Source organism: Styela clava, chromosome 11 (genome assembly GCF_964204865.1).
Source record: "Styela clava chromosome 11, kaStyClav1.hap1.2, whole genome shotgun sequence".
Lineage (NCBI taxonomy): Eukaryota > Metazoa > Chordata > Ascidiacea > Stolidobranchia > Styelidae > Styela > Styela clava.
Genome location: NC_135260.1, coordinates 17,116,501 through 17,170,189, shown reverse-complemented (window position 1 = coordinate 17,170,189; position 53,689 = coordinate 17,116,501). Strand labels below are relative to the sequence as shown.

The 53,689-nt window shown below is 36.1% G+C and overlaps 3 protein-coding genes across 4 annotated transcripts; 1 reads left to right on the top strand and 2 right to left on the bottom strand.

The window, feature by feature from the left end:
- Positions 1-2,098: 2,098 nt before the first annotated feature.
- LOC120347730 (hippocampus abundant transcript 1 protein-like) lies at positions 2,099-10,794 on the bottom strand. The gene is made up of 11 exons (XM_039417796.2): positions 10,595-10,794; positions 9,422-9,517; positions 9,146-9,208; positions 8,014-8,141; positions 6,408-6,522; positions 6,091-6,309; positions 5,736-5,849; positions 5,085-5,269; positions 3,867-3,964; positions 3,155-3,336; positions 2,099-2,868 (listed from the first exon to the last, which is right to left on the bottom strand). Exons 1-11 carry the CDS (start codon positions 10,667-10,669, stop codon positions 2,560-2,562), a joined length of 1,584 nt encoding a protein of 527 aa, XP_039273730.2. The 5' UTR covers positions 10,670-10,794; the 3' UTR covers positions 2,099-2,559.
- A 16,329-nt stretch (positions 10,795-27,123) lies between these two features.
- Positions 27,124-35,667, top strand: LOC120330224 (uncharacterized). Of its 2 annotated transcripts, XM_039397109.2 has the most exons (5): positions 27,124-28,374; positions 30,770-31,111; positions 31,598-31,706; positions 32,044-32,103; positions 32,182-35,667. In XM_039397109.2, exons 1-5 carry the CDS (start codon positions 28,335-28,337, stop codon positions 32,246-32,248), a joined length of 618 nt encoding a protein of 205 aa, XP_039253043.1. In that variant the 5' UTR covers positions 27,124-28,334; the 3' UTR covers positions 32,249-35,667. The 2 variants fall into 2 exon arrangements, with proteins under 2 accessions (XP_039253043.1, XP_039253034.1); XM_039397100.2 differs by having other exon boundaries at positions 27,130-28,374; positions 32,044-35,667.
- A 3,785-nt stretch (positions 35,668-39,452) lies between these two features.
- Positions 39,453-46,262, bottom strand: LOC120348060 (STAM-binding protein-like). The gene is made up of 12 exons (XM_078118057.1): positions 46,062-46,262; positions 45,631-45,695; positions 45,121-45,289; positions 44,545-44,720; positions 44,068-44,204; positions 43,236-43,389; positions 43,009-43,147; positions 42,383-42,520; positions 41,886-41,999; positions 40,851-40,952; positions 40,443-40,514; positions 39,453-40,198 (listed from the first exon to the last, which is right to left on the bottom strand). The coding sequence occupies exons 1-11, from the start codon at positions 46,182-46,184 to the stop codon at positions 40,449-40,451; spliced, it is 1,383 nt and encodes a 460-aa protein (XP_077974183.1). The 5' UTR covers positions 46,185-46,262; the 3' UTR covers positions 39,453-40,198; positions 40,443-40,448.
- Positions 46,263-53,689: the final 7,427 nt, after the last annotated feature.

Here is a 53,689-nt window from a genome sequence, read left to right as displayed (position 1 = left end):
GGTTCAAATAATGCTTACAGGAGCTTAACTTGGCAACATTCGCGAGTTGAAAACAGAAATGAGTGTAGAAACAAATAGAGAAATCAGGCCAGGCGACGTTAGTCCCATCATTTGGCACTTCGCTCGCTGAGACAGTTGCGATGAATTAGTGCCGAAAAAGACTTTTTCACTACTCCTATTAAAGCCCTTTTGCGACCCACCGAAGGTCAGAGCACCCGGTTTGAAGAGTTTTGGTATGTCGGGAAGGCTATGGACCTTTCCCCGACCTTTGACCCTCGAAAACTTCTTCCCATACTTTATCATTGCAAAATTTTCGGGGCTATTTTAAGAGTGCTTCTGCAAGTTGGCGCCCGTAAAATGGGGTATGTGTTCAAAACCATCAATATGATTCATCGCATACAATAATCTGTTTTTAAAAGTACGGGTAAAGAATTTTAGCCTAGCCTAGCCTTTAGCCTTTCTGTCTCTATAAATCAGATTCTGAAGCGCGTGCAGTCGCTCAGCAACCTGAACAATTTTCCGGTTCGTTGACAAATGATTGCCCTCCGTAGCTAACCAACTGTAACTAAGATGTGACTGGAGTCGCCTCCGATCTGGATATATGCGCCTAACATCGGCCTGGTGCCAAATTTTATTTTCTACCCTAAAAGTTTTATGTGGATGGTTGTACACTGAGTATGAATTGTGCCTTATAATTCGTACATAGAGGTTGCTTAATTTAATTTTTTTCACCAAATAAAATGATCGCTCAATTTAATGTTGCATATGACAATATATAAAAATTTAATCGCTGCAATTGTACAAAAGCACAGCTGAATGATATGGTGATTTATTTTTATAATTACTGTATATCAATTGAATTTCCCCGACTTTTATTTTTACTTTCTCTCCCAAATCATATATAATGATTCATATCAACCTTGTTGGTTAATTTATGAATGGATAAGCTTTTCTTTGTGCATATTGCTCTCACTTATTTCAATTTTTTATTATTGACTCGTTTTTAATCTTGGTGTCGCAGACTTGTGATGACCATTCCTGGTCCTTCGCGACTTCCTGTCAATTGCGATGAAATCCGTTACTGTATTTGAAATGTACTGTAATACTGAATTTGTATTGTGATTTCTTGCACGACGAAATAAACTTATTGTCTATTGTCTAGTCTATCACAGCCAACGACTAACATACCGGATCACAGCTATTTCTACACTATTTTTTTATTACTGTAATTATATTAAAACACCTAGGAAGACAGAGTGATCATTGAATTATCTGATTTATATTTAAGTTTCCGAAACACAAATGAAAACTAACGAATAGAGTTCAAAAACGCGAAAACGAGGTAATGTTCACTACCACGCTTGAAAGTCTGTCTGAGTGAGAAAAGTGTCTGAGCGGATGCGATAAGGGAGCATTGTTACGTCACTTTTTGCATTATGCTGATTGGCCAATGTCACGAAGTAAACAAGGAAGTCGATGCTCGGGGAAAGGTCCATGGGATCGGTTAGCCAGTTATTAACCGACCAGCGGTACGCGAATCAACTCTACGACGACGAGGGGTCTCTCGGTGATACGGCAATCCCCTTACACATATTTACCCGGGATTCGAACCTGCGAGCCCACGCAGGGCGATTTCTATTTCCTAACGCTCAGCACGATGTTCTGCTTCGCGGAATTTGCCGCTTGAAAGTTAATAAACTGAGTAGAGTTTTAATGTGGCGTTAAAACGCTCGGGCACTTCTTTCCATGACGCGGTTCACAGGTCCAAGTAACCGCCGCTTGGTCTGGATTTTAATCACCGGTCCTTAGGCTTTTCACCTTGTCTTATCATCCCCACATGCACACACTGTCACGCGATAGACGACCCTTAGGTAATGCAGGCCCCATTGAACGCATCTATCAGTGCGTCCAAAACCAACCCGTTTATATATAACACCGGTACATAATTCTAGTTGACTCAGATCAGATATCGCATTGAAGAGTATCTCGTCCAATTACGTCATGCAAATTTCCAACTCAAATATCGGAATCTCTGGATTCTAAGTGTAGGAAAGAATCGAATCTTACTACCTGGAGAAACACACAAAACAGACAACACTTTGAAATTAAAATTTGTATTGCACTCAATAGGACAACTAATCTTGGAATTCCCTAGAATCGTAAAGTAATCATCTTCATGTCTTTGTACACACTTTGTAAATTTGCAGGGTGTTTCTGGGACCTCATAAAACTCTTGTACTTCTTTATCTGCTTCATTATTGCTTATTTGCTGCTTGTCAGACAGTGTCACAACACAGCAATGTATTTTTTGACAAAACGAAGAGTTATTAATATACTAAGTAGTTCAAGCATAAACTGATAAAAAAAAGTTATCTCGCCCAAGTTAGAGCACAGTGACATTGTTTCTTTTGTCAGAGAATATTTATAGGCCAAGATGAAAAAGCTACGAATGTCAGTCAAGCAACATTGTCACAGCAGATACAAGAGTCAACACCAACTGTATGATGTAGATATAACCTTCAGTGTACAAGAACAAATTTCATTCCTCCCTTTTTTTCGCTACACTTCTTCATCACTGGAGTTCATACTGAGCAATGCTTCTTCCAGTTCAGCCCTTGTCTGTGGTATTGACAACTGATCATCTGATAGCTTTCCATTATTGATCGTATATTCCTTATCACTTTCTGAGTGAATTCCTCGACATGCCGCATGCTGCTTCACCCATCTCCTCAAAGATTTTGGCATTGGCAATGACAAATAAGTTATAGTTGATGAAGGTGCTTCTGTGTTTGGAATCATAAGGGCAATAAGCATGGCTACTACAACAGACATTGCACCAAAAAGAAAAGGAGGCCCGGGAAGGAAAGTCTGTAAAAAAAGTATCAATGCATTAGATAATTGCCTAAATATATGAATAATGTGACAAAGAAGTTCTTGCTTTCAAGAGTTCCAGCTCATGTCAAATTAAATCACATCAACAGAATAAAAGAAACGACACACTCTTCCATGTATATCAGGAAATGTACTGATAAAATGCTCAACTGCTCAACAGACAAAATTAATTGTTGTACCCAACATTTCACACTGTTTCATATCATTGAACAAAATGAAATTCAGAAAACTTAATTTCAAATATAATGAAGTGCATACTCACTTGATTATCAACTTCCGTTGAGGAGTTGGCAGACTTTACATCTACTGTAGTATGAGCCATCAAATTACCAGGCATATCTCCTTCAATTCGAATATCAAATATATAGAAAACAACTCCATACATAGCAGGACCAAATCCTTGACATAAACCTCTTATGCCCGTTATAATACCTTGTACCACACCTTGAAAACAATAAAACATAGTTAAAAAAAATAATAGAAATTATTTGAAATAGATTATGTAAATCAATAGTTCGAGTGAAAGTTATGATTATCAAAATCAAGCTTTCTGTGACATTCAACATAAATGAGTTCAAGATGATATAAACGTTTATACTGTTGATAAGTTGCTACCCTACCGATACTGGCTTCATTTTTTTCACTAAATGTCTGATTTGCTTGAAGCAAAATAAATGACAATTTAAAAATTGTAATGGGGATGTTCAGAGAGCAGGTTTATTGTAAATTAATTTGAATAAGTCCGTACTATAACCATGACAAATCGATAATCTTTTCACATATTAATCCATGGGTTTTAGAAAAGTGAATAAAATATGTGGGGGATTTTAGAATAAATTCAAAATTCCAGATTCGAAAAGTTTTTTTTAGAAAGTATTCAAAATAGTTAAGTATTCGGTTATGGCCATTCCTGCCTACCATCATGAGTAAGATGCGAATCCCCAACAATACTGAAATAACAATGAAATACAAACCTTGCTGATGTTTATCTGTGATACTTGAGACCAACGTACTAAGAGCTGGATAATTAATACTAGACATTGCTGCTAATAGACCAGCTCCCCACATTGTCCTGTGAATTGAAAATTGAGATTCAATCAAAAACAGTTGATAAACACAGTTAAATAAAAATTTGGTTTCTTGAACAATTTCAAAAGTTTTTTAACATAGTTTTCAAGTATTGCCGAAACTACCATCTTTTCAAAAAACAAAGGTATGATTTTCAAAGAAACCTCAACTCACAAATTCAGATCATTGGCTAGGCACCAGTTCTGGATCAGTGATCCATGGCCCACTGCCGGGCCACAAAACCATTATCAGTTGGGCAATTAATCTATGTAAAATTGTTAGACTTATTGATAAATCAGTTAAATTTGATTGTATTAGAAATAAATGGTAATGCTGACGCTGTTTTGTGCCACTAAATGGTAATTTTAATTACTGAAGTGGAAGTGCCTATTTTTGCAAAAAAAATGTTTGTTTTCTTATGTCGTCTATCCCTTGCATGACAAAGTTATTGGGCTAGAGAATTTGTGCGATGAAGTGGGCCACAAAGAAAAAAGGTTGAAAACCACTGGGTTGAAGGTTTCTAATTACTAGTTCTTGTATAAAGTGCTCTAGTGCTCCTGTATAAATAATGCACCAGTATATCATATTATCTCTATTTTTCAGTCGCAGCTCTATTTTGCACGATGAAGCTATTAGAGGATTGGATGTTTTAACTTTTATATTTGATTTAAGGGAATGCAAAAAATGATGTTTGGATGTAGTATATTGTTGTACATTTACAAAACAGACAGAATAAATAAGTTAAAAGTGGTGCATGTCAAAAACTGGCAAGGATTATGTAAAAAGCACATGAATTATGTACTAGATGGACGTCTAGTCAAGCTTGTGGAAAACCAGATAATCAATGAAATGGTGTCAACACCATAATCAGACTCTACATATTGTCAATAATCAAATGGCCATTCAACAATCGTGCAAACATATTCATCTTCAAATGATTTGACATAAAATCAATAAGAATGAAGTAACCTGGTGGTAGTAAATTAACCTACATCTAGTTGTTGTTTCCCGTTTTCAAACCCAGTTAGCAAATATTTTACCTTAAGATTCCTAATTCAAATTAACAAATTGCATCGATCAAAAGTAAGAAATTTGCATGACAGTTGGATCAGAGAAGTACTCACCATTCAGAAGAGCTGAATGCAAAACACAATAATTGAAGAGTCTGAAATGACAGTCCAAGTAATATTGTGTTTCTGTTACCAACCGACTGAAACAGCATTGTCAAGAATGCAGTTTGTGCTACAATTGATAAAACACCAACAACTGCTATAAAAGATGCGACTTTTTCATCGCCAAATCCTATTACCTGTAAAAAAATGTCTTGATATACATCAAACCAGAAATTCCCGAAGTTGAATAATATGCTATTCCGAATACATTCTAAAAATATTCTTGAATATCTTCTAAATTGGGTCATGATTAGCAGGCATATTTGCAGAAGCAACTGTGCATTGGATTTAGCAAGACAATTTACAGTGTAAAGAGTTGAATGTTGTCCATTGTATGTATAAACAGCAGATTTCAAACATTCTGAATTCTTCCTAAAACGACGTATTTAAATGAAAGGAATAATAGTTTTGGACATTCCTCGATTAAACCAATTTATACCAATGCTATAGATTTTAGAATAAGAAGAAAGTGAAGTGTTTTCGGAGCATCCATAAATGGCTTGAAAGTAACCGTTGAAAAATTCAAATTGGACAGTATCTGAATTCATTTTAGTTATTCTGGCTTATTGCTAGTCAATATTTATTTGAACACTAGTAACTTACATGGCGGAGGTAGAAAAATATACAAGAAAACTGTCCAGCTTCGGGTAAATAAGATAAGAACACAGTGGTGCATAGAAGAAGTAAAATTGGATCCCCACCAACTTTTCGTAACGACTGAAATAAAAGTGTATATTTCAAATACTGATGGTCATACCAATGTAATAATAATTTATTGTAAAAATTATTAGAGATTAATATTATATTTGCTTATGTCAGGATAACAATAATTGTAGTTTGTATTCGGTCAAATACATTATAGAACTAAAAATTGTGTAAGAAAAGCGAACATACATTTGAGACATCACATTACTGAACATAAATCAGCAATTGGAAGGCAAATAAAAACAGTAATTACCGCAAAAGGATCAGCCTGATCCCATGAAATAGGAGCTCCCCATGAAGATGGTCTGAAATTCTCTGGAAGAGATTCTGGCACAGCCACCAGAATAAAACATACATCTAACGCTGCAATGGCCGTTGCTAATACTATGACAGCATTTCGTCCGTAGACATGACTAAGATATGTACCGATTGCAGGACTTGTAACGAGACTAGCAGCAAACGTAGCTGATACCTGTATTTGTTGAAAAGAAAATTGGACCTCGATTAGGATTGAATAAAGAATTACCGTAGGTTAAGACAATAAGCGATAAATGCAATACTGATACTCACGAGACCATATGCTGAACTTCTGTGTTCTTCCTCTGTCACATCAGCTACATATGCAAATACTATTGACCATGTTACTGAGAAAGCTCCACTGATTGATATCATTGCAAAAAACCACCTACATAAGACAAGGTTACATGTGCATAAGCGAAGAGTAAGGTTTAGATTCGTTACTTTTGTATGCGATCTCAGCAGTTGTCTGATCTCATTGATTCTAGTTTGGGTTAGGAACTGAATTTTATGAGAATGTCTTTATGATATTAAAGGCATAGGAAAGTGGCATACAATTGGTACCACTCTGGTATCAACTACGATCAGGTTAAGCAAGTGAGATTGAATACCAAAGTGACAAAGAATAATTTATATTACTTCTTATATGACTTCAGGTAGTTTCAATATTACTCTTGCCAGTCCAATGTATCTACGTCTAGTAGCAGACACAGAGCAGGAATATTGATATAAGGGGGGTATATCTTATAACAATTGCTGAATTTAGATGATTTTGTTATTTTTAAATAAGTAATGATAAACAAGAAATATTGATTGCAATCGGTATTGAATATTACATTTACATTGTCTACTACAGGGTTTACCAAACTCTTTGGTCCGCAACCCCTGTTTGTGAATATTATTTTTGATGGACTCCAATCCTATGCCATATCAATTTGTGCGCCTAACCAACGCGGAAGAATAATGTTTTATTTACAACACAACAACACAATGACATTAATAATGTGATGGATGAGGGAGATTTTCACTGCATAATTTATCAAATTCGAACCCATTTGTGACGAGCAAACTCGTGGCTCCCACTCAACGGCAAGTTTAGTAAGAGCTGAAAATGCTGCCTCACACATGTAGGTCATTTTAAAAGGCATTAAAATCTTAATTGCCTTTTCTGACAGCAATGGATATTCGCTTACAATGCTCAACCAAAAAGATGCAATAGCTTATTGATTGAAATCAATCATCCAAGATCAATCAGACTCTTTTAATAAAGTTGTGGACCCCATGTGCAGTCATTACAGACCCCCAGTTTGGGAAACCCTGGTGTATTAAAATGTATTGGAATATTCAATCTATATCTGTAATCCCGGGTTCCAATCAAGGGTATACCAAAATACCAACCATACTTGGAGAATAAATTTTTAGTTATAAATATTCACAGAAACAATATATTAATTGCGATTCAAGTAATAAAATATTTGGTGAATGAGGTTGATAAAGTGGTTTGAGTAGCAAAATTACCGGTAATATCATATGGTCTAAATTATAATAACTATATCAAGCAAGCATGCTAATGTGTACAAACATTACAAAACAAACATAAACTACAATGACGATACTGTTTCCTGGGTCGTTGACATGTATGTTCGACCACTAATTTATCACTTTATACTAAACAATAAGCACCAAATTGGTGAATATTGTATGTATGACTCATAACGCAACCAAAGTATTGCTTTATTATTATTACCTATTTAATACTACTAATATAAATTTTGCATCAATCCCCATACAACAGACTATGCGGATGTCAGGCATTACAATAGAATATATTTCAGTTACAAAAAATCCACTCCCGACAATTGAGAGAAAATAAACTTACCATGGACTCATCAATGCTATTGGAATGGGAGAACATGTGAAAAACACTGTTAAAACTAGAAAAGACTTTCTTCCCCATACATCAGAAAGTGCTCCAAGTAATGGTGCACAAAGAAAAGACAACAATCCCTGAAAATAGAGAATGATATCGATGGCAAATAACAAAATATGCTTGGTTGGTTGGAGGTTGGAACTGGGGTCAGAGGTTAAAAATCTCAAGATCAAACCCCCTGCCCAATTGCCAGATAAATTCCAGTAGACAAGTCGAATATCAGCATCTGTTTTCAAGCCCGTTGTCTGAAATGAGGGTGTGATAACACCTTACAAATGTATATTGTGTTTCTTTGTATTAGTAATAATAATACCACTGCAATATTTACTCTGTATATAAATACGAAGATAGAGACCATCTACTATTGATTTTTCTGTGAAATGATTTCAAACAAGGCTAGTTTATTATCTCTTCCATTATACTATTAATATGTTGCAATAAACGACTGAATTAAAACCAGCTACAATTCAGACTCACAATCCTAATTTAAATCATATAAATGACTAACAAAACAAGAGAACATTGATATCTGAATGCAAGGTGACTTTATAGGATAAAATTTTTGTTCAGAAGCTATAGATAGCAGCAGTGAGACAAAAATAGACTTTATCTAATTACCGAAATTGTTGGAAAATTAATCTAAAAAATGTTTAGCCAACTATACCGTGTTACCAAATTCAATTTCTATAAATTTATATCGTAAAATATTGTTCAATGTGCTTTGTAAACATGAATCCTGCGACCATAGGGAAAAATCGTGCGGCCCGCGAAACCAATCCCTTCACGTTGCAACGAAAATACCCGAGTCCAATTTATACATATGACGTTACAGTGCCTAAACGCTAGCTTGTGCGAAGTGAACAAAGCATGTCAAAAGATCAATAACCAAAATTTGTTGTGCATGCTACTACTAGAATGCCCATGTTAAAAAAGGTGCGGCTCGTGGTTTAACCCAGTTATTTGTATCTGGCCCTTCTGTATTAAAGGTTACAAACACCTATTGTAAATGTAGACGATGGGAAATTTTGGTAAATCATTGAAAAACATGTAACACCCAGAGGCATCAGACCAATAATCTCACCTTGATACCCTGTATTATTCCATTTACAAGAAGCGTATTTTCATTGAAAGTTTCCTTTAAAACCTGAAAAACAAATTACTTGTTGTTAGAGAAACACATAGCAGATGATGAGTAGATGTATGCAGTGTTCTCCGAAACAAAAACTTACACTGTGTGAATAAACACAACAATACTGTATGAATAAACATTTGATCAGAAGTTATGCTAAAGTATTCAGAAATATTATATAATTAATATTTCTTGACATATTGAGTTTTATATAACAACTATACTTACATCCATCATGGGTGTTGTGAGTAAACCCCACGCGAAAAATTCTAGGAATATAATTATCACAGCATGGTAAACGCTCGGTTTTCCTATTCCAGGCACCTAGAAGAAAAAATATAAATATCTTATTAAAAGTTGGATACGATGTTAAAATAAGCTATAATAATGAGTCAATGACAATATGCAGACAGTATGAAGTTCAAAAAAACCTTTATTTTTTTCTACTATCAAATGCATGAAAAACTGTGCAATGAAAATTTCTCCAGATTGTGTTCATCTTTATTGAAACCCCCAATTTCTATTTAACGGATATAAAACTTGCAAGTGATTGTTTACAACATCTCGTTTATTTCCAACTTACGACAAATTTATGCGCAAATATTTTTGCTTCAGGACTTGGTTAAATTTTCCTTAAACTTAGATGTTTAGTTTAGTCTACTGATTTGAAATTTATTCCAATTAGCTTTTCGTAAATGAATTTCTCTGACACTTCCAGACTTCCCACTGCAGGATTTCGAGGTGATATTTGATGGATTTCTCCACCCCTCCAAATGCTAAAACTGTAAAATGTAGTATGGCATTTAATCACATTGTCATTTTTACGTCTGACCCCCGTCAGTTGCAAACATAGGTCCTTCGAGGGATAATTTTTACTGAACACGAGGTCGACTCATTCATTGTTACGACCCACACAGTTTGCTGAAGTTTTCATTGTTTTGCATTAAAAAGTTATTGCCCGATTTTGAACCGTGTGTTTATTTTGATGTATTCTTTGACAGTTTTTGGTGGATGGGCATGTACTTGGTACATTTTTTAACTTTGTACCTAAGTTATGCTCATCCTCTAGATCTTCTGCATTGATTGTCCGCTTTTGGTTGTTCTGTTGTTTAGTTTTATATCAGAGTGACCAAAATTAAATTGATTGATGTCCGAATTCTGTAACTCAAACCTCATTTGAATAACTAATATCATGCACACCAGATGCCAGATGCATGGTTATTTTCCCTCCCACAATCACTGAACTCACTCCCCAATCATGCTAACAACTTCACATAGTAAGTTTTTTGTTTTTGCACATGATTAGACTACATTCTGACATCAAGTTTTTTCGTAAAAGCTGTAAAGATTGTATTTATATTTACACTCAGACATTATTGGATTACATATTTCAGTACTTACAGGGCTATACATGCTGCTTTTTACTCTTTTCCTATTAGAACTTCGATGCTGTCGACCCGTATTTCTATTGTTCATACCGATTCAATGTAACAATCAAAAAACAAAATTTAACAATAAATTTGAGGACATAGTAGATTCATTGAACTAATACTGTAATAATAGTCAATGTTAGCATTACATGTCTGTAAATACAAAATATTGAAAATTATCAAATGCTGTAGACTAAGTCCTGAAGTCTGTAAGGCTACAAGTCTATCACTTCCGAAAACAAATAACTACGGTCTACAGTACCAGTACCGTAACTAATCCCATACTGTTATACCCGACATAATATGGTACGGTAACCGGACGAGATACCGTGGTTCGCCATACGGTTAAGCCATCTTATCAACTTTCCTCCCCTCAGATTAGGGACTATGTAAATCCCTATCCTTGTAAGTCCCAAGTACCGCATCACTGCTGCACTGAATCAAAACAACAGAATGTTCTGAATGACAGAATATACCAGGGATGGCGAACCTTTTTCAATGAATGGGTCAAAAATTATAATTTTATCGCGGAACAGAAGAGAGTGGGTCACAGATATTTAATTCACGTTTGTATCTATAACAAACTTTTTTTTTTTTTTTACTCCCCGCACATTGGCAGAGTACAAAGAATTGCTCAAAGCAAGGTCACGAAGAAACTTCTGAAACGAATCTTATAAGCTGGTGTTGGTGTAGTTTTGGGCTTTACTTATGCAGCACTTCTATCAGGGACTTTTCATGGCACTCGGTTTTATGATATTAGAGTACGAAAACACACACATGAATTACAAAAAACGTTTAGGATGATGCGTTAAATTATTTTACGGTTCTAGTGTTTGGAGGTAATTCCGCTTTGATAGTCTTATAATTTTCGATCAGCTTCCAACCACATTAAGCCACTTTTACACTGCCCCATTGTTATATAAGATTTCTAGATTTTTATTTCAAGTCTGAAAGTTTTTGTTTTCACAACGGCATTGTAGACGAGAAACTAATGAAATGCAAAGTAGCATCTAGTTCTCGTATAACCCCTAAAACAGACTGCAGATGCACTTCCAAAAAAGACAGGCGTTGCGAGAAATGAACAGATCAATTGCATTGTTATGTCATAAACGATGTCAGGCCCAATAGATGAATAACGGTACACAGCGGTGCATACATGGTACAAGATTAGGGGTTTCGAAAATTACCATACCGGACCAAAAATCAACATTTTGAACATGAGCGATCGCAGCCCTTCCTGACTGTCCAACTGACGGTACATTATAATAGTTTGGTTATTGTTAGATTAATTTACGGCCGGTTTTATCAATTTTCATCACTGATATGTTAGAATTTTTTTTTATTTTATTCGTGCCTTCGCTTGGCGGGTCACAAATAAAACGCGGTGGGTCACTTTGTGACCCGCGGGTCAGTGGTTCGCCATCCCTGGAATATACGATGCGGCCTGACGGTAGGCCAGTCTAGATTTACATGAGATACCGTACGGCGTACCGGTACGGTACCGCACAACAGGGATCTCAAACTTTTAGTGTTATGGAGCCCGTGAAGAGAAACAGGTTGACAATTATTTACGGAGCCCCACAAAAATTTATAAAAATTTAATGTTGGAAATTTGAATTACCGAACCGCATTGTTGCCACATTTCGACATTGTCAAGTTTCACTAATGCCGTTATTGCTTCCCTGGACAGTTACAAAATTAGCCAAGTCAGTATTTTAATAAGTAAACGAATAGTTCGCGGAGCCCGAAGATTATTTTAGCACTTTGAGAAGAGAACCTACGGGTACCGGTACCGGTATGCCGCACAACACCATTACGGTATCTTTGCACCGGTATGTTAGTCGTTGCTTTGCACGTACGTATCAAAGTGACTATAACATATTATATATTGCACGGGTCACGTGACTTTGTTTACTGGACGGCAAAAAAACAAAAACGTCCAGCTGGCTCCTGTCAGTTGCTAGATGGAGTATACGTTTCCGTTTTGTTTGGCTGTTGAAACTGGTTATTTCGTATTGTACCGTTGGCTGTACGTATAGTATAGACCAGGGCTTCCCAAACTAGGGGCCGCGGCCCTGGAAGGGGCCGCGAAACGAATTTTAGGGGCCGCAAAGAGAACACCAATTTTACACAAAGTACCATATATATTGTACTTTTTTCAGACTTTCGATTCGAAATACAATTATTGGACACGTTAGTGGACATAACGATCGTTTTGGTATTTTTGTTGTTCTTGTTCTTATTTGTCTTCTTCTTGGTATCGTTATGAAAAAATCGCCTTTCTCGTTGATTACTGGACCAATTGCTTTGAAATTTTCAGTGAGTAAAGAATATATTTTTCCCCAGAAAGCTATTACTTTTATTTATTCTTAAATTTTATATGAATCCTATGAGATATGATATTTCATACAAAATTTCGCGGTATTTATTTTTACTCATGGGAACACTGTTTTACACTTATTTCAAGCGGTTTCGCGATCGATTGTCTTGCTCAGTACTACAGCTACTGTAGGTCGGTACTTGTAAGTTGCCATACCGGTACCGTAACGCAGTGAAATTGACTTATTCCTTCCGCGGTATTACTAATGCTGCAATGCAAGTTTTATAGCCTATCGTATGCGGAACGGAATATCAGACCTACAGGTTCGGTACCGGTACTGGTAGCTCAGTACGTAAGTACGATACTGATACTGGTGCCGGTACCGGTGTCTTACCACAATGAAATTACCGTAACTTATTCTTTCACGGTCCTACCAGTGCAGTAATGCAAGCGTTGTAGCACTTGTAGCCTACTATATTTGTTTATTTTGATGAGAGTCTACTGGAAACAACATAAAATTTGAAAGGGAAGAATTGTTCTGTGATCAATTATCTGTCCTAAAGTGTAAACAACATAAAATTTGCAAGGGAACAACTGTTCTGTGATCAATTACCGTATATGGCCTACAGTGTACAGGTAAGATGCTGGCTGACTGCTAACCGGTACTGGTAGCTCAGTACGTAAGTACGATACTGGTACTGGTGCCGGTACCGGTGTCTTACCACAATGAAATTACCGTAACTTATTCTTTCACGGTCCTACCAGTTCAGTAATCAAGCGTTGTAGCACTTGTAGCCTACTATATTTGTTTATTTTGATGAGAGTCTACTGGAAACAACATAAAATTTGAAAGGGAAGAATTGTTCTGTGATCAATTATCTGCCCTAAAGTGTAAACAACATAAAATTTGCAAGGGAACAACTGTTCTGTGATCAATTACCGTATATGGCCTACAGTGTACAGGTAAGATGCTGGTTGACTGCTAACTCAGTACCGCACCTACGTTAGGTACCGGTACCGCCGTGAATTCAGCTCTCATCTCTTTGTTGGACACGTTGTGGACATAACGATCGTTTCAATATTATGTTGTTGTTCTTGTTCTTTGACACGTTTTTAAAAAGTCGCTTTTCTCTTCGAATACTGTACCAATTGCTTTGAAATTTTCAGTGGTTAAAGATAAAAATTTTCTCCAGAAGGCCTTTACTTTTTTTTTCGCTATGACGTCATCAAAATTATGTGACTCTACGTGTCCATATATTTGAGCATAGCTCTCTTGTTATACAAATAGTGTAAAACAAAGATTTCAAGATTCCGAGTGAATACATCATCATAATACCTTGTTTTCCCGAAAATAAGACACTGTCTTCAATTTTCTTTTGAAAATAACACTAGGGCTTATTTTTGGAATAGAGAATAATGAGATTTTTTATTATACAAAATATGAATACCGATTTCCGTTTACTTATAAATAGCACGTTTTTATTTAAAATAACTGCTACATATAGACTATTAACCATTAAAAAAAAGTACAAAATATTTCTTGCTATCGACTGGGATGCAGTAGTTCTCGAACATCATCGTATTGTGGCGCCCTTCAAAAATATGCTCAAGTTGGGACCCGTGAAAATACGTATTGATACCTTTTAAAAGACCTTTTTCGCAATGAGTTTCATATAAACGAACAAACAAAACTTAACGACAGTCAGTGAAATTGCAGTTAATGGGCCTTGGTAGAAAAGCCTGCTTTATATAAATAATAAATCTCAAAGCAGATGGGAGTGCACAACGCTTTTTGAAGGACAAATAATTTTTATCTACAGAAAACCGAATTTTCAGAATTAAACTTTTCTATTATAGCAACATCACAGGTAAGATCGATTTAATCTTTCTTTTTTCTATTGAAAATAGAAGATATGGGTTGTTTGAAAGGTTCACGACTCACGAAATTTTGCGACGTCCTAGCAAAATTGAAACGACGCACTTCCACGAGATTGAGTCAAAAAAAAGTGGCGCTATCGACTAAGTCTTTTTAAAGAGCGAGCGCTTATATTCTTATATTCGGGGAAACACGGTAGAATGATCGCGCTTGCATAACAATGCATATTCTGATCGTGAAACCCTATTTGCGGTTTGCATAACAATGACGGCTTTTATCATTAGGCTAGCGGTTTCCGAAGACGATTTGCTGAGAGCGCCTCGAAACATAAATATTACACATCATATTTATTCTAAATGTTTTATTGTTTCAAATGACGTGTTATGAATCAAAGTCATTTAGCCGTTCTATGTGTTTACTTTCTGTACGTAGGGTCTATTGTTACGTAATATAAGAGATAAATCCTACATGCTGCAATTTCGTATAGGCTGCAGTTTATTCATTTGCTTAACCAAGTTCATCAAACTTGAGTGATTTCTTTAGCATTTTAAAGAAAAACCAGGCAGATAAAAAAAAAGGAAACGTTAATTTTTTTCCCTTTATTCCTCGGGCCTACATAATTAAAACCCTCAAAAGACATTTAGTACATATAAACGATGACAAAATTGTGTTTTGTTTCGAGGCAGTATATTTTTCGCGTAGGTGCGCCATGAGTTTTTTCCCTGATAATTTGGCGTCGCACAAAATGCTGCCTTGTGCTAAGTTTGATCAATAAGAGTAAACAATTCGAGATAAGGACCATGCCGTCGGTAGCCAGACATCGTAATTCATCATTTAGGCCTGTATAAACAAAACAGCCTTGCTATACAGAAAAAAGCATTCGTACCCATTACACTGAATAATTGAGAAACGTTAATCTGAATAAATATGTGCTTGTTTTTGTTAATGAGTAGACATGTTAAAGTTGAAAATTAGCTGTGCCATTGAAACATCAAAAATGCATAATTCGAACTGTTTGGCATTATTTAACGTGGACAAGGGCCGCGAAAAATTTTAATATATTAAAAGGGGCCGCGAGCTCAAAAGTTTGGGAAGCCCTGGTATAGACAACGAAATGGATCTTCAGTTATATTCCACTGTTTTGAAAAGATCCGGAACGTCGCGCAATGTCTGAATGTAGATATCATCTATTGGCAGGACTGCTTGGTGTAGGAGCGGTTGGGGGGGGGGGGGGGGGGGGGGATTGCTGATGCAACATCGTACGATTACTATTCTATGTCGGGATTAGTTAGCCAGTGATTTGTTTTCAGAAGCATGGACTTGATGGTGGGGAATGTCGTAACCGACCAGCGGTCGTGTAAACCACCCTCAGTGGGAGGAGAGCTGCAATCCTCTCTCACATAACTATCCCCGCATGGGATTGGAACCTGTGAAACTACCAAGGTGATCATAAATGCGAAACACCGGCGTTAAACTTTGATTATCTAGTCAACCTTTCTCACTTAGTAATAGATTACCTGCTAACTAGGTGCAACACCGTACGATTACTATTCTATGTCGGGATTAGTTAGCCAGTTATTTGTTTTCAGAAGCATGGACTTGATGGTGGGGAATGTCGTAACCGACCAGCGTTCGTGTGAACCACCCTCAGTGGGAGGAGAACTGCAATCCTCTCTCACATAACTATCCCCGCGCGAGATTGGAACATGTGAAACTACCAAGGTGATCATAAATGCGGAACACTGGCGTTAAACTTTGATTATCTAGTCAACCTTTCCCATTTAGTAATAGATTAACTGCTAACTAGGTAAACAATACCTTATGGCAACACAAGTCAAGTCTGCAAGTAGGCCTACGCCTAGGCCAATAACAGTAGTTTGTCATCTGCTTTCCATTGAAATGAGGGAGCTTATGAATATTTAAAGAAATTGATAACGGCACATTATCACTCACCATCAACGAAGTGCTGTCCGCAAACAGTGAAACACAAGCGAGATGACTTCCGGACTTGACACCAAGCAGTCCTGCCAATACAGCAATAGATGATATCCACATTGCGCGACGTTCCGGATCTTTTGGAAACAGTGGAATATAACTAAAGATCCATTTCGTTGTCTATATACTGACAGGAGCCAGTTGGACGTTTTTGTTTTTTTGCCGTCCAGTAAACAAAGTCACGTGACCCGTGCAAGTCTTCTATAGTCACTTTGGTAAGTATAATTGACGAAGTGTACCTGTTTATATTTTTATTTATTTTTTATTTGAAGTTCCACGTTGTGGATTCATAACAGTTTTGTAAAAATACATAAATGATGAAAAAATAATAAACATAGAACATAGTTACATATAATAAACAATTATATTCGTAAACATCATCCAGTATTATCCAGCAATTCATATTATTCCATTGTTGATTCCAGATAAAGTTTCCCGTGTTTATCAGTAAATATACATTAACTTGGACAACACTAAAAGACTGAAGGAAGAAACGGAAGAAGTGGAAGGAATTTTTTCTGACGGGTGGTGAGGTGGCTGAAGTCACTAAAAAGCTGACCACTAAAAGGAAGAGGTGGATGAAATTTTTTCCGACGAATAATGAGGTGGTTGAAGTCATTAAAAAGCTGAACACTAAAAAGAATTATAGCAGAATTATAGCATTGAATTATAGCAGAAAAATAAAAATTTATACAATTAGTCATATATTCTTGCAAATTATGTCAAGTTATTTTATAAAACTAGGTTTATGTCTAAATTGTTCTATATTTTTCTTGCTGAAAGAGATTTTCCAATTCTTGTTATGACATTATTTACACTTGGATTAACATGTTCAAAAATAACTGCATTACGTTCCAACCATATTTTATATCTTGCAGTACACAGAAAAAGTATGACTGCATTACGTTCAACGTAGTAGTATATATTTACGGTTCAACTAATGATAAATGTGAAAGACACTGATTATTTAGTTCTAGTAAAATACATGTTGTACCCGTTTCAAGTATTTTGTGGCGTCTGAAGATGCCGCCAAATCATAGCGGGATTTCCAAACCATGGCCATACCATACGGTAAAACCATACGATAGGCTACTCAGTCATCGCCAATAACAGTATTTTTATAATTAAATTACCCGATCTTTTAACTAGATATTAGAAGTGAACCTTGGGTGTCGCTGCTCGATAACCAGATTTGCTTCCCCGCGGCTTCCCTTTCAAAGTAAAAATGTATTATTACCTCTTTTTTGAATAATGTTTGTATTTATTACTTTACTGGTTGGATAAAATAAACTTGAAAACCAATGGCGGGTAAAATTTTGCTGCCGTAACAAAGGCATGTCGGCTGTAATGGCAGGGCTGCCCCTGATGGCGACAAATGGACCTTTCCCCGAGCATCGACTTCCTTGTTTACTTAGTGACATTAGCCAATCAGCAAGATGCAAAAAGGGACGTAACAATGCTCCCTATTCGCATCCGCTCAGACACTTTTCTCACTTAGACAGATGTGTTTCGGAAACTTAAATGTAAATCAGATAATTCAATAATCACTCTGTCTTCCTAGGCGTTTTCATTTAATTGCAGTAAAATTAGTGTAGAAATAGCTGTGATGGACTAGGCTAAAATTCTTTACAAGTCCCTTTAAAAAACAGATTGTTGTATGCGATGAATCATAATGATGGTTTGAAACACATACCCCATTTTAAAGACGCCAATTCGCAAAAGCACTTAAAAAATAGCCCCAAAATTTTTGCAATGGTAGAGTATAGGAAGAACTTTTAGGGGGTCAAAGATCGGGGAAATGATCATATTGGGTAAGTTGGAACATTTTTCTTATGGATACAGTTTTGATGAGTTTGGGGTTAGGTTTCAGGTTTAAGTAGATATAATTCTGCATGATAAACTAAAATCTGGTACATGACTTTGTGAATATACCGGTAATACTGATTACTGAATAGCGCCATAAAAACATGGCAAGAGACGCCACGGTTCGTTCGTGGCAAGAGCTGCCACGAAGTCGTGAGAACTGCGACTCGTATGTTGGGTGGTTGGAGTAAGATTCCGGAACCAACTAAAAGTAGACACTGGAAAATTAGGCACCTCGGAAATAAATTGGTGGAATAACTTTAATGAATTATTTAAAAATGGTCAAATTATATGTTGAACATGTAATGTGCAATGAGTAAACCCAATAACGAGGTTTAAAACGTAGTATTGGAGGAGTCCCACGCACTTTTGAAAAAAGGGAAAAATGGGCGTGATGAAATATGTGTTGACCGTCGTTAGCGAGCCGTGATTAGTATTTTTTTTACGATTAGAAGTTATTGCGAGGGCCACCAGTGGACTCACTTACCCTAATTTGTCACCCTGCGCCTATATTTCGCACGCCTTAATGAAAATTTTATGTCTGTAATATGAGTTAGTATCTCTGTGGCTGTACCGTATGTGCGTGTGCGTGCGTTTTATTATTTTATCAATTACTATATCGCCTGTAATGCTGATTGCAGCGTCAAAATAAAATTGTACTATTTCGTGTCTGTTGTTTTGCAAAGTGTTGCTGCAAGTGGAAATGCACCTCGAAAATTTATGTTAGCACACACGGGAAATATTTTCAAGATTTTGCACATTGTGACTTTGAAAAATCTGGATAAGGCATTAAATGTCTCCGGTTTTTATACTTAATCCTTGGCTCAAGAAAAATGATACGTATACTTTTCCACTGACGTTTCCCAAACATCGACTGTCTTGACTTTGGAGGTAAATATTGGCCAGGCGATTTACGCTAAAAATATTTAGTCTAGTTTATCACCTATATTTGATTTTCTCTTGTGCTTTCTTCGATAATCGTGTGTCGCGTTATAAAGATAACAGGGGAGCGATACTTAAATAAATCGACACGAACGCCAAAACGAAGTAGTATCAAAACTATTACAGTACCAGTAGTCTACCTTATCAAAAAACTCTTGACTTCACTTATCACGTGGTCGCTGATATGCGATCGCGACACTGCCATACGGTGCGCAATTTTTAATTTTGATGAAGTTATTACACAAAACTTCAGAGTGAAATACGAATCCTACGGTGCTCGCTCAATGGAAATGTTTTCGTAAGGGTACGTTGGGCAACTGGTGTCTAGTTTATTGACGTAGTCGATTGGGGGTTAGGAATGACTTATCATGCAAAATTTGTTACGCCACGGCCACACCCACTATATATAAGTATTTGTGGTAATAAACTACACTAGACCCACATGTACGGTAGCCACTCCATAGGTTCAGCTTCGTTTCGAATGCGGATTTTGTGGGTAAAATATTTCGTTTTGGCTTTCGTGTCCATTCTTTTGAGCTTTGTTCTTTTGTTGGACACGAAATGGACCTATGGATCGTTTTGTTATCATGTTATTGTTCTTGTTGGTATTTTTCTTCCCGTTGTTTTATATTTTAAAAAAATAGCCTTTCTCATTAACTAGAAAGAATACTGTTAGATAGAGAGCTAATACTTTAATTCATTTTAAACCCATCCGTGGGCTCTATGTGATTCGTTTTTAAACTTCGAAATATTGCGTAATGACCTCTTGAGAATTAATACAAATTATTTGTAGCGATAATTCGACCTCCCTCGTGTTACTCCCTTGCTACTGAAAAGTCGGAAGTTTTTTAACGATACCGGTACTGTAAAAGGTAAGGTAAATCACTGCTTTCTTTGGTCACCCCGACATTTGACCTGTATTGTTTAGTTAGATAATTGCCGCCAAGATAAAACGCAACTCCTTGTTTCGGTTATCTACCTGCAGCGGACAACGTTGAACATCGGGTTATTGGAGACGAAGTGCACCTATAGATCGTTTTTTTGATATGTTGTTATTATTATTTTTCTTGTTGTTGTTATGAAAAAAAATCCCTTTGTCGTTGTCGCTAGAAAGCTATCACTTTTATTCGTTCAAATATTTATGTGGGCTCTATTGTATTCGTTATTCAAAATTAAAAATTGCGCACCGGAAATTTTTTGATAACGTAGAATCGTAGACTACCGGCACTGTAAGAGTTTCGATACTAAAGCTGTAACTCGAATCATTTGATACTTCGATTCAGGTTGAAACTGCACGCATGAACCATCATCGTCAAGGGACTGGAACAGCTAGGACAGCCCGGGTAACGATACTTGTAAGGTATGGTACCGGTATCTGTCCCACAGTTCCAGATATGAATTTTGGAGGAATTTTCGGTAAAATTTTTTGATTACGCTTTTGTGTCCATACATTTTTGCATTGCCCACTTGTTTATAACGTTACGCGCACGTCGGGCACCCGTGATATGCCCAAAAACGTCCTCTCCGCAGTTATGAAATGCTAGTTGCTTTCTGAAGTGGCAAAAACTCTATGCACGGACGTATCAGTGATTTCGAGCGAATGGACCTTTCCCCGACCTTTGACCACCGAAAAATTCTTCCTATACTTTACCATTGCAAAGTTTTAGGGGCTATTTTAAAGTGCTTTTGCGATTTGGCGCCTGTGAAATGGGTATGTGTTTCAAACCATCATTATGATTCATCGCATACAACAATCTGCTTTTTTAAAAGTACCGGTAAAGAATTTTAGCCTAGTCTATCACAGCTATTTCTACACTAGTTTTATTACTGCAATTAAATAAAAACTCCTAGGAAGACAGAGTGATCATTGAAATATCTGATTTACATTTAAGTTTCCGAAACACAACTGAAAACTAACGAATAGAGTTCAAAAACGCGAAAACGAGGTAATGTTTACGACCACGCTTGAAAATCTGTCTGAGTGAGAAAAGTGTCTGAGCGAATGCGAAAAGGGAGCATTGTTACGTCACGTTTTGCATCTTGTTGATTGGTCAATGTCACGAAGTAAACAAGGAAGTCGATGCTCGGGGAAAGGTCCATAGAGACGAGCATGGTAAAGAGATCCGATATCCTTGTCGCGTCCTGCCACTGTATTTATTTATGACAAGTCAAATACTTGGAGATGGTGTAGACCAGCGTTTCCCAAACTGTGTTCCGCGGAACACTAGTGTTCCGCGAGCATCTTCCAAGTGTTCCGTGGGAAAGAGACCAAAATTACGACTAAATTGGTCGCCATGGCTATCTCGGGATCGTGAACTGGCGACCGTTCAATATCGCGTATTTTTGCAATGGTAGAGTATAGGAAGAACTTTTAGGGGGTCAAAGATCGGGGAAATGATCATATTGGGTAAGTTGGAACATTTTTCTTATGGATACAGTTTTGATGAGTTTGGGGTTAGGTTTCAGGTTTAAGTAGATATAATTCTGCATGATAAACTAAAATCTGGTACATGACTTTGTGAATATACCGGTAATACTGATTACTGAATAGCGCCATAAAAACATGGCAAGAGACGCCACGGTTCGTTCGTGGCAAGAGCTGCCATGAAGTCGTGAGAACTGCGACTCGTATGTTGGGTGGTTGGAGTAAGATTCCGGGACCAACTAAAAGTAGACACTGGAAAATTAGGCACCTCGGAAATAAATTGGTGGAATAACTTTAATGAATTATTTAAAAATGGTCAAATTATATGTTGAACATGTAATGTGCAATGAGTAAACCCAATAACGAGGTTTAAAACGTAGTATTGGAGGAGTCCCACGCACTTGATCATCACATATGACTGCCAAGTTGGTAATGGTAGGCACGACGAATTAGGCACTTATTCAGGCACTTTTGAAAAAAAGGGAAAAATGGGCGTGATGAAATATGTGTTGACCGTCGTTAGCGAGCCGTGATTAGTATTTTTTTTACGATTAGAAGTTATTGCGAGGGCCACCAGTGGACTCACTTACCCTAATTTGTCACCCTGCGCCTATATTTCGCACGCCTTAATGAGAATTTTATGTCTGTAATATGAGTTAGTATCTCTGTGGCTGTACCGTATGTGCGTGTGCGTGCGTTTTATTATTTTATCAATTACTATATCGCCTGTAATGCTGATTGCAGCGTCAAAATAAAATTGTACTATTTCGTGTCTGTTGTTTTGCAAAGTGTTGCTGCAAGTGGAAATGCACCTCGAAAATTTATGTTAGCACACACGGAAAATATTTTCAAGATTTTGCACATTGTGACTTTGAAAAATCTGGATAAGGCATTAAATGTCTCCGGTTTTTATACTTAATCCCTGGCTCAAGAAAAATGATACGTATACTTTTCCACTGACGTTTCCCAAACATCGACTGTCTTGACTTTGGAGGTAAATATTGGCCAGGCGATTTACGCTAAAAATATTTAGTCTAGTTTATCACCTATATTTGGTTTTCTCTTGTGCTTTCTTCGATAATCGTGTGTCGCGTTATAAAGATAACAGGGGAGCGATACTTAAATAAATCGACACGAACGCCAAAACGAAGTAGTATCAAAACTATTACAGTACCAGTAGTCTACCTTATCAAAAAACTCTTGACTTCACTTATCACGTGGTCGCTGATATGCGATCGCGACACTGCCATACGGTGCGCAATTTTTAATTTTGATGAAGTTATTAAACAAAACTTCAGAGTGAAATACGAATCCTACGGTGCTCGCTCAATGGAAATGTTTTCGTAAGGGTACGTTGGGCAACTGGTGTCTAGTTTATTGACGTAGTCGATTGGGGGTTAGGAATGACTTATCATGCAAAATTTGTTACGCCACGGCCACACCCACTATATATAAGTATTTGTGGTAATAAACTACACTAGACCCACATGTACGGTAGCCACTCCATAGGTTCAGCTTCGTTTCGAATGCGGATTTTGTGGGTAAAATATTTCGTTTTGGCTTTCGTGTCCATTCTTTTGAGCTTTGTTCTTTTGTTGGACACGAAATGGACCTATGGATCGTTTTGTTATCATGTTATTGTTCTTGTTGGTATTTTTCTTCCCGTTGTTTTATATTTTAAAAAAATAGCCTTTCTCATTAACTAGAAAGAATACTGTTAGATAGAGAGCTAATACTTTAATTCATTTTAAACCCATCCGTGGGCTCTATGTGATTCGTTTTTAAACTTCGAAATATTGCGTGATGACCTCTTGAGAATTAATACAAATTATTTGTAGCGATAATTCGACCTCCCTCGTGTTACTCCCTTGCTACTGAAAAGTCGGAAGTTTTTTAACGATACCGGTACTGTAAAAGGTAAATCACTGCTTTCTTTGGTCACCCCGACATTTGACCTGTATTGTTTAGTTAGATAATTGCCGCCAAGATAAAACGCAACTCCTTGTTTCGGTTATCTACCTGCAGCGGACAACGTTGAACATCGGGTTATTGGAGACGAAGTGCACCTATAGATCGTTTTTTTGATATGTTGTTATTATTATTTTTCTTGTTGTTGTTATGAAAAAAAATCACTTTGTCGTTGTCGCTAGAAAGCTATCACTTTTATTCGTTCAAATATTTATGTGGGCTCTATTGTATTCGTTATTCAAAATTAAAAATTGCGCACCGGAAATTTTTTGATAACGTAGAATCGTAGACTACCGGCACTGTAAGAGTTTCGATACTAAAGCTGTAACTCGAATCATTTGATACTTCGATTCAGGTTGAAACTGCATTTTCGCATTGCCCAGTTGTTTATAACGTTACGCGCACGTCGGGCACCCGTGATATGCCCAAAAACGTCCTCTCCGCAGTTGTGAAATGCTAGTTGCTTTGTGAAGTGGCAAAAACTCTATGCACGGACGTATCAGTGATTTCGAGCGAATGGACCTTTCCCCGACCTTTGACCCCCGAAAAATTCTTCCTATACTTTACCATTGCAAAGTTTTAGGGGCTATTTTAAAGTGCTTTTGCGATTTGGCGCCTGTGAAATGGGTATGTGTTTCAAACCATCATTATGATTCATCGCATACAACAATCTGCTTTTTTAAAAGTACCGGTAAAGAATTTTAGCCTAGTCTATCACAGCTATTTCTACACTAGTTTTATTACTGCAATTAAATAAAAACTCCTAGGAAGACAGAGTGATCATTGAAATATCTGATTTACATTTAAGTTTCCGAAACACAACTGAAAACTAACGAATAGAGTTCAAAAACGCGAAAACGAGGTAATGTTTACGACCACGCTTGAAAATCTGTCTGAGTGAGAAAAGTGTCTGAGCGAATGCGAAAAGGGAGCATTGTTACGTCACTTTTTGCATCTTGTTGATTGGTCAATGTCACGAAGTAAACAAGGAAGTCGATGCTCGGGGAAAGGTCCATAGAGACGAGCATGGTAAAGAGATCCGATATCCTTGTCGCGTCCTGCCACTGTATTTATTTATGACAAGTCAAATACTTGAAGATGGTGTAGACCAGCGTTTCCCAAACTGTGTTCCGCGGATTACTAGTGTTCCGCGAGCATCTTCCAAGTGTTCCGTGGGAAAGAGACCAAAATTACGACTAAATTGGTCGCCATGGCTATCTCGGGATCGTGAACTGGCGACCGTTCAATATCGCGTCACGGTCGGCCTAAAGCGGACAAAGGCAAAAGGTCAACTCTTCTTTCTCAAGCTCTGCCTGGTTTTACTTGGAAATGTTGAAAAAATCACTCATGTTCGCTAAACTCGATTCAGCAGATAAACAAACTCCAGCTCGCAAAATTGCACCAAGTACTTCTAACTCCATTGTTAGGTAACATTAGAGGCAAACACTACGTAATAGAATGTAAAGAAAGAAACGACAAAGAAAGGTAAAATGAATTTATTGATTCAGATACACAGCAAAATATTCGCTGATTTTTGGTTTCTGCGAGACTAACTATTATCCTTCTTCTATGCTTTTGTGCCGGTGGATCCGTAGGCATATATTGCAAGGATGCTGTAGCAAGAGTAGAGATAACAATCCTAAATGATTCAAGAGTCTTGCTGCACACTAATACAAATATATTTCTGTAACGTTTCGTCTGACCAAGGTCAGACTTCTTTTATCATCATATTTTAGGTATGTTGAATACAATTTTGTTAGTTTTCTACTAGTACTGTACTAGTATTGCAGTAGTACTGTATTAACGCACCTTTTGGGACCGCTGCATAACATCATTTTTCTTTATCAATTTTACCCTTTCATTTTTGGTGTTCCGCGAGGCGAGATAAAAAGCGTAAGTGTCCCGTGGCCAAAAAAGTTTGGGAAACGCTGGTGTAGACAACGATACGAAATTCGAATGATTCATCTTTGATGATTCGACATTGGAAATTGTTCTTTCAGGATTGATATAAAGATTTATTGACAAGAATTTGGTCACACTTGCCACTGATGCCCCATTTGAGAACCCGAAGCAAGTCCGTTTCCGGAGTTTTTGCAAGTTCCATAAGACGTTGTTCATCAGAATTCTGATCAAGACGAGAATTAAGAGTTGCGTCGTGGCAAAAAAACTAAATACACGAGATACCAAATCGACTTGCGTTCGATAACACACAACTTTTTAAACGAATCTGGCAAAAACTAATTTTGGTATCGCGCCAAAAAGTTTCAATTTGTCCCACAAATATGATAGACGAAAGAATTTCAAGTCCATCAAGGCATTCCATTTGACAACCATACTTACATTTTATAATTATTTGAAAATATTTTAAATTGTGAGCATAGTATGAAACAAAATCCCATTTTACTCGATCCTTGCATAATCTACGACCTGCACCCTCAGGCGACATGGTTTTGATCTATGCGACAGGCGGTTTGTTAAGAATCTTAAATTTCAATTCGGATACGATATACCCAGTATCAGATGAAATTTCACTAGATAACTTAGAAAAATGTTTGATATATTGGGTGCAAAAGCATTTAATAGATTAGAAAGTCAGATTTTTGCAAAAAATTCGTCTTTTCGGAAGGTTATTTGTAGTTCAGCATGAGACTTTGCGTAAGAAGTTACCACACTTTGGTGGTATGACGTTCGAAAGGTTTCCATGATAAATTTTACATGTTGTGCAATAAGATAACGATAGATAGAAATGCTCCAAAAGCTGGTTGCCTAATTTTATGCGGGTTTTGAGTTTTTCATCTTATGTAAATTTTTTATAAAGTGGGGATTTTACTGTAATATATATAGAAAAATATCAACATCACTTTTCAGGAATTTCATAACTTATAAATGCCTTGGAATCATCAACGTTAGGACCGCAAAAAAGTTCCACAGAAAAGGGAAACATAGTTTACGAGTTTGACAAAAATTTTGTACGTACCTGTACGTGAACATGCTGGAATCTTATTTGTGCATTATTTGTATAGCAACAGAAATAAATCATTTCTGGGCAACAAAACTATTTAGCTCTACATTGCTAATGTCCGAACAACATCGTTCATCATCCTGGGTTTTAAGACCTATAAACCGATTCTTTGAAAGTTTATTTGAATCGAGTTACAATTGGCGAAAAGTGGCCACTTCCTGTCTGTTAATCCACTTCGATTAAATGCACTTCTTCTGAAGTTATTCGATTTATTACCTGAACGTTCTTTTTCATTTCAATTCATTGCCTTTCTTTGCAACCGAGTTTTTAAGGGTTTAATAAGTGAATGTGGCTTTCGTTGCAACGACTTTCTCCGAAAAGGAATTCTTAATACATGCCAAACATGATACAAAGGAAAATTTCTCTTCTATAAATATAAAATTTTATATGAATTATTACAACACTGCCGAATCGTCGATTTCGGAGTGGACGTATTTAAAAGAAAATCTTCAACACGCAATGGCTGACGTCATAATTCATATGAGTGATATCCGCTTTCTTGGGAATCCACCTCAATTTAAGAGATTTGGTCGTTGATAAGTTGGATTATTACAACACTGCCTAATCGTCGATTCCCGCGTAGACGTATTTAAAATAAAAATTTTCAACGCTCATGAATAACGTAAGCTTTTTTTACTATTCATTTCATCGCTCATTACCACTTACAGAAAAAGGTCATGATCGAACAATACTCGAAACAGCGACACTGTTGTAAATTTTGAAATTTTGAGTTATACACACGTATACAGATTTATATAATATATAATAGGGGGATAATTTTATTATTATTGAATGGAATTTTCTGTAAACATTGTAATGGTGATTAAATGTTAATCTTGACGACAATTCGTGATTACGAACGTCAGTTGACTTCGACAACGTGTCTGTAATCCTCGTATTTCAATTTCGACTTTATTTAACATAGCAGCCTAAATACCCTGAGGTATATAAAGTTAGAATGCGCGCGCTGCTTTGCACTGCGGTTAGATGCTTTTTTCATCTCTCTAGTATCAAAGCTGTGAATTACTACCGATATTTCTGCGTGTTCTCCACAATGACACAGCAGATAAAGGCAGAGAAAATATTTTAGGTATAAATCATCCAAATTTGCCTAAAGCAGGGTTAGGGTAAGATACACTCCAACCGTACATATCATCACCTTCAGTATGGTGACATTTGTCAAAAGCTTTCAAGGGATACATATTTTCAACAAAAGTGAAACCTGCTACCGCATGAAACCCCACCCGTGGAAACTTCTTCAACAAAAACGGGAGTGCAATTACAGTCTTTCCCATTTGTAATGGGAACGTGGAGCAAACGTTTGCGATTTCAACTAATAGGTGAGTAGATTTTAAAAATGATTATTTGTCCAATATTAGCCGTATAGGCGCAAAACGTATCAAGAAAACGTGCACTGAAAGTTTACACAAGAATGAAGCTTTAATCTTCATGATAACTCCAAGGAAACATTTTAATGAAGCGAATAGTAAAATTCCGGTTTATGGCGTTGATGTCAAAAACGATCGCGCACATGGTATTAGTATGTCGAGTTATACACATAATCTAGAGTTTAAAAATTCGAATCTTTAGAAAGGTAGAAACGATTACTTATTTAAAAATGCAATGGGACTTCTTATCAAATTGAAATTTGAAAAACATCGTTCATATCTATCATTTTCAAGGAATAAGTAATGTATGTTTGCGAGAAGTAATGTGTGTTATTTAGGGTTGGTTTTTACAAATCATAGGCTTTGATTCTGTCGTGAAACTTTCTGAGATGTAAATCTAATATAACAAATGTATATAAAACGTTACACATGAAATGGGCTTAGGAATTCTAATTTTTTCCCATTGTCGTCATTTGGATGGAAATTTATGTTTAAGACTATATGAATCGCTTGTTAAATTTACAATACTCGAAGACGTGTTGTAGAATAATGACTTTTATATATGTATTCGCATTTTCTGGAATATCTGCGGCCCGATGTTTTCCCCCAAATTTTGCTATTTTCAAGAAAAATACAACAACAGCGACGATTAGATCAAAGAATTAATTAAACTGTTCCATCAATTAGTGAAGATTTCTCGAAGATTCAGATGTTTTTGGAACTGACCTAACTTTATGTTCGCATTCGGTTATGATACGCGTCATTGAAAAGCCGAAAAAACCAACATCAATTGTATTTATTTATATAAAATGCTGAGACTACAGTTAAACATTTGGAAACATGATACATAAATCTCACGTAGAACAAAAACTTGAAAAACAACAATGTCAATGCCGTATGGAATTTAGAACATTCCTAGAAACGGCCAATAAACGTGGTTATTAACATTGCGTAAGTTTTCTGAAATGATTCTATACGAAATTAAAGAAATAAATTATAAAAATGTTACAAAATACTATCAGAAAAAGATGTTTATATAGAGATTTCATTTCATGTGAATATTCCAAACGAAATCAAACCCGTTCCGTTCATACAAATGTCAACATTGACGCTCCCACAGTTGTAGAGGTTGTTATGTAATTTATTATAGACGCACCGCGAAGCAAAAAAACTGGAAATGCGACATTTGGGATTGGAAGTCATTGAAGATTGGTTAATTATGTTTGGCTAAAGAATACATCAAAATCCCCATGTTGAAACATGATTTAAATTGAAAATCCTAAGAATGGAAACTAACCACGACCTTAGTACCAAGAAATGTTAAATATGTTATCAAAAAAATCATCTTTATTGGCGATAGAATATACTTCTCACTGATTCGTCAAATATTCGTTTGATTACCTATCAGTCTGGTTTATATATTTATTTAAAATATATGCGTATTAAATTTGGTGTGAAAACATGAAAGTTGAATCGTTGAGAAGGAAACGCCTTTTTCTGAGAAAAATCATTTTCATTTCGTATCACGTATTGTAAGTCTGCAGCAACATTGAAGTCCCGCAGCCATGTATTTCGCAGCGGCCGGAAAAAGAGAATACAATCAAACAAGCAAATACCAAAAAATTACACTGGAGTGGTGTATCGTGACATTATACAAACGGGTGTCGAAGTACAGATTGGTCATCAAAAAGTATTATATATATGTTGTTTGCGACATAATTTGTGTATGAGTAGCAATCTGATAAATAGCCAGATTCTCTGAATCATTAAGATATCATAATTTGTGAAAACTCGCTGATAAAACGAAATTGAACTGAAGGGTACCATACACAGTTGAAACTATTTTTAACGACTCATCATGATTCTACTCGACCTTTTGATTTCTTTGAAACCGTGACTCATTGCCACATGCTACCGCTAATTGCGTGCAAATGAGTACGTTGCTTTTTGAAATCAACTCAACTTAGAAGAAGAAATAAAGTGAATGTGACGTATCATTAATTACAATCTTCCGGGATAAGCGATACGGATACAAGATTCACTTTTAGCTTTAAGTTTTAATTAATTATTTCGGCTTCAGGATAAATGAAACAGTGTATTTCAATGAAGTTGGATTAGTTTCATGAATGTCATAAACCGCGCAATTTCGGCCGCAATATTTATCAAATATTTATCTGCTTACGTACAATTTTTTTTAAATCATTTTAAAGAGTTGTGTTAGTAATGATTGAGTTTAATATATTACATTATCACATCTGAATTTAACGATAAATATCAAACCGGATATTTGATTATTGGAATTTATTTTCTGAAACATCGTATAATAACTAAATTATTTTATTTTCAGTATTTACTGTGACTACCTTCGTGATGCCAAACAAATATCTTCAAACCTTATCGTCAGCAATAGTTATTCCTCCTGTTGGACATTCATCAAATACGTCAAATAATACATATAGCTGGAATATATTGAAAGCAAAGTGTCGATTTGGCTCGTTTCAGTCCGATGGTTCTTGCATATGTAGGAGCGCCGACTGTGCAGGCTTTGGAAAAAACACTAACCTGTGTATGTCGCGAGATAGCGGAAATCACTGGGATTTTCCTAATGCCTGCTACATGCTCGAACATGCTTGCAATTCCAGAAAAAAGAGATTGTTTTACTGGAAAGGACATTGCAATACTACCGCAGGTATAAATCCACCACGACGATTGCTGGTTAAAATATGAGCTGAATAACTATGGCCCTTGCGTTGAAAAGTTTTTTTGGAGATTCCCTAAAAAGAAGCCTGTCGTCTGTATTGTAACTCAATTTCTCTTCGCGAAGGCCATTCAAATGGCTAGGGATTATACATCCTCACCTATCTCTGAACTAAGCGGACAAACTGCTCGCTCAACTTGGATCGTTTTAAAAACGTCAGACGCAACACGCCGTCTGAGCAATAATAAAACTTTTTTCAATTCCTTTGCTACTGTGAAATAGTGGAGTTGTATTGAAAACGCTACTATGCAACAAGATATTTTGATTACGTGGTTCAACTTACCCATTTTAAATAAAGCTTCAGACAAGCAGCTATAGCTTACATTCGTATACTTGGTAGAGAAAACATAATGCATACTGGTTTGACAGGACAAAACATTTTCTTTCAGTGTGAATAATCGATTTATTTCTTGCCAGGTGAACCACGAGATGCATCGGGCGAGTTTTGTGAAGGAGATGACGTATTTTACTGTAAAAATGATGGGATATGTAAATACGTAAATCCTTCAAAGGAGCGACGATGTCTGTAAGTGTTAAAAAATTATCAATATCAAACTAATGACGCCTTGAGAAAGCGTTTGAAGTGTTATGAGTAAATTGAAAATAAGCATGCTTAGTTTCTGTTCTAATCCGTCGGTATTTAGAAATTTTGGCTTATAACAGAGGTCAAAAAGGCGACTGAATTTTAAGCGAGCGATTATTAAATTCTTAATACGGATTGGCGAGATAATATCTTCATAAATACTTTGTGATTGTATATATTTATTGTAATGTGTACTGCTGGCATTTTTATCAATTGGATCAGAAAAATAATTGAAATTTAGAGACAGACAATCAATTAAACCTGTAATAACATCTTGCAGATGCAAAACTGGTTATCGAGGAGAAAAATGTGAGAAGAAATTATTGTCAAGGCGGAAAAGGTATCACAAAAAGAACTTTTTGAGATTAATACAAAGGAAAAAAGCTCATTTCATGATGAATCGTATGTTCCGATTCAGAACTAGACGCTCAGCTCCAGAGACATTACAAGATGGTCATTCTAATAATACACCAAACATCACGTAGGCGAAAATTCCGCTGACGTCTAGAGACAGATAAGAAGTAATTGGAGTCGCCTGGACAAAGGAAAGTACTCTTCATGACACCGCAAGCAATTCAAGTTAGTGGTGTATGCATTTGTGATTGAAAGATGAGTTATGGACAATCCAACATACACTGTGCCCCTTATTTATAAGTATTTATTGCTTAGCTCTGCCAAGCGAATAATCATTCTGACATATTTGTGTTTTTAAATTGAATTAAGTTACCGCGAAGTACAGTGGAATTGAAATGCAAAGTATATATATGATACAAAATCGAAGTGCTTATTCCAAGGTTTACAAAACCGTTAAAAGAAATTGTCGCGGGCGTTGCCGGTAGAGAGGAGAATTATCTCGCCTCGGGCGAGAAGTAGAAACAAGTAATTGTGCGATTTCTAACTTTATTCGCGAATAAGATCTAAATACTTTTGGGGAAATGATATGGATACGTCTGCGAAAGAAAACATTTTAAAGAATGCATTCGGCATAACGAAGGCAGGATTTCTATACAAGCTTTAGTTACAATGTCTTTAGTTCTTTTTAAGGGCCATACTATTTGTTGTTTCCAATCAATACAATTCGTAGGCTCGAATGCACATAACAATGTAAGATATTTGAACCATTTTTCGTAGCTGTGATACATAAGAATATGGGTTGAATGGATGCTGTGCAAATTCTAATGATGTAATTATCCGTAAAATGCAACACGCCTTGGAACTAGAATAATGTACCCTAGGGCTAACTTAAATTCGAGAACGCGTAACGCCAGTTTGAAGTCACCAAACTAATATAGAAGTCGATAATATGATGTTATGACACAAACATGAATTTGAAATAAATCCCCAGCCACTAACTGCCGATATCGTGGCACTGGGACTATTTTGTCAACGTCGATCAGGTAGGCTATACAAGCAAAAATATCGCCCTAGTTCAAATAAAATCGAAGTGCAATTAAATTTGGACATATGAGAATGTGATGACACACGTAAAAGTTACCCAAGCTATCAGTAATTAAATTAAGCATGAGAAAATGAAATAACCACAAATTAATGCGAAAGCGTGAGTGTACATCCGCTTGTCGGTATAACAGCGACTGCAAGCACATCATTTTGGTACGGAATGTATAATTAAGATGTGAAATATTTATGAAACTTTCTCACTTTCTTGTCGACAATCAAAGTGAATTTCGTAATTTCTCGGTTGAAATTTTACGTGTATCTAAAATCCAATATGGCAGTAAGCTGAATAAATGACTTCGGAATTACCTAACTTGAAGTATAGGTATATCTATGCTCGATACTTTTCTCCGATTCCGCTTTTAATGGTTGACCATGGCGATTAGCGCGCAACAGAACTTTATTCTGGCCTAACTCTGGTCCTGGCCTTGCGTTAAAAATGGGTCACTCGCTGTTCTTCCATAAAGGGCCGGATTTACCATTGGGCAAGGCATAGGCTGAAGCCAAGAGGCCTCGGCATTCAGTATCAAACAGTAATTCATTTCAAAGTTGTTTCTACATTTTTGGTATTTTGATTTTGACTTGTTCCAGAATGAAAACGCTTTAAATTTTCTTAAACCTGATATCTATTTAACTTTTTAATCGGGTTAATTAACAATTATTGTCCCTAATATTAACCCTTAATAGATTAAAATATTAAATACGGTCAAATTAATTGATTTGTCAAAAATTTGGAAACTCTACCCCGTCAACCTTAAAAATAAAATATACAAAAATAAATGAATTGAACAGTTTTTACGTTAATAATTCCTTTATTTGAAAAAAGAGAAAATATCGATATATATCTATACTAGTGTATGTAAACCAGGGTGCGCTAAGATTTTTATGCCAGTGCCGCATTCAGAATTTTTTTTGCAAAGGACCACGTAGAGAAATTGATTGTGATGTTACAATTGCTATTCCCATTCGCTATGACAGTGTCGAATTTAATGTTGGCTGATATTGTTGAACCGGAGACGAAAAAGCATTGATAGTATTTTAACAATTCACAGTTTATATATTTTAAATAAACTCTAAAAATAAATTTAAGTTGTGTATGTAGTTGTAAGACATTTTCACAACTTTCTCCAAAACCACGGGCCGCACAAAATGCTTTGGCGGGACACATGCTGCCCAAGGGCCGTAGTTTGCCCATCTTTAATCTAAACAATAATCTATCGCAACTAGAAACGAGTATTATGACGTTAAAGTTTCTGCTGCCATGATATTTTTATTACAGTCTTGAGTTTTTATTAAATTCATCTTACTATCCATCATACTATCTGAATTCTTATAGTTTGTGCAATTTTAAATGTTATTTATAAATATTTACTTTACATAGCAGGAAACGTCTATTATGACGCCACAATAGTTTCAGTTGAACGTTATGATGTCATTGTTAAAGACGGGTCTCACAAACAGCATAGGCTAGATAAGGTGTCTTCTGGTCTAAACCCGACCCATATCATAAAGAAGAAAAATTCTGTTCTCAAATTTCAATAACCACATTGTAGTGTTTGGAGCTATTGTTTGAAATACCTCAATGAAACTGTTTTCAGAGCATTATCCAGTATTGCAAGCGAATTTTCGTTCAATCACCCACTAAATAATGGTCACGAGTAAAATATGTACGGTCAGAGGTGCTCTCAATATTACAGAAAAAAGATTCAACCTGAACGCTATATATACAGCTGCAGGGTCGTAGCAAGGGAGGGGGGTTTTGAGGTTTGGAACCCTCTCCTCCCCCTTTTGAAATGCAAAAAAAAAGCAACTTTCTGTATCCTACATAGCAATTTTTCGTAGCTTGAGACGCTTTTTAGACCCTCAAGAATCCTGAAAAGACACATTTTCCGGCGTTCGGCCGGACCCGTTACCTGTTTCGATCTAACTAATTTCAGAACCCTCCTTTGGATACGCCCCTGTACAGCTGGTCGGGTTTATCGAGAATGCATCATTTTATGTTATATTATTAACGGCTGCTCCGTGAGCTATATCGCATTAAGCTTTACAACATTTTGGACTGAAATTTGTTATTCCTGTATTCAACACCATAATACTGAGTTAAAAGACCATAGTAATTTGAGTTTGAAAACAATTTATATATACATGGTAAAATAATAAACGATGTCAATTTTTTTGCAACGTCACTGTATTTTGTGCATTTCATTTTCAACCTAAATAAATACATCTGCAATCATATCTGTAGCAAGTCTTATATGAGTGGCGGTGCCAAAGTTGACAGAATCGAGAAGAAGATATGTTTTTTTTGTTATTGAGACACCAAAATGTATACAAGCCAGCATATGAATACAGCTGCTCAACTTTTAGGATATTTTATTGTGGTGACTTTATATCCTGGTATATCCTACTTAATATATATGTTAATAATAATACAATCAGCTATATTGTACACAGCGTTACCTGAATTCGTTGACATAGAAATGGTGCTGCTAATGAGCAAAGCAGAAGAACTTCAGAGCAGAATGAAAACTGGTCAATCTAAGATTCCATTCCATAAAACAGGAGGCTTTTCCACAAACTGGGTTGATGTCAAAACAGTGTTCCGGCGAATTTATATGAAAAGCAAAATTTGCATGAAATATCGGCCCGCGTAGGCCTGGGAAAGAATCTTGAAATAAAAGTATATATAGACTCTAGTGAGTTCTTTCATCTTTAAATACTAGGCCGTCGGCCAGTTTTGAAGAATAATTGCTTGATAATAATATTGCAAACGATCAACATGTACAATTCGCGCCAAGGAGACACACAGTAGCAATAATTCTAAATGAGTTAAGCAGTTTTTAGCTTTTAAAGCAGCCGCACTAACCTTACTCAGAAGTAAGGATGCTAAGTATGACTCCTCACTTACAAGTATTCGATTTTTTTACGATTCCTGAATTTTCGATTCCTCGGCATATTTTACCGAGAAAACATAGGTACCTTCTTACTTAACACTACCACGTGAAATCAAACACGAGAGCGATGTCCAAATATGTGTACGGACAAGAAAGCTAAAACTAAGTAGTATGGGTATTGGGTATTTAATCTGTCACAGTATACAAAATCGCATAAAAAAATGAATTCCTCAGAACTCACAGAGATTTTTGAAAAAAAAAATCTTAACAGCCTTTCAGCTTCTAGCAAAAAAAAAATGAATATAATATATATAGTGATGTTTACGGCGTCGTAGCAACTCAGCATAACAGTAAATGCATATATGTGGAGGACTTGCCACAAAACGATACACATTGTTTGCAATCCAATGCATCCGAATCGAGTCTAGTCGATTCTGTAATCGAATTCAGACTCGATTCCGCCATCCCTACTTAGCAGCGAGACTCTTTCTTTCAAGTGACAACGCGTGACGCTGCCCAGCAAGTTCGATAATAAATGGTTCGTCTTTTCGCGAGAAAACAAACATGAACGATATTAGTTGCCGCATCAGGTACGAATTACATCAGTGTCTTGATCATGGATATGGCCCACCCGCGAAATCCTCTAATGCCTGTGGTGCACAACTCAAATGAGAATATGTGCCAAATTTTTCAAAATAATCTTGTCGCGGGCCACGCACAATTGTTGGTATTGTAAACGAACTCCCGTATAACATATATCAAACAAACTTTAATAATAATACATAATAACGAATATCTATTTATTGAAACGATTTAAGCCCGTGAAAAACCGCTGATTTGAAGACGTTTTTGTTGGACCAAATTTGAAATGTTGGGCTTTAAGGGAGAAATAGCGATTCGCATCACTGAATCTATATGCTCACCCAGTAAACGAGTCCGTAGCTGGAATTTGTTTACTTTCATGATTGAGAATGCCTTTTAACAACTGTACGTGCTTGCAAATTAACAAATCCAGACTTTTGAATTTCTCAACAAAACTGGATAATTCGCTTCTTCGTGGCGAGAGTAGAACTCAAGTATTGAATTTTGTTGAAAAACATCCTACAAACCTTGGTTTGACCTCGAATCCAGAAGTTCTAGTTGAGCGTCAGCGTCTTCAATATATTCAACATCCACACTCAATGGTCTTTGAAATAAATTCATTTGCGCCTTCCGGTCATTAAAATCTTGAAGGCGTTTTGAAAAGATTTGACGAAGGTCACCGCACATTATGGCATACTTCTCAAAGTCAGAAACCAAGTTTGCCTTTTTTTTTCCAAAAACAAAGACCTAGTTTTAAACTGGATCATGTTGCCAGTTGATCGTTGCATCCTGATACATAGGTTGTACATATGCTGTGTAATATCTATCAAAAGCGTAATATCCAGCAACCGAGTATTGTCACATAAGTGCGTCAAAACATCTTCCCCATTTTTGGTCTTCAGTGTTGAACTCTTTTCCTGTAAAAATATTTCAATTTTTTCAAAAAGGCTAAGAAAGTGCTGCAAAACTTTCCATCGACTTAACCAGCGAACTTGAGAATGATGCACTAAGTCCTTGTATTGTGTATTCATCTCCAACAAGAATGCTCGAAATTGGCGGTGCTTCAATCCTTCCGACAGAATTTTATTCACACATTTTACAATACCGTTCATAACATAGGTCATCTTTATACTTTGAGCACAAAGAGACTCTTGTTGAATGAAGCTGTGAAAAGTAATAATGTCCCGAGTAAAATCAGATTCTTGTAAGTACTTTTTCAATAGCGCCACGGCACCGTTTTCTTTACCAGTCATAGAAGCTGCCCCGTCGTCAATCCAACTAATTTTATAGTGAAACGCATTTAACACAGCTTCTTTTATATCTACCCCACGTGTTGTGCCATAAAGAGGAAGAAGTCCAACGAGACCTTCATAAAAAGATAGGTCTTTTGCTACAGCGCGGACCGATAATTGCTCAGTATCACAGCTTTTATCAAAAGCCAGTGAAAAATATTCGAAGGTCTACTTTCGATTGCAGTTGCTCATCTGATTGTCGTATCAGGTATTTATTGTATTTTCGCTCATGTTTATTTGTTTGTGTTATTTTTATATGGACCGCAGCAGTCTGGAGTAATAAACGAATTGAATTAAGATTTCGCCAATTTCTTTAATTCTTCTAGGAATGGTAGTTTTCAAAAGGCTGATTCTCGAGCAAACTCGCTATCTGTGAATAGTCTGGAATAGCTTTTTCTGTTGGAATGGCCTGGAACTTTTTCTGCTAAAACATGAGATGCAGCGATGGCGTTTCCATTTTCTCCGATGGGCTTTTTAAATACGTCCTGTTGCACTCCCAGAAAATTTTATAGTTTCAACACCAAACTTTTTCTCGGCTTTCCGACAGTTTTATCATATTTGTGTTGATGTAGCGCGTTATGGTGTCTCTTCACATTGAAGGCTTTTAAAATAGAAAGAGTTGTGCCACAAACCAAGAATATGGGCTTCTGTTTATATATATATTCGATAAAGAGATATTCGCTTGTCCAAGAGTCTTGAAATCCACGAGTCTCATTTTCTTTTCTTTTGCAGCGAATGATTTTACTTATTGCTGCAATCAGTGCGAATTTAGGTGTTACTTATTTTCAGCAACTACCTTCGGAAACAGGCCACGAGCTAGCAATGTGTGGATAAACATGATCATTAAAGTTTCTTTCGATATAATGGTGATAATTTGATGTTTATCATAAATAAACTAAAATTTTTACAAAACCGTTCGCGTGCCCCGTGTTGTATAGGATAAAAATACACACCAGATAATACATGCTTTTAAGCACAACAAAATAATAGAATTAGATTCATTTCACAAATCCATTCACGGACATAATGTATCACAATGATGTTTATCATAAATAAACTAATATTTTCACAAAACCGTTCGCATGCCACGTTTGAGCGCATGGCGTGCCAAATTTGACACGCGTGCCCGTGTTGTGCACCCCTGCTCTATGCAACAGTAAAAAAATCTGATACCACCCCCAAGAATAACCGAAAGGCAGGCGCATAACACAAACTGAAGGCATGTGAAATGTCCACAATACCGAAAAGTCTACAGCTTACCAATACCAAAGGTTTTTGTATGAAAATTAACTGGTATTTAGTGTTTATTTCCAAATATATATATATGTATGTGCGAGTAGAATTGCCATCGGAAATGCTATTTACATGAAAGTTACTATAAAATATTCATAAGCTATACATCAGTTGAAGCTAAACGGGTGAATACAACCCACTGAACTGCTAGGTACCACCAGTGAACACAAAACTTTCTTGATAGACCTCAAATATACTTCAAAATAATAGGAAAAACTAATATAAATGCATTAGCAGTTTTGATTGCAAGATGAGACAAGAAACAAGATTTAAACAAAAACGACGACTAAATTTTGCGTTATGGGAGCTGCTGACCAAGGAATGCTTTCTGGTTAGGCATAGTGTGGTCAATTTTCGGCACTCTAGAAGTGTGTGTACCAATATGGTGATAGCTAATTTTGTTCGCCTACTTTACATCAAGCTGTGTAAAGGGACGGAAGCCCATGGACAGGGGGTATATTCACTTGACTAACACAGTCTAACACTAAGACAGTCCCCAAACTCGTAATAGAATTAAAATAAGGGAAATCGGAGTAAAATTGTTGCCTAACCCTAACCCGGTACACACACTACAGGAATACTCACTTTTCTCCATCCTTGTAAAGCATTGAATGATAAATTTACTAATTACGATCAAATTAGTGCCTCCTGGTCTAAGAGTTCTGACATAGGATAATGGGCTGAATATTACTCGACAATTTTTTTTTTGGAATGAAAAAGCCATGCAGCACACACTGTGTTATGATTCAAACTGCATAACAATACAACACTGATTAAACTTGCGGAAAAGAAAAAGTGATGCACTGCATAATAAAGATCGGAATCACTCATGGCCGTTCCATTCAGTAAGTGCATATTTCTACGAAATATAATCTGAACACACAGCCAACAGAGCGTTTCTTTTTTCCGCTGCTCAAATCTGTAAAACATGTGATTTTGAAGCTATTACTACCAAAATTCAAGAGGTTGATTGAATGGATGCAAAAAGGCAGATGCTTACTTATTAGCAATCACAAGTTAAATATAAAATAATATTCAAACCACAATTTGGGAACCTGCAAAAAAAATCAATAAATACTGACAAAATACATTTTTAAAAATTTGTCAGATACAGAGAACAAAAATAAGAGAATATCAAACCAAATATTAACTATGGCACTTACTATATGTCACCTTTTCCTCCAATCCATGAATTCAACTTGGTGAGAATCAGAAACTTGGACATGATCACACGACTATGAAATAAAAAAAACAATTTATAATCATGTGCTTACATAAAAACATACCCACAATTTAAATAACAATATTCTATTCCAATACATTCCAAGAAATAAGTAATTTATGCACGTGTGATGTGTGCAGAAGTCACATAGAAACATATTTTAAACAAGATTTTATTCATATACATTTCAATACTGTCTGTATGCCACTGTAATTGATATCTCATGTGGGATTTTGCATGTATTTACCCGAATTAGGTTCCATTAGGTGTTACCTGATCTACAATTTAGAACCTGAATTAATTTAAACTGTTCGATAAAATCTATGTATTTTTCTAAATTCTATTTTACCTGAAATAAAGGAGGGTTGGTTTGATGGGGATGGTGACCTGGTTTTGAACAATTACCAATCTCCTTCATTCCCTGTCCAGGAGTGAGCATGAAGTAACCAGTCTGTAATATTAAAACAAAAATAGAAGTTCATAAAGTACTTTAACCAAGGCTGATCATATGATCATAGATAAATGCTGCTCATGTGCTGGCAACAGTTTTATTTTCAGAAATCCACAATGCAAATTCACATTTTCAATAATTCAATCAAAGATATGATACCTGATATGAAACTAAATCATGTACCCATATGTTGGTTTTAAGAATGCAAATGTGTTTGGATACACCAAATCAAAATTCTATGTGAAGAAATTTATTTTTAATAATGCACGATAGGAAGTCGATGCTCGGGGATACATCCATTGTACCAAACTTGTAAAACTTGAATGTGTATATAGGCCATAGTGATGATTTTAACAAACATCAGTTGGTGTTAGGAGGTATTTCTTATTAACAGGCAGACAGAATTTCATGCAAGTTTGTAAAAACTGGCTTCCTTTGTGGTTTTGCTAGTTATTTATTATGTAAAATTTTATAGAAATTCTGAAATTTATTTGTAAATCAAATCCTTCGATATAATTTTTTCTCGTGAAGAGATTTAGTTTGGTTGTAGAAATCGAAAAGAAGTCCCCAAAAACCAGCAAGCTTAGATATCCGTACTTTAAAATTACAGGAGGTTATATATTTGGAACCAAACGATGGAAGTGGCTAACTAAGAAAACTCTTGAAATAAACACCAAAAATTTGGATTTGGTAAAGTATAAGAAGAATTTTTTTTCTGGGGTCAAGCGGCAGGGAGGAATTGTCAGAGAGTCAGAAATGTGGAGTCTCCAGTATGGCATGTTTTTCTTGAGTTGGAGTCATGTCATATTTTCAAACACTCCTTGTCTGAGTCTGAAATATCAGACTTATTATGATGATAATCAAACTCAAAATTTTCCCATCAACTCAGCAATGACAACCCAAATAAAAAAAATTGTTGAAAAAGAAAGTTACCTCATTAAATTTCCCAGAGCAAACAATTGCCACTGATTCAGCCATTAAACACTGATAAGGGTAATGTGTATGTAAATCGACACTCGATAAAAATGCAGTCTGTGATGGATGAGTCTGAAAAAAAGATATTGCTAAATTGCAAGGTGAAAACTACTCAGTAGCTATTTTGTTATTCAGCAAATTATGTTTGATTATGCCTTTAAGGAACCACATAGCCACGCAAAGTTTTGCCACCTTTATGTCAGTCAGTAAGCAACTAGCAACAATAAAATCGATAGTATAGAGTAAAAATGTGTAAGTAATGGCAAACTGAAAAAATTACTTGACTTTGAAACTGCTTGTCAGAAGTTTCGTTCTGAGAAAAATTGTGACAAGAGTTCATTAGCTATGTGAAATAGATCCATTTCCATTTAAACATGTTAATTATCCAGTGGCCATATCAAAGACAGTCTGTGGTATTAGTACCTTACTTATAAATTCAAGTAAGATATACCTACATGTATCCAACCCAAACAAATACCATCATACTGAGCTTGAAATTCCCATAAATCTTCCTCATTTGAAGTTGTACAACTGTCCGATGTACCAGTTTGTTGAGGCAGCAGAACATGAGTAATGACAAACATATTCTGTGACTGAAGAAAACATTAGAAAGTTACAGGTTTGTAAGTGAAATATTAATGCGATGTTAGGATTCAAAATCAAATTACAAGCGTTAGGAATACGCTCTGATTACCCTGCGTCGGTTTGCAGGTTCGTCGGTTTGCAGGCAGGGAATAATTATGTGCAAAAGGATTGCTGGACTCCTTGCCGCCATAGGGTTCACATAACTGCTGGTTGGTTACGACTTCCTCCAGCATCAAGTCCATGCATCTGAAACAAATAACTAGCTAACCAATCCCATACCCGGCATGGAACTGGTAACCGGACGAGAGGCTGTGGTTCACCATATGATTAAGCCGTCAGCGACTTTCGTCTCCCCTGGAATAAATATGTAAGTTCCATCCTTCTATCTCCTAATTGTGAATTTAGATTCAAGAATGATAGGTAACAAAATGACAGAAGTTCAATTCCTCAAACACAGATTCATAATGAGTAAAGGATTAAAATACATATCACTTACTAAGTTTCCAAACAAAACACCACATGTTTCAATATTGTTCATTGTATTACTTTTTGCATATTGCATAAACTTTTGCGGTAAATCTCTAGGAGATATCACAGTTCGTAAACCATATTTATTCTTGCTTGTTGTTGTGGTACTGTAACACAAAAAAAACTTTTCGGTCTCAATTTGCTGCTTGTAAAATAAACTCAAACAAAACAGATTTTGAATAGTATTTTACTAACCTAGAAATTGCAGCTCCAGTGTACTTATTTGAAGAAATGTTATTCGCTACTGTAGAACCATTACCCTGAGTAGGTGGTACATGAGGATCAGGTTGAATTAGATACTGGGGTTTCACACTCCTGTCTACAGTCGGAGGAGGCTGAATTTTTGGAACTAAATAAACAAATTCATCGAATGATTATCATCTGATATTTGAAAGAAGTAATTAGCTTGGTCATCTGTAATAAATAAATTGGTTGTATCCAAGAATTTTTTTTTCACATACCAGTAAACTTTACTTCTATTCAATAAATACATTTAGTGTCTGATACATTGGATATTTGAACAAATGAACGCCTATAGAACAGGGTTTCCCAAACTTTTCGGGACACGGACCCCTGTTTGTGGATCTTATTTTTGACGGCCCCCCATCCTAAGTCGTATCAATTTCTGTGCCTAACCAACAAGAAAGAATAATATTTCCTTTGAAAAAATAAAACTCATGAAAGACGAATCAATACATACTAACGTTAAATACTGTTAGGCTAACGGCAATTCGATAAGATTATGATCTATTTGTATATGTTTCAGACTATTTTTCATATCATTGTGGACCCCCTGTGCAGTAATCACGCACCCCAGGGGTCCGCGAACCCTAGTTTGGAAAACCTTGCTATAGAACACTGGACATTTTGATAGTTCAGAACTATCTGGCTAAATTACTACTACTTGATGTAAAAGACAAAAATTTACAAAAAATGCTTGAAAGGATGAGGAATGACAATAATATGATTGCAACCCTAAATATCTAAAAGCTTCAAATGATTTTTCGTATTGTTGATAGGTAATTACCGTGTGAAACAGACTGCTGATATGAAGGAGGTTGATAATCTGTTTCTTGTTGTTGATAGGTTGGTGGCGGGGGAGCAAAATCCACAGGAATAAGAGGGAAACTCTTATTTTCTTCCAATTTAGTTGAATCTGAAAATCTACATAAGATTTTTCAAATTATTGATTTTATTAAGAGTCACTAAAATGAAACTTTTATAATTTATGTTCTTAAATACTGAATAGCATTCACAAATACACTTAAACTTCACCCTTACTCCAAATTCACGATTGAATTATCATTTATGGATTTCAAGTTACATTTTGTTACACCAGAAAGATAGATGATTAGGTAAACTAGGCTAAATATGGAAGCTGCACACAAAGAAAGAATTGGATATGCATTAATTAGTAAGTTTTCGCACAATATTACGAATAGTCTCATACAAAACGAGATAAGCAAAATGTTTTGACAGGTTCATTCTATCTGCTTTTTTTTACCTAGCTTCGATTGCAAGTCTTTCATCTTCTAATTGTTTTCTTCTTTGTTGTTCAACAAAATAATCTAGTTGTTGTTTTTCTTTATCAAGCATGGCTCTTTCCTCAAGTTCTTTCTGTTCTTTTTCTTTCCTTTTTTCTTCTTCAATTTTTCGTTTTTCAATTTCTTTCATTCGATCCTGCACGAGAGAACAGAAAATTCTGATATCAATGTAGCATTTTCAGACGGGATTCCGTCAAAATTTCCAGACTTTTCACTTCAAAATGTAACCATAAAAAAAGGGGAATTATCACAAATTATGATTACCAGTGCGTGCATAGTATGAAAAAACAAGATTAGCCATTTGGGACTTATCATTAACGGCTGATACAATGGAAAAATTACTGTGATATGGGGAAATTATTTGACACCAAAACAAATGCACATTTATTAATAAAGAATGATTCTTTATCAATCCACCGTATATAATAAAACCCTATTAAAAGTTTTCTGAAAACAGGCATATCATTGCCAATTATCCAAACAAACAAAGAATTGATCATTCATCTAAATACAACAAAATCGTGAAGTTCTCTCACTTGTTCAGTTTTCCATTTTAAATACTCAATTTCATATTTCTCTTCAAGTATAACTTTAATTTTTTCAGCCGTTGTGAGAGCAATTTTCAAACTCTTTTTATTTGCGGCTTTTGGGACTGGCGGAACTTGATTCAATTGTGGGTGAATCTTCATCTTTTCAAGAAACAAGCTGAAAGTTGATACAAAAAAATAATACTGTGTATTTAATTAACTAGAAACAAGACATGAAGATAGCTATTCAGTATATATATATAAGAAATATACATTAAAAAAATGTCAGTGTGATTCAAATTATAAGTATCTTGAAATGATTCTTATTCACAAATTTAATTAATTGAAACTGCAGTTTTAGCACTAAATTCGATTCTATGAGAGAGCACAAAAATACAAGACATGCCAATAGTTTTTATTAAAAGCAATAGGCTATTCAGACTTACTATACTAAAACCAATACCGGAATATGAATTGAAGGTGCAACTGTTAATAATTATAGATTATCACCAAACTTACGTGATAAACTTGGCAAAAAGAAGATATGCAGATTCATATTGTTTTTCTTCATAATAAATATTTGCCTGATAAAATAAATTTGTGATATGGTTGGTGATGGGAGAATTGCATTTAAAAAACTTAATTCTCAGAGAAACATGTGAAATTATCGAATTCTAAATAAGGTAAAAAAATATTTATTGACATACAATCAGGATTCATGCCATATTTAGTAAAGTAAACTTGGAACATATCATGTTTTTTCAATACATTCAGTGAATGAATTTAACATGATGAATATTAAATCTCATAAAAAGATTTGCTCAATTTAAGTGCACCAAATACCGGTCACAGGTTTATGTTTTGACACAATAAAATATTGAACATCAACAGCCGAAATGAGAAAATACATGTCTTATGCTGAATATTGCAACAATAAACCTAAAAATTACCATTCTCATCATTTCTTGGCCAGATCGATAATAGCGTTGAATCGGAACATTTTTGTCAACAGATACATTTCCTCCTTGATCAAACAAATGTTTCAATCTATCTTTGGGGACCATTGAAGACATTATGGTCTGTAAGCCTCATCAACTAATAAAAATAATAGAATATTGTATCGTAATAAAGCTCTGGTAAATGAAAGATCAAACAATGCTTGAGAATGCCCATCTATCATAATTAAAGAAGTTTATAGATAAAAGATCGGATTTAAAGTTAAATGGTGGACGATCTGTTACATGTGTTTGGCGAGGTTTCGATCCTTTTATGAATCTAGTTGTGAATGATGGAACAGAGCGCAGAAAAGACGGGATCACTGCACCTGTTGTAATGGTAGTTGTTCTTGAAAATTCGATATTAATGTTGAAGCATTGAAACGGATACATTGATTTTAAATTAAACTAATCGGTACCGACAAAAGATATATATGTTTGTGTGTTGAATGTGGGTAAACTGGCGCATCTATATTTACATGTATTAAACCTTTATAAAGGTTTTGCCAGTTTCCCGATTTTCCCAATCTTCTGTGTGTTCATTGTTTGTGTTTTGTGTATGATTTTTTTTGCCAGAAAATCAAAGTATACTTATGTTATTTGTTGAGCAGGCCTATACATAATCAGGGTCTAGTATAGCTTATTACCACAAGTACTTCCAGTGGGCGTAGCATACCGATTTTTGCATATGTATGTAACCCTCAACTGACTAGCCTATGCCATCCAAAAATTTTGTCACTGCGACGCCACCATCACGCCATAGGGATTGCCAAAGTATAATTACGATTGCCCGAAATGGCATCTGCGCCGCCGATAAGAACTTGCTAAAGCCTCTCTCCTGTTGTGATCGTTGCGACGAGAAAAGGAGAGAAATAGCTTGCTCGATTTCGGGTTATCGTCTGCGCGTTTTGGACGACCATCCGCATACTTCGGTGAGCCTTATTACGCCACTGTGACGTCGGAATGACGTAATTTTTCGGTGACGTAGTCAGGTGGGGGTTAGGATTGACATATGCAAAAATTGTTGTGGATGTGGTACTAAACTATACCAGACCCCATAATCATGGGTAAACTATGCAGATAGATACTACAGTAGACTACTATTAAATTCAAGTAAACAGTGCTTAAATGACAGAAATAAATGTGCCTGATTCACTGATTGGAGGCAGAGTCTGAGCGTGGAGTCCAGGAGTCAGTGCGATGGCATCGTACGGTACCGTACCTAGTCTATTTCTTAATCTCAAAACGATACAATCATTTACTGCAGTTCGCCCGGGTAGGACTGTGCACCATTTTTGCAAGGCACACCCCAGGACTGACAGCAGGAATAAATAGGAAAACCTAATCCCCATCCTGTACTGAACTGCTACGATGAGATATAGAAGTCTTCGCGGTAGCGCAACGCTGTCAAATTTGTGAAGTGATTTCAAAACAAAAGCACGTCATGACCTCACGAGATTGCTTGCACGTGATGTCTGTATCGGAATGGTTGGTTAGGAAAGTCGATACATCTTAAAATCATATGACAAGCTACAGAATCTCGTCGAGTTTGAATATGGGGAGAATTCCAGATACATGTACTTCGATTACGAGGGAAACCGTAACTTATGGCGGCTGATTCTAGCAAGGACATTCGCAACATGAAGGGCGTAGCATTTGTTCCTAACGTGACACGACATGCCAATCATTGTGTGGGGGAACTCATATCTGGCCAGAAATTAGGGTCCGCCCTGAAATACAAGATCGGCGCGGCGGTGTGGCCGTGGTTCGACATATGGTTAAGCTGTATTATCTAGGGCAGGGTGGTCCGAGGTTGTCAGCTCCGCGGGCCACAAAATTATTTTTGCATTGCTCGCGGGCCACAAAAGTGCCAAGAATAGGTAAACAGTGTAATATAAAATAAACACTTTTGTTGTGCAAACACATAGTTATCACTATCAGACATAGCCATCCAAGGCTAAGCGAATCCGCATTGGATTTTCTATTGTTAGCATATATTCCCGACCAAAAAGATAGAAAGCCAGCCTTAGCCAGATAATAATTTAGACTGCCAAGCAAAGCACATCGTTCAACTTCGCTAGTTGCCTCAACTAGCCATAACACTAGTCAATTCAGTGACATTAGTGATGTAACAATATGTAAAAAGATTTTTCTGAATAATTTTTCATACAAAACAACACAAAATGCTATTTTTTGATTACTCTCCGAATGTGACGCGGGCCACAGACATGTGGCCCGCAGGCTTTGACCACCCTGATCTAGGGTGACCATCAAGGTTCCCTCTAAGCTGCGCAACTGAGCAATTGCGCAATACCACCAGAACATTTGCGCAGTAAAATCTCCTTCTCGCGCAGTTGCAACATCTCGTTTTTGGAGCGTGGCTCATATTTTATTGTGGCTTATATGTCATTTTATTAACGCTTAACTAAAATGCTCATTTTATGTTCCACGCGAATTTTGATGAACCACTGGTCATTGTGATGTCACACACGTGTCTGTCACGCTCAAGTATCTTGATTTCTGTAGGCCAGTGTCAAAGCGGTCAGCTGGGTAAGTGTCGAATTTGAAATTTTCATCGTGCGCTCTGAATTTCGTGTTGTCGACCCCGCCTAATCTTTCTGGTTATTATCCGTAGAGAAGGTAACACAGATGAAGATAGAAATTTGATAGGTATTAAATGTGCCCACTGTTTGTTACAGAAAATTTGCTTGAATCTCGAGATTGGGACACATGAGCTTAAACTGAATGATACCGAATGATTATATAATAATAGTAGGGTTACCATATTTTTGTGACTTCAAATCAGGACGCCTCGAAAGACAACGACCCCTTAGCTGTGATTTTGTAACTTCACATTTTCCGATTTTACTACATAGGGTACATTCCTACATTTAAAGCTGTCCTTATTGACCATATTGTTATCGAAATTTCATGCGCATATTCTCTGTCCAAATATCGGGTTCAGTTCGAAAAATAGGAAGGAATTGACTTTAACGATACTGGTACAAATAATTCGAATTTAGACTAATTAGTATTGGTTTTTTTTATTTTTAGATTGGTTTTACATGCGATACGTCTGCCATCAATGGGAATCAGCGGGAAACGAACGCGTTCACCTTCAGTAAGTAGGCTAGCGCTGCGCTACACAGAAACAACAGTAACGAGAACATGTTTGTGTATTATGCTGGAAAAGCGGGACTTTTGGCTGACTTATCGGTACAAAACGCTGAAAAGCGGGACGTATGGTAAGCCTAAATAACAGGTATGTTTCACTAGAAACTACTGAAAAGAGTGTTAAGCATTTTAACTAAAACACCTACTAGTGTTCTTTATCTGGCGTGTGAGTAAAATGTGATATTCTGCAAAGTTTGTCGGAATGTGGCACCTGATAGTGATTTGAAAAAGGCAAATCGTGCTTGAGGATGGGAAGTTGACTCTAAAACGCCATTTAAATCATGTAAGCACTAGGCTTGCACGTAATTGACAAAAATCAATTCCGTAATTACGGCCAAATCGATTACGTAATGACCCCGTAATTGCGATATTTTTTTCACACATTTAAACCTATCATAACAACCAATTTAATCCACTTCTATTCCGAATGGGACATCGGAGTTTGGTTTTCATATTCCCGGCAGTACTACACGCCGGCTACAGATGTTAAAGACAAATATCAAGAAGTGAATTCAAAATAATTTTATTCTGATTTTTATCTTTTGTATTAGCTTTGATTTTTTTTTATCCACTTTATCACCAAATTTTATGCGATCAATTTTATCATTACCAACACTGGTAATATATTTAGGAAACGATAGTTCACTTTTTTAAAATCGTATTAACGTATTAATACGACTTTCGTATTAAATAAAAATTCCGGGTTGCTAATTTATTAATCAACTACAAGCGTATTCTCTCGTTTGATTATACTTTCGCTTTTCTCGCGACGAAGACTTGTTATTTCACCGTTTTCTACAATATCCGACTTTACTACTTAGTTAGCATTTTATGATAATTATTGATGCCGACTTATTGACGATATTCCGAATTCCATGCTTCATTCTACATTAAATCATTTCGCGTCCTAAAAGTTATAACATTATTTGCGATAAATTTAGATCAAATATTAATTATTTGCGCATTATTTAAAATACCGTACTTATATGACATGCCTTCTCCGAAAATACAAAGTTATGTCGCAAAACAATGCATTTTGTGACATTTATTTTGCACTCATGAAAATATTAATTCATTTTTCTAACTCAAGTCGACAATCCTATTTGCCAATATTGACACAAGTTTGGTCGAGTGCCGGTGGTATTCGAGTCGACGATAAATCAAAATAAGTTGCCGCATTTGGTAAAGACAGGTAATCATATTTGGCCGACATATTGCGAGGCATTGTGAAAAACATATTGAGAAATGCCAAGTCCGGACAGATATATAACGATAAAATCGGTAACAGAACATCAAGATTTTGTAATAGAAAATGGATCTCGCGCAGAAAAAACCCCGGGAATCCCGTCGTATTGTTGTTTCTCTGCCGTCTCAATCGCTTTACCGATGCCGAAAAGACTAAGTTGCGTCGGTTCATTACGCAATTTCTCTTCCGTCTTTATATTGCTGTTTGATAAGCGCGACATTAATTATCACGGCATTTACAAAAAGACCATGTTTTATAAGTTGATCTCTTACATTCTTTAGTCATTTCACCCGAAGAAGTTGAAACCAGGTGTGTTGACGTCCATCGGTCTCAACACAATTCTATTCTTTATCTACGGTTAATATGTACATTGGCCATCCTAGATAAGTTGATAATAGGTTAGTAAATGACGCGTTATGCCTTCCCCATCTGCCTAACAAGAGAGAGAGAAACGGCTGCGAATACCGGAACTCCAACTTCTTTTACTTAAACTTTAATTTTTTACAATCGACGGAATTGACTGCTCTGAGGAGAGCTCGTTTCAATCGCGAAAGCGCTCGACCAATAATTACGACTTTACGTAATTCGTAACTTCCCTTCCGTAACTCGAAATAATTCCGTAAATCCGTAAATTGCGTGCAAGCCTAGTAAGCACATTAACACACTAGAATACTAGATGCATTAACTTAGAAGCGAAACGTGGGTACAAGAGAAGGTTGTTCGAACTTTTTCACCGCAATACCGACCGCTGAAGAACGCGAAGTTTGGAAAACCCCGTCAAGAACAATAAAGCCTCACATAGATAGTGTTCTACCACGTGTTAAGCCGAATTCATCGATATTGTCCCGCAAAGTAATAAATAGTCGTATGTTCAAATACATTGAATTGCCACATGCATGGCGAAGCAAAATTTTCGGCTTCGAATTTTTGAAGAGCATAGACTTTGTCGCCAAGGAGGAAATCATGCAGAGCATAAGACAAGCAAAATATCATATATACCCTATTTTGATGGAGGAAATGCTATGTTAACAACAAAAATGTTGAGATTATACATTAAGTACAGGAGAATCTATTTGAGTTAATAGTGTAGTTTGTCTTCATTCCGATAATATAGGATATGCTACTATTGTAACTTTTCATAAAGTTTGCAAATATTTCAGGATTCTGCTCAACCCTAAAATAGTCTTGCTCAGTAAAAACAACATTTGCGCAGTGTGAAATTTTCTTAGGGGCAACACTGGTGCCATATTTCAAAATTTTAAAAGGAGGACACGTCGTTTGGTAGAACCTCATTTCTGTGCCAGAGATATACATTATATAGATGCTGAATTCTCTAGAATTAAATATAAAAGCGACGACAATATTGCTAAAAAAACATCCACAGAACAATCAATTTATTTGTCATTAGACCATGAGTATTTGGCAGTTCCTTCGTGAATATTGTTGAGTTATTTTTTTCAATATCGTAGAACTGGCTGCAAGAAGTGTCAATCAATTTTAGTGGGTACATTAGCAGCAGACTCAAGTAGGAAACAAACTCAAATGGTTCTTCCGGCCATTGCGGTTGCAGTCAAACAGTAGTTTATTTTATCACAAACAGAAAAATGCTTAAACTTTCGTCCGAGCATAAGAATATTTTTTTAAATATTTGAACCTGGGAAACCCTTCTTCATTAGATTTGACGTACAATTGTTAGATCTGTAACTCTGGTTACGTTTTACACAATGAAACGTCATTCTAGCAACAGCAACCTTTTCTCCAATATGAGTTGCAGGCGCAAAACATAGTCGGTCTCTTTCGCCGATGATGATTCTTCTCTAAAAGCTGTTTTATGCCTGAAGTCTCAATGTGCAACTGTTGCTAAGCTTGTCGTTATTTGCCACAGAAACGAAAGTGTCATAGACTCATAGCCGTATGTAATGCACTCCGCTTCGCTATCAGTTTACCTTTTCTAAAGCATGGATACCCTTTCCTTAGTGATAAAGGTATTTCTTTCCGGAATAATTTATTGGGTCTGTTGACGTAATTTTCTGCCAAAATTGAAACTTTACTATATTGTGAAATACAACGTGAAAAATAATTGCAGAACAAAACGATTTTTACGTTATAAACGAGTATGCATTTATTAAGAGTGTGTATTCTATCACAACGCAATGCATTGCTTGTCATATATATAATGATATTACCAGTCTCTAGTTACTTCAAAATTTTCTTACCATATCATAAGATATAATTTTAAATATTTTATCTCTTGAAAAAGTAGGACATTTTAGAGCGTCCTCGGAGGACGCAATTTCTTCAACGAAAAAGGAGGACAAATCCTCCAAAAGGAGGACGTATGGTCACCCTAATTTAAGCCGAAAATCTTTATTTTGGTGTTTATTCTCCCTGAATCAGAAATTTTCTTCGGCATATTTTTGTGCCGCGAACACGATGATAATTATTTTTTTTGGATCTCGCATGGAACCATGACACCTATGAGGAAAACGAGTCAGTTTTATTATATGATCATCAGCTACAGGATGCTAAAGATAGAATAAAGAAGTGAATCCGCAACCAGGAAGTTCTAGATTGAAAAAGCGGCATTATAAAATACTAAAAATAAAACTTTGAGAACCACTGTTCAGTTAATTCTGACTCGCTGTTAGCATTATTCCACTAAAAGAACCTCAACAAATCCTTATTTTGTTCTCGTACAACAAACTGATAGAACATATCCTTTATGTCTCCCATCACAGCAATTTTCTCTTTGCGAAATCGACACAAAATTCCTGTCATTCCACTAATGAGATCTGATCCAGTGAGAAAATGATCATTTAGGCATTCTCCTTTATACTAAGCACTCAAATCAAAAACAACTATGATGGTTTTCTTCTTACTATGAAAAACAGCAGTGTGTGCCACATAATTAACTCTTCCATCCCCAACAAAGTCCATTTTCTGGAACCTTTCCAGCATAATTCAACTTGGTCACATTTCAATGGTAAAGGCATTTCATACATTCCATTATCAAATTTGATAACATTTTCAGAAAGTATTTTCACAAACCTTCAATCCTCAATTGACGTAGTTTCATGCTTACTTTTGCGATCAACAAATCTATTTCCATCATCTGAATGAGCTGTTGGGAACTTCCGATTTATTTTACGTTTGTGAAAAATAC

Excerpts from the sequence above, each read along its gene's own strand:
- LOC120348060 (XM_078118057.1), bottom strand. The coding sequence starts at position 46,184 with ATGTCTTCAATGGTCCCCAAAGATAGATTGAAACATTTGTTTGATCAA. Across the intron at positions 44,205-44,544 it reads AGACTTGCAATCGAAGCTAG|ATTTTCAGATTCAACTAAAT; the intron begins GTAAAAAAAAGC and ends AATCTTATGTAG. Across the intron at positions 43,148-43,235 it reads ACTGGAGCTGCAATTTCTAG|TACCACAACAACAAGCAAGA; the intron begins GTTAGTAAAATA and ends TTTGTGTTACAG.
- LOC120347730 (XM_039417796.2), bottom strand. The coding sequence starts at position 10,669 with ATGAACAATAGAAATACGGGTCGACAGCATCGAAGTTCTAATAGGAAA. Across the intron at positions 5,270-5,735 it reads TATTTTTCTACCTCCGCCAT|GTAATAGGATTTGGCGATGA; the intron begins GTAAGTTACTAG and ends ATTTTTTTACAG. Across the intron at positions 3,965-5,084 it reads GCATTCAGCTCTTCTGAATG|GACAATGTGGGGAGCTGGTC; the intron begins GTGAGTACTTCT and ends TTCAATTCACAG.
- LOC120330224 (XM_039397100.2), top strand. The coding sequence starts at position 28,335 with ATGGGAACGTGGAGCAAACGTTTGCGATTTCAACTAATAG. Across the intron at positions 28,375-30,769 it reads TTTGCGATTTCAACTAATAG|TATTTACTGTGACTACCTTC; the intron begins GTGAGTAGATTT and ends TTTTATTTTCAG. Across the intron at positions 31,707-32,043 it reads TCAAAGGAGCGACGATGTCT|ATGCAAAACTGGTTATCGAG; the intron begins GTAAGTGTTAAA and ends AACATCTTGCAG.